Below are 72,089 nucleotides of genomic sequence, written 5' to 3'. Positions count from 1 at the left end.
CATATGTTTTGGACTTTTAAACAAGAGAAATTGTAGAGGCAAGTGAGGTTTCCCAAAGAGATCTAATTACTTTTAAATAATAATACAAGTGGAAACAATAATAAAGTTTAATTACACATAAAAATAAGATAAATTAGGGTGACATAAAACTTACCTTGTTTATATTCGAAAAATGATTCGGACACCCGAGTTCCTTTAGCAATGTTATGAGTGTCAATGTATAAATTCAGTCCAGATATCCTTAGGTAGTGCTCAAGGAACTTTAAAATGACTAGCTAGGGCGCAAGGTCCAACACACGCAAGGGGTGGCTAGTCGAGGGTGTTTTGTCTGATACAGAGATTTTGGGCCTCATCCTCGGTAGACTGAAAGGGTGTGTGAGTTCCGAGATGCAGAAATCCCTCAGTCACATCATGATGTCTACCATAGAGTAGAAATTCAGTATACGAGTATACTCACTATATTATTTTATAAATTGGTTTGAGCAAGTTAATGAACCCCTTTTAGTATGTTTGAGTTGTTATTGTGACACTGGGCTAGTTAGCTCAATGTTTGGAATTTGTTTCCTTATGCAAATTCATAGGTGAATCAATTGAAGAGATTTTGTACAGAGTAGATCCAAACCTAGATTTTTGAGTATAGTACGTCTCGATTTCTTCTAGAAATGCATATATATTTGTAATTTTGTTTTGTATAATCGAGCCTCATACTCATTTTAAACTTAAGGTATGTATATTATGGAATGTTATTTTGGGGAGCTCCTTATTGTAAAATGATTTATAATGTTATTATTATTTATTTTATCATGTCAAGCTCCAAATGAGTGTTTTTAGTGAGCATGTTAAAGAAAATTTTTGGTTAACCACTATAGTGATTCTATGTAGCTCTCTTATCGATCAATTGTGTGTTGTACTGGTGTAGGGTCTTACATATATGTTTCATGTGCTCACTCAACCAATAATGCACACCTAATGAACTACAAGTGGTATACACAAGTTATAAATGTGTTACTTTAACTTCTACGCTACTGGAAATATCCTTAACTCAACCAAGCACCAACTTCTCCTTGTTTTTGGTCTTGGATCTCTGACCCACTTCTTACACTAAATAAGGAGAAAAGCGATTATTAACCTATTTGGAGGCTTAGAATATGATTAGAAAGACTTCTTAAGGCCTAATTATCTCAAAACAATCTAGAATCTCAAGGGTTTCCAAAACCCCACTAAAACACATTTAAGGTTACTATGAACAAAACTTAGTTTTAATAGCTTGAAAGAAAGACGAGGATAAGTAGATTACAATACTTACCTTGGTATTTCTGGACTAGGTTTGCGAGGATATAAAGTTTTTATCTTTGTTCAACTCTTGGAGAGGATGAATGAGATAAAGATGAAGAATAAAATGAAAGAAAACAAGTGAGTGTGAGTGAAAAAAAGGTGTCTCAGACGTGAGATCATCAAGAATTAATAGAATTTAGCCTTTATTTCAATAAGGGGAATATTTTCTCTTTTAGTAATTTTTCTTTTGTTCGATGATTAAAAATGCCCTTTTTTTATCACCAAATGGGTCCAGACCAAGCCGAAACCCATTCCAAAAAGGACTAAGTCTTCTTAACAACTAATTGGGTTCATTCATGGTCCAGTCGGTTTAGCCTGAAACTCCTAACCCATAATTTGGGGCGTTAAAACTCTCCCCTCTTAAAGATAAATTACGTCTCAAAATTTATCTAGATAGAAAAGATGCAGATACTAAAGTTGCATATCCTCCTCTGTTTTCCAAGTTGTTTCCTCTACTCAATGTTTCCTCCACAAAACCTTCCCAAGAGGGATTCTTTTTTCTTTAACACCTTTATATATTTTTCCAAGATCTTTATCGGCTCCTCTTCGTAGGTCATATCTTGTCTCACTTCAATCTACTCTAAAGGTATAAAATAGAATGGATCGAAATGGTACCTCCTGAGCATGGACACATAGAAGACGTTATCAATATGCTCTAACTCTAGGGGTAAAAAAAACCGATAAGCTACGGGTTCAACCCTTTCTAATACCTCTTAAAGTGCTATAAAATGTAGGGTTAACTTTCTTCTCCTCCTAAATCAAAGTACTTTCTTGCATGAAGACACCTTGAGAAACAACTTGTCTACCACTGCAAATTCGATATCTTTGCATGAAGACGTTATCAATATGCTCTAAAGGTTTTTCCTTAACTTGCTGATGTATCAAGCACCTAGAAATGTACTTGGGTACTTCCCTTTTCATGCTCGGCCACCAATATAACTGTCAAAGTTCTTGATACATTTTGTTACTACCTGAGTGGACTGAGAATGGACTGCAATGCGCTTCATGAAAAATCTTACTACGTAACTTCTCATTTATGGGCACACATAATCAACCATGAAAGAACAACATGTTCCCATCACGCAATTCAAAACTTGGTGATTTACCTTGATGGACTTACTCCATGTGAGAGATTAAATGATCGTCGAAGCCATGCAACCTCTAAATTTCTCTCACCAGTTCAGGTTCTACGTGAAGGTCAACCGTCGAACTACATCTTTTGAAAAGCTTAAATATTTCAACAACGCTCACAACTCCGACATCGAATTTCTACTCAAGGCATTAACCACAACATTTGCCTTTCCTAGGTGGTAATTTATCACACAATCATATTCTTTTAATAATTTGACCCATCTATGTTGCGTCAAGTTCAACTCTTTCTGTGTAAGTAGGTATTTAAGGCTTTAGTGATCGGTGAAGATGTGTCAGTTCTCACCAAACAAGTAGTGCCTCTAAATAATTAGTGCAAGCACTACGACTGCAAGCTCTAACTCATGAGTAGGCTAGTTACATTCGTGTAGCTTGATTTAATGGGATGCAAAAGCTACAACCTTTATTTCTTGCATCAGTACACACCCAAGATGATTTAACGATGCATCACTGAACACTATGAAGTATTTTCCCGACTCAGGATAGGTAAAAATCGGGCTTGAGTTAAAATAAATTTTATGTTGTCAAAGCCCTTTTGTCACTTCTCATCCCAAACAAAATAAACTTCTTTCTGGATCAACTTGGTCAACCTTGTCGCTATCATCAAGAAGCCTTAACGAATTGATGATAGTATCGATAAAGCCTAAGAAAATGTTCCCTTATGATAATTTCCTTGGCGACTTCCATTCAACTATGGCTTGAATCTTTCGAGGGTCCACTCAGATATCGTTTGTTACTAGAACATGACCAAAAATGATACCTATGATAATCATAATTCACACTTTCTGAACTTGGCATACAATTGACGTTCTCGAAGCATTTGTAAAACTATACGAAGGTGCTAGTTATGATTTTCCTCTAACCACGAGTTTACGAGGACTCCATCTATGAAGACCATTACAAACTAATCTAGGTATGGGTGAAGGACTCGATTCATCAAGTTCATGAATGACGTTGGGGCGTTGGTGAGTCTAAACGGTATTAAACAAAATTCATAGTGACCATACCTCGTTTTAAATATCGTCCTTCCTATGTCGACATCTTTGACCTTCAACTTGTTATACCCCAATCTCAAGTCAATTTAGAGAACATGCAAGCTCCCCTAAGATGATCAAAGAGGTTATGTATTCTAGGAAGAGGGTTACGATTCTTGATCATCAACTTCTTCAACTATTGGTAATTGTTGCACAATCTCATCGACCCATCTTTCTTCTTGATGAAAATGACTGACGCTCCTCGAGGAGAAACAATTGGTAAAATAAAAACATTTTCCAGTAACTTTTGGATTTGATTCTTCAACTCTTTTAGCTCTTTTGGTGCCATGCGATGGAGAGCAATGGAAACTGGAGCTAAATCTGTCAATAACTTAATGCTAAACTCTACTTCTGGGTCAGGTGGCAATCCAAGTAATTCCTCTGGAAACACATGAGAGAATTCTTGTATCGTACAAATATCCCTGAGTTTCAGAATTACGACTTTGGTGTCAACTATATGAGCCAAGAAGGCTTCACATCCCTGGTCAATCCACCTCTGAGCTACTGTAGCAGAAACAACCTTGGTATCTTAGTCGCTAGTCATGACTAGCTTGTTATTTTTGTTTGTCCTAAGCTTAAGCTATGACCTTACATCTCAAGTTGGCATCGTACTCGAATAACCAATCTATTCCCAAAATTACGTCAAAATCTCATAATAATAGCTCCATCAAATATGGTAAAGACACCTAACCCTAAATTTCTATTAGATAATATCAATGAACCTTCTCCTTGATGATGTCTAAACCTACAGAGAGGGACACTCAGACCCCTATCTATAAGTCCTTTACATGAATGTTCCTCTCACGGACTAAGCCATAATAGATGTAGGAATGGGTGGTACCCGGATCTACTAATGTAGTAACTTAAAAATATATTATAATATACATAATATCACACTTACAGCATCGCACTCCTCCTGGAGCTTTCACCATATACTGCCTCGTAGTTACCCTAAGCTCAAATCATACCATCGATCTACATGTTCTTTTGTTGTGTACAGAAGAAGCATCGATACCTCATGAGGACCCTCGACCTCATTGAACAGACGACACAGATCTTTGTCTCAATGCGGAAACTGTGCTCTGAGCCTTGGGGCAATCTCTAACAAAATACTTCAATGAGCCACATGTGAAGCAACCCTCGGTTCCTCGATGACAATCTCAAGGGTCTCTACTACCAGAAGCCGGGCATACAAGGTGAAATGGATTCTATTTTGACATACTGATGTATATCCCAAAAGTAGTTGATAAAGCCCTCTCGTGAGACTCAAATCTACCCCCACAGTTTGAGCTCTGCACAAGCCCTTTAGACAAGCCTGACGGTGACCTTCACGACCCCTATGAACCCCTAGCTCTCTTGTTTGATGACTAGGATCGTCTGGATAACTCAAAGGCTCTCTGAATTTATCCCACTGAACCGTTCGATGTAGAGCTCTCATACCCAAAACCCTCTTATCAGGTCAGCTCCATAAAGACCCGAGGGTTGGCTACCAAATGGATAATGATATCAAGGTGAAGGTCCTCTTGAACCTCATGGGTCAGGAGGACTCGGTCTTCATTAAATCTGGTGCATATTAGCTTAATCTGAGAAACTTTGGCTTGTACTTGAACACGGTCTGATCATGTACATCCTAAACCCAGCTGGGCCTCAAGTGCCACATTGGGTTGTAGATATATACCCTAATTTTCAAAATCTTTTTATTCAACTTATAAAACCTACTAAACGGTATTCATTCAAATGTAAAAAATACTTATAAAAGATTTTATAAATTAGAGCTCAATAATACATAGTTTAAAACAACTAATACAAAAAAGTATGATAAAACAAATACATAAGTAAGGTTCTCTAAATAAGCATGCCTGCTAAAGCTACAATACATTACTCTAAAAGAGCTGCTGGAAGTCCTGCTGCAACAGTGCTCCACAAACCACTCAATCTAACAACCTACGACGAAAAACAACTGAATTCTAAGCTTATAAAGCCAAGTAGAATAATCACTAATCTAGAGCAACAATAAGAGTTTCATAAACATAAGCATGATAAAGATAAGATACTAAACAATAGGTAACTGCATGATCTAGATCAAGTGTTACCTACTTAAGATTTTATTATTCTATCGTTGAAGTAGAAATCCCATACTTCCCTTAATCCTATGATAAAGGTCTAGCCTTGAGTACACCACTATCGAGTCTCTACCCAAACTAACTTTAATTGCTTTGTATTATCTAAATGCAACTCTAACTCGACGGAGAATTATCCAAAGGTAACTCTATCTCGACTAGGCATTATCTAAATGCAACTCTGACTCGACTAGGCATTATCCAAATACAACTCTAACTAAACTAGGTATTATCCAAATGAAACTCAACATACATCAAACACATAAACAAGGGTAGGCATCATGGTTTAGTCGGAAGGTCACATATCATCTCGGGACTCACACCCCTCTAGCCTACCTAGTGGGAAATACAACATTTTGCATCAGAAATAGCACCTTGTAACGTACCATTGACGAGTGTTAGGCCTCACACCCAAGTTAGCCACTGAAATGCCTCGCGCACTTGATTAGACATAAAAGTGCCTCATGCATTTAATTAGACATATCCACATATACTAACAACCCTATTAACCCACACTTCACGAGGATTAGGCCTCGCACCAAAGTTAGTTATGAAAATCCCTTGAGTACTTTCTTAGATATATCTGGATATTCTAATAAACAAGACACACATAAGATAATCATCCTCTATTCTACTAGACTGATGCATTATACATGCATAGCTAAAGGCCCCGAGGTCATACAACACTGATATAGCTAACCTACTTCCCATGTGTGTTTGGGCCTCAAGCTCTAGTTAGCCACAGAAGTGCCTCACACACTAACAATGCCCCACCAGGGCAACTAAGGTATCCTGGATAAACCCTAACATAGTTGGGCATACTAAAATGAGGTCACCCTCTCACTAGCTGCTATCTCGCTCGTTTCTCATCTAGAACATTTCAAAAGGATTTATTACTCGATTAATATTGTTAGTTTCTAAGTTGCTCTGTTCTTGTTGTTCGTTACTTAAGGATATTTTAGCCATTATCTACCTCTAAGGAATTCTCTACACATTTTGTGATTCAACGATGATCTTTGTCATTGTCGCTCAGTGGTTCTACTATTCACTAGCCCGATACCCGTCTCGAGTTCAACTCTGAGTAGCGACATTCTAGTCACCCTTACTTTGCTATCCTCTAATTCAACCTAGAATTAGAGGGATGATTGTATTTCCACCATTCGCTAACATTCTTGTAGTTCACGACTCCGTCGTAATTAGATAAATTCGTCATATTATTTATTTGTACATCCTCAACAATGGTCTTACGTTCTTAGATAATCGCTACGTGCTCGACTGAAGAAACTTGAATGTGTTGTACCTACTATAGTTACTTAACTTGTACCCCACTCCTACAGTGTATTCGGGCCCCTTTTGGCCATTTCCGTCCATCACGGACTAAAGTTTACTAATACAGATCATCCTTTGCTCTTACAGGCCTTGCAAATGTCAAATCTAACCATCCAAGATGGGTAGGATCGATACTCTACTTGCAGTATTTATACCCTAGGGTCAAATATCAATACCCTTATAAGTATCAGTACCAAAAATGCATTCTATTACTAAAACTTAGACCCAATCTTGATATAGTTACTCTGATTCTCAAGATTGAAGGGGCAGTATCGATACTCTCCCATTAGTACCAATCTCCTTGCTTGAAATTCCTAGATTTCATCTACAAATCATCCAATATCAATATTGTTCATCCACTATCGATACTCAAACCTACAAATGTCTTATTTAGGCTAAAAAAACACCTAAAATCATCTTTAATTTCTTAGTTTGATTTCTAATCATGTGTTAAAGCTTTATGGAATTACTGAGGGTCATAAAGTGGCATAAAAACATCTTTTTTACCTCTAAAATGTCATTAGATCATGAAATCAAATATAAACCTTAAAATACCTAAATACTCAAATCCTAGCAATTCTTAACACTTATGAAAACCTTAACACTCCAAATGATTAGAAATACACTACCTTACTGATGGAGACCCGAAATGAAGCTACTTTAACCACAAAATGTTCTCCTCTAAGATTGGATAATAAAACCCCCACTTTCTCTAGCAAAAATAAAAACCCAAAGCTTTAATCCTTAAACCAATATTGTTGGAGGGATTTAAAGCATGAAAAAAGTTAAAGAACTTACCTTTGTGTCATGGAATTTGGAGAGGAATAATGAGATAGATTTTGAAGACTGAAGGAATACTAGTAAACAAGTTCTCATACTTGGGTCACTGGACTCATCCAACAAACTCTTCCTCATACTTTATATTTTCTCTACGATCTTAGCTTGGCATGCCAACTCTGAAAATACCCTAGGTGGGTCCATCACCAGCTGCATATAGATCCCAAAATGAAGTCCCTAAAGGAACCTCTTGCACCTCAAAGACTCATTCGCAACTAACTCTGGAACGTAGAAACTCAATCAAAGAAAACCACTCAGTGTATCTCTTGTACTCGTACACTGAGTGGTCTCTCAGAACTAGCTGAGAGAACTACCTCATTAGACCACACTTATAACTATTGGCCATCGTAAAACTGTACAATACATATTAAATAAGGATTCACCATCAAGATTCCAAACTTATACGAGTACTTTCAGTAACTAGGGCCATGTATTCACTGACACCTTACAAAAACCGACCACTAGGTCCTAAGACCGATTCAACCTGATGCTCCGATACCACTAAATGTAACACCTTAAACCCGGTTGAGCCTAAACTAGCACAATGGGTTACCGAGACAACCCCTGACTTTCAAAATCTATTTATTTATTTTTTTCAAACCTACTAAATGGTATTAATTCAAATGTAAATAATATTTATAAAACATTTTATATATTGGAGATCAATAACACATAGTTTAAAACAAATAATACAACTCAAAGTCTGATAAAATAAATACATAAGTAAGGTTCTCTGAATACACATGCCCACTAAAGCTACAATATAGTACTTTGAAGGAGTTGCTAGAAGTCTCGCTATGACAGTGCTCCATGAAAGGCTCAATCTAAGGACCTATGGACGGAAAACATCTGAACGTTGAGCTTACAAAGACTAGTAGTATAATCGCTAATCTAGAGCAGCACTAAGAGTTTCATACACATAAGTGTGCTAAAGATATAATACTAAGCAGTAGGTAATTACATGATCTAGATCTATCTACTTAAGGTCTTAATGTTCTATCGCTGAAGTATGAATCTTATACTTCCCTTAATCCTCTACTAAGGGCCTCACCCTGAGTATACCTCTATCGAGTCTCTACTTAGACTGACTGCAACAACTTTACATTGTCTAAATACGACTCTGACTTAACTGAGCATTATCCAAATACAACTCTAACTCAACTAAGTATAATCCAAATCCAACTCTAACTCGACTAGGCATTATCCAAATGTGACTCAACAAACATAAACACACAAACAATGGTAGGCATCATGGTTTAATTGAAAGGTCACATAGCATCTCAGGAGTCATACCCCTCTAGCCTACCTAGGATGAGATCTAAAATTCTACATCGGACACGAAACCCATCTACCCACCCCTCACGAGTGTTACGCCTCATGGCCAAGTTAGTCACGGAAGTGCCTCACACACTTGCTTAGATATATATGGATATTCTAATAAATAATACACACACAAGATAATTATCCTATATTGTACTGGACTGGTGCACTATACATGCATAACTAAAAGCCCCAAGGCCATGCAACATTGACATGCTAACCGACACCCCATCAGTGTTCAGGTCTCGTGCCATAATTAGCCACTAAAGTGCCTCGCGCACTGTCAATGCCCGACCATGGAAACTAAGGTAGTCTAGCTAAACATTAACATATATGGGCATACTAAAGTGAGGTTACCCTCTCAATAGTTGTTATCATGCTCATTCCTAATCTAGAATATTTCATAAGGATTTATTAGTTGATTATTGTTGTTAGTTTTTACTACTCTATTATGGTCGTTCATTACTTAAGGAAATTTTAGTTATTCTTTACCTCTAAGGAAGTGTTTACGTGTTTCATGATTCTACGATGATCGCTTTGGTTACTTCTCACAAATGTACTATTCGCTAGCTCGATACCCGTCTCGGGTTTAACTCTGAGTAACGACACTATAATCACTTATTACGGTATCCTCTAATTCACCCTAGAATTAGAGGAATGATTGTACGTCTACCATTTATTAACATTCTTGTAGTTTATGACTTCTCTACTTATAATTTAATAAATTCATCGTATCATTTATCGATACATCTTTAGCAATGGTCATGTACTCTTAGATACTCGCTATATGCTGGACTGGAGAAAATTGAACGTGTTGCACCTACTCTGGCTACTTTGATTGTACCCCACTCCTACTAGTGTATTAGGGCCTCTTTGGCTATTTACGTCCCTCATAGACCAAGGTCTACCATAATGGATTATCATTTTTCTCTTATAGGCCTTAAAGATGTCAAATGTAATCATCCAAGATGTATAGTATCGATACTCTACTTGTAGTATCAATACCTCAATTATCGATACCCTATGAGTATCGATACCAAAAATGTATTATGTTACTAAAATTTAGACTCGGTCTCGATATTGTTACTCTGAATCTTGAGACTGAAGGGGAAATATCGATACTCTCCCAGCAATATCAATACTATCTCCTTGAAACCTATATTTCATCCTTAAATCATCCAGTATCAATGTTGTTCATCTAGTATCGATACTTGAACCCAAAATGTCTTATTTAGGCTCGAGAAACACCTAAAAATCATCCTTATTATTTTAGTTTGGTTCCTAATCATGTACTAAAGCTTTAGGGAATTACTTAGGGTTATAAAGTGGCATAAAACTATCTTTTTACCTCTAAAACATCATTAGATCTTGAAATCAAATATAAATCCTAAAATGCTTAAATACTCAAATTCTAGAAATTCTTAATACTTATGAAAATATTAACACTCCAAATGATTAGAAATACACTACCTTTCTATTGGAGACCTGAAATGAAACTCCTTTAACCACCAACACTCTCCTTTAGGCTTGAATGATAAACCCCTACTTTTTCTTGGAAAAAGACAAACCCATAGCTTTAATCCTCAAAACAATATTGTTAGAGGGATTAGAAGCATGAAAAGGGGGTAAACAACTTACCTTTTTGTGATGGAATTTGGAGAGAAGGAAGGAGATGGAAATGAGAATGGAGGAAGAAATGAAGAGAATAAGATGATTAGAAGAATAAAAGCCTTTATCCTTTCGAAATGGTGAAATTGTACATTTGGTTCTTCCTTATTTTTCTACAAATTTAAAAAACCCTTTAAGGCTAATTGGGCTAAAGTCCAACCCAATTAAGCCCAACTCATCCCAATAACTTTAATTATAAATTTCACAAGCTCCACAAGCCTCTCATGTAAACCTAAAACTACTATCCCAGAATTTGGGGAGTTATAGATCACCCTACATCAGATGCAGACTTGATCCCTCAAATTATCCTTGTGGACCTCTCTAATATACTTATTTCGAAACTCTGATAGAAAGTAAAACCACATAGGACTCTCTGTCTCTATCGCCATCTCAACCGTCTTCCACCAATCAAGCGTATCATTCTTCAAAAGAACGGTGACTCACTCTAGCTTTTCTACAAGGGTGAGGTGTAACCGGCATAGTATACGAAGGGTATCCTTAAGTTAATGGTCTACTGTTATTCAATCATCATCCTCATATCCAAAGAAATCAATGGTCTTGTATTTATGAAGTCTTTCAATTAGAGACTCCTAGGGGGTCGTTACCGGTGGGGTTGGTTGTGCTGCTGGGGTAGGGGTATAGTCGGCGTCCTAAGAATAGCATGAACTATTTGTCTAATTGTGAACATGATGTTCTATAAGAAGGTGCATCCCCCGGGATCCCATAATACTCAGTTTAGTAGGAACTAGTCCCTTGTGTCACCCGCTAAAGAGGCGTGACTATCATTCCTACCCTTATAATTTGGATTGGTATTATCGTTCATCGCCTAAGTCTGTATTATTCTAGGGCTTAAGTACTCTTGACACTCTAGAGGCATGTACTCACACAAACACTTACTGACTCTAACCGTGAGTCCTAGGAACGATTAAACCTGATGCTCTGATACAACTAAATGTAACGCTTCAGTCTGACCTGACTTGAAGATCGAAGAACTAAAACATTACAAGAGACCATTGAAGTAGTTTCTTTTAAAACATTTATAAATAACACTATAAAACCATCCATAGAATTTATAAAATAAAAAGCATAACATTTAAGTTTACAAAATATAGGAAGCTCTCAATAGTAATTTTCAAAATATATAAGTTCCAAATAGAGTTTACGACTTGAAACTATAGAAAGGTATATGACAATGCATTCCCTCTAAAAGACTCAAGACATACTCTAGACTGCTATTGATCTATAATGTGATTACGCGATAGGCTTCTTGACGATCCTTCTACTAACCTATGCACGAAAAAAAATTCCAAACGATGAGCTCATGAGCTTAGTGCCACACTAATAACTATGGTACACTACATTTATTCATTAATTAAACATGATATCAAGTGAAACATGGGCATACAATTCACTCAAACAACATGCTGAGGTAGGTCTAGTGGTGCAGTCAGAGAAATTTTCTACAACTCAAGACAACACACCTAGCCTACCTATGATACTCTCGGGTATCAGGGTGAAATCCAAAATTTACTACATCAGAAACGTACACCCAACCAATTTACTCTATCAAGTCTAGGGCATTTATGCCTAGTCGATAACTGAAGTGTCTAGCGCACTAGCTTAACTATATTCGGATATTCTATCATAAATTAAACCATCATACTACTAAAGTAACCAGATGTCTTGGTTGTTTCCTGGGTATCACATAATGGCTAGTTTTATGGCATCTTATTAAATGTGGTTTCTAGTTATTTCTACTATTATTTATTGTTCTCACTTCTCGTTTTATTTGAAGATATTCTGGTGCCATTGACCCATTTTCCCACTTCCTAAACCCTGTTTGATTCTTTACCTAATTTAACTTGCTGGGACTGATATTGAATCATTCAGTCTCGATACTAACCATTGGGCATCAGAACTCACCCTTAGTACCGATACTAAAACTAGCTATTGAAGTCCAAAAAGGCTTTCCAGTATTGATACCCCCTTAGCGTATTGATACTTCTTTGCTAGGGTATCGATACCAATTTTAAGTTTGATGTTTGGGAAAATGGCCAAGTATTGATACTCTTACCTAGAGTATTGGTACTCTTGACATAATAGCAATACTCCATGAGTATACCAAAATTAGCTACTAGAATTTGAACATTGAAGACAGTATCAATACTCCACCCTTGAGTATCGATACTTAGAGAATAGTATCGATACTCTCATATGCGTATTGATACTCAGAGCCAAAAACCTCCTTATCTAAAGCTACCCGAAGAATAGTATCAGTATTGTTCATCTAGTATTGATATTTGAACCCAAAATACCCTATTTTAGGCACAAAAATCTAACTAGCACTTCTCATTTGTCCCTTTGAGACCCTTAAGCATTATTTAATTCTTATATGAGTTATTAAGGATTACAAGAAGTCATTTTTATGCTAAAAATGCCATAATTAAAATCTACCATGAAATACACATACATGCTTTGATAACTCCGTAAAATATAGTATTTTGGGTCTTTTTACTTAGGTTATTGTTTTTCTAAAATCCATTTGTCATATCATTATAGTTTAATATAGTTGTATCCATGACACATTTGCATGTGGTGGATAAGTTATGTCGAGGTAAACTTTATTTGGTTTACTAATCTGCTGAAGAGGTAGGTTGTTTGCTGGTTGTCTTGATGCAGGAAATGACAAAGGATGAATTTATTTGCCAAGACAAATCAATTTGCTAAGGCCAGTGGATAAGAAGAAGGAGACAGTAAGGAACATATTTTCTTGCCCATGCTAGAGATATCATGCAAGTCTCACACAGATTGATGACACTACTAACGTCACTTGCCCAGCTTCAACCTCACGTGCACTGATGCCCTTATTAAATTCTAGTCGCCATACAGGCATAGTGGTGGTCAGAATGTCACGGAAGAACTTCGGTTTTGGGAGTTTGTCTTCCTTTACTTTTATTTCCATATCGGTTAAAGGGTTGTACTTAATGAATGATTATTGGATGATATTTACCAAATCATAATTGTTTTATTTGGTGTTGGATGACCTTGAAAGATACTTTGTTCAATTGTTAATGATTGATGCATTTTTTGTTTATGCTAAGTGATATTTTGTTCATTATTTCAATATTTTTCCTTGATGTTGTATGAGCTTTTGAGAGATTACCTGTTGCGATAGGAAAATGATCCTACTCTTTGTAAGAGCCTTCGAGAGACTGCCATTAATCTAGGAGTAGAAACCTAATATCAAGAGAGTTAAAGTAAATATACGTGAACAAGAGAATTAATCCAAGATGGTGAAGTTCTAATCTTCCTTAGAGATAAGGATATAGTTTCATTCGACTAAAAAGGTAAGTACTTGAGTAAGATATGCCAAAGGATAGAGTTTACGCTGAGTGGTATTACCAAAACAACGGTTTGACAAACCAAGGGTTGTAGTTCACGCCGAGTAGTATTGCTATAGTAAAAGTCCTAAAACACTCCAGTAAATCCTGTCGGGCAACATAAGCATAGCATTCTAGATCTTCATAAACGTAGAATAATTTTCACTGTAGCAAGTCCAACCTAAGTGCTCCGTTAGAAGTCTGATTGTGTGAGGTTTTTCTAAATATTTGATACTCGTTAATTTTTATTACTTTGACAAATTTTATTTGTTTTCCTTTGCATATTTTTATTACCTCGACCAACCTTTTTCGATCACTACACTTTACAATTTTTCTTGCCACAATAATACATTTCCGTCTACTTGTTCACTTTATTACTGTTTAGACAATAATCTTAGGACTAGTTAGTGACGCCTAGTTCTAGCTGTTGCAAACATTAAAAATTCCCATCAATCCCTGTGGAGATGATAACTCACATACTACTATATTACTTGTATCGATTATGTATACTTGTATAGATTTGTGTACCACAACACACACATTTACACGCGATCAAGTTCTTGGCGCCGTTGTCGAGGATTGGAAACTTGAGAAATTTTGATAATTTTTTCCATAACAACTTTTATTTTATTGTCACATTTTCTTTATTTATTTTAGTTTTACTTATTTGAATTATTATTTTCTTTTCTAGGTTATTGTCATTGCATGACCGGAAGATCTGCTGATAAACCATTAATACCATTTAACCCTGAGATCAAGCAGTCATTCAAACAAAGGAGACATGCTCAGCGTGCCAAAGGCTATATGCATCGACTGCAGTTTCAAGCTTATAACTCTATGGAAGATCAGGCAGATCTCGATGTTGCAATAAATAATATTCCCCAAAATGTTGCAAGACCACGAGCTATACGAGATCACTCAAATCTAATTCTCGATGATCTGAACCCTGGAATCGTGGCACCAGAAATATAGGCAGCCCACTTTGAACTCAAACCGGAGATGTTTAACATGCTCAATTTTATCGGTCAATTTGGAGGCTTGCTTAATGAAAATACTAGACATGATGTGCATTCTTTCCTTGAAGTGTGTGAATCATTTAGGCAACAATGAGTGCACGAGGATGTGCTAAAACTAAAATTATTACCCTAATCTTTACACGGCCGAGCAAGAGCTTGGTTGAGTGGAGTCCCATTAGGCTCAATGGAATCTTGGGCTGACTTAGCAAAAAATTTTTGCTTGGACATAACCCGTCCAATATGCACACCCAACTTCACAATGGCATTTCAAGTTTTCGCCAAGGCGATGAAGAATCTATGTATGAGCGTTGGGATAGATATAAAAGTTTAGTTTGTAAATGCACCAACCATAAATTCCACGACTGGACTCAAGTCATCATGTTCTATAATGGAGTCAATGCATCTACTCGTATGATGTTGGATGCTTCAGCGAATAGAACTTTTCTTGACAAACCACCCAAGGAAGCCTTTGATATCCTAGATCAGATAGCCAACAATGACTATCAATTCCCTTCTGTAATGCTTGGAACCAGCAGGAAAATATCTGGGGCATATGAACTTGACGGTAAAGATTCAGTTTCTTCCCAGCTTTCTGCCATAACTAACATGCTAAAAATTTTACAGCGTTCTAGTGAGGTGAAAGAAGTGAAGGCAACAAACTCAGCATGCATTCTTTATCGCGTCAACCATCATGAGAGTGAATGCCCATAAAATCAAGAGTTCATAAATTTCGTGGGTAACTTTAACAGAAACAACAACAACAACCCCTATTCTAATTCATACAATCATGGATTGCCACAACATCCAAACTTTTCGTGGGGTAATCATGGGAATAACAAAAACTATGCAGGAAACTTTATTAGGTCATAGAAGAATGCCTCTGAACATTCATGTTTGAAGCATCAATAGATGCCCTGGAAAAATAACAATAAAGGTAATGTATCTTCGTCAAATTCTAACTCCCTTGAAGTTTCATTGTGGGAATTTATGGCCTCGACATTATATTTCATGACTTCAACAAAGACCTTGATTCACGAGCACTCATTGACAATTAAAAATTAAGGTACTTTGTTAGAAAGCCAAGCAGCTCTATTACAAATCCATAGTTCATCATTGAGAGCGTTGAAGAATCAAGTGGACCAAATAGCCACAACAGTACATTCTCGACCGCAAAGAAGCCTCCCTAGTGATACTCAGTTCACTAAGCCTCATAGGAAAGAGGAATGCAGTACGCTTACACTTAGGAGTTGTACCCAAATTAATCTTGATGATAAGTTTGGGGGAAAAAAGCAAGAAATTTCTCGCCCAATGTACTACACAGGAAAAACTATGAGGTCAAACTGAACAGGCTGAAGAAGAGGACTTTCTTGAGGAGAAGAAAAAGGATGAGGGGTCCACAAGGCAAGCAAAATATGGTGAAAAATTTATTGCCAAGGAAAAAGATTTACCCCCATCTGCAACAGATAAAATCAGACTTTTGTCGCCTTTCCCTCAGTGGTTGAATAAGCATAATGATGAGATCTAATTTAAAACGGTTGTCGATGTCCTTGATAAGTTGAATATCAATGTCCCAGTGCTCGAAGCTATTGATCAGATGCCTTCTTACGTTAAGTTCTTGAAGGATATTGTCACGAAAAAGAGAAAGGTGAAAAGAATAGAAAATGTTACCACAATAACAAAGTATTGTTCGGCATTGAGTAAACTTCTGCCAAAAACAAAAATATCCTGAAAGCTTTGTTATACCATGCTCCATCGGTGATAAGTATATTGGAAGAACCCTTTGTGACTTGGAGTCAATGGTAAATATGATGCCCAAGTCCATATTTTTTAAACTTGGAATGGGTAATGCTCAACCAACCACCGTAATTTTGCAACTGGCAGACCGATCACATGTTCAGCCCGAGGGAAAAATTAAAGATGTGATAGTTAAAGTGGACAAGTTCATCTTTCTAGCAGACTTCCTTATTTTAGACTATGAAAACGATGAAAACGCACCTATTATTCTTGGGCATCCCTTTTTAGCCACAAGGCGCATCTTAATAAACTACAATAAGGGAGAGTTTACTATAAGGGTGGTCGATCAAAGTGTCACTATCAATGTCGTCAACACACTTAAGTATGTTGATGATTTTGAAGAATGCCACTGCATTGGAGACATGGAACCCCAAGAAGAAGACGGGACAGAATTTTTTGGTTAAGGCAAAATTTTACATCTAGACGAATATGGTACTCTGTGCAAAGATAACATTGCCCAGATTCAGGCATGTAAAAAATTTTGTCCAAATGATATTTTACAACCAGAAAGAAACAATAAGTTTGGCCCAGGCTAATTTTTTCAGAATAATGTAGGCAAAAATGTTTGCCCAGTAAAATTTTTTCGACTAAAGAAAATGTAGGATTTACTGAAGATAAAACAAATGAAGAGTTTAAGGATTATTCACTGGAGGCGGAATAGTCTAGCTTACTTCAAGCTAAATCGGGTATGAGATTTGAACCTCTTAATTTCAATGAATTTATTCCTCTAAAACCCTCGTTACAGCATGTACCTACCTTAGAATTTAAACCTTTGCCATCACATTTGAAAAACATTTATCTAGAGAGTGGCAATACTTTACCAGTTATAATTTCTGCTAGTCTAACCCCCGAGCAAGAGGAAAGTTTGTTAAATGTTTTTTCACAACACAAAAAAGCTCTCGGGTGGACTATGACAGACTTGAAGGGAATTGACCCTACCATATGCATGCACAAGATCCAGCTAGATGAATGTGACAGCAATTATTTGAAACCCCAAAGGAGACTTAATCATATAATAAAGAAAGTGGTGATGAAAGAAATCATCAAATGGCTCAATGTTGGGGTGATCTATCCCATATCCGATAGCTCTTGGGTAAGTCTGGTTCAATGCATGTCGAAGAAAGGTGGTGCGACCGTGGTAAAGAGTGAAAATGATGAGTTTTTTACTACAAGAACAGCCACAGGCTGGTAGATATGTATGGATTATAGAAAGCTCAACAATGTGACAAAGAAAGACTACTTCTCCCTTCCTTTCATTGATCAAATGCTTGAATGGTTAGCATGCAAGGTATTTTACTGTTTCCTTGACGAATACTCTAGGTATAATCAAATCGCCATAGCTCCTGAAGATCAAAAGAATACCACCTTCACCTGCTCATATGACACGTATGTTTTTCAAAGAATGTCATTCGGACTATGTAATGCCTCGAAAACTTTTCAGAGATGTATGGTGGCCATTTTCTATGACATGGTATAGGACTTTTTGGAAATATTTATTGATGACTTTTCCGTCTCGGGTGATGATTTTGACCAATGTCTTGGCAATTTATCTAAAGTGCTGAAGCAATTTGAGGAGTCCAACTTTGTGCTAAACTGGGAGAAATGTCACTTTATGGTGACAGAAGAAATTGTGTTGGGACACAAAATTTCTCTCCAAGGCATCAAGTTGACAAAGCCAAGGTGGAAGTAATTGACAATTTGCCTCCATCTACCACAGTGAAGGGCATCAAGAGTTTTCTAGGGCATTCAGGATTCTATAGACGTTTCATCAAGGATTTTTCAAAGCCTTTGTGTATGTTGCTTCAACAAGACTAGTTGTTTGTGTTCGATGATGAATGCCCCAATACATTCACTGATCTGAAGAAAAAACTTGCATTGGCACCAATTGTTGTTCCACCTGACTGGGATGACCCTTTCGAGCTTATGTGCGACACTAGTGACTACGCAGTAGGGGCAGTGTTAAAGAAAAGAAAAGGTAAAATCTTCCATGTTATTTACTATTCTAGTCATACCCTTAATGATGCACAACTTAATTATACCACCACTGAAAAAGATTTAATTGTTGTGGTATTTGCCTTTGACAAGTTTAGGGCATACCTTATAGGAATTAAGGTCATAGTACGTACAGATCACTGTGCCATTAAGTACCTAGTTAATAAAAAGGATGTCAAGCCTAGGCTTATTGGATGGATACTTTTGCTACAAGTATTTGATTTAGAGGTGAAAGATAGGAAGGGTACTGAAAATCAATTAGCGGATCACTTATCTAGGCTAGAGAACAAAAACATTTGTCATGACATGAAAGAAATTCACGAGGATTTTCCCGATGATAAAATATTATTTGTCACGACAGTGTTGTGGTATGCTGACATAGTTAACTTTCTTGTTAGTGGTATTATGCCGCTAGATCTATCTAGCCAGGGCAGGAAAATGTTCAAACATAATGTACGCCATTATTACTGGGATGAATCGTTCCTATTAAAACAATATGAAGACCAAATAATCTAGAAATACGTCCCCGAAGAAGAACATAAGGAGATCCTATTTCATTGCCATACATCCCCGTGTAGGGGGCATTTTGGTGGGATGAGGACTGCTACAAAGGTCCTCCAACTCAGCTTCTACTGGCCCACCTTATTCAAAGTTGTGCACGATTTCTATAAGTCATGTGATCTTTGTCAACGCACTGGGAACATATAAAAGAGAAATGAGCCATGGAAAAATATTTTGGAGGTCAAACTCTTCGATGTATGGGGGATTGATTTTATAGGTCCTTTCCCAGTATCTTTTGGTGATTTGTGCATCCTCTTGGTACTGGACTATGTGTTCAAATGGGTGGAATCCATGGAAACACCTCGTCATGAATCCAAGACCGTGCTGAAGTTCTTTCACAAAAATATATTCATGCGTTTTTGAGCACCAAGAGTAATTATCAGCGATGAAGGCTCTCACTTCGACAACAAATTAATTGCCAAGGCAATGCAAAGATATGGGGTGTGTCATAAAATTGCCACAGCATATCATCTCCAGACGAATGGGCAAGCTGAGGTTTCAAATCATGAGATCAAACAGATCTTTGAAAAGGTGGTCAACCCTAAATGGAAAAATTGGTCACCAAAGTTGGATGAGGCACTGTGGGCATATCCCACATCATTTAAAACACCGCTTGGAATGTCAAGGAATGTCATTTGTCAATGGAATTAGAACACAAGGCGTATTGGGCCATCCAAAAATTGAACATGGATGCGTAGTTCACTAGAGAAAGGAGATTATTAGAATTAAACGAGATGGACAAATTTAGAGCTCAGGCGTATGAAAATGCTCACATGTACAAAGAAAAGTCAAAAAGATGGCATGACAAAAAACATTTACCTAGGCAATTTTTTCTAGGACAATAAGTATTGCTCTACAATTCAAGACTCAAGTTGTTCCCCCGTAAGCTAAAGTCCAAATGGTCAGGACCATTCAGAGTACATCAAGTGCATAGCCATGGCTCGATCGAAATATCAAAGTTGGATGATGGAACTACTTTCAAGGTGAATGGTCAAAGGATAAAGGCGTACAATAGAGCACCAATCATGCGAGATAAAGCAACAGCGCTACTCCATGACGCCCAAGTATTTGCTCCTATTTCATAAACAAATTTTGTTGCCTAGGAAACATAATTTGCACTCTGTAAATAAATAATTTTTACTTATTTTATTTTTACATGAGTTTTTTATTCGATTTTATTTTCTAGTTTTGTTTCTATTGGTGATCAGAGGACATGTGGTAGCTTATGGTTGAATTTCACACAGGGAATGAAGTAAACCCTATTACCTTAATTGGCGACACTTTTGAGAGGGAAAGATTTTTTCCTCCATTATTTTATTCCCTTTTACCCTCTAAAAATCTTTTGCATTAATAACCATATCCCCTTTTATTTTTCTTTTACCTTTTTACCCCAAGAAAATCGCCCATCTTCTCCAAAACTGCCTACTTCACCTTCTCTCTCTCATCGTCCTCATTCACTTCTCTTTCATCTTCATCTTTTGTTTTCTCCCCTTTTTACCAAAACCCTTTATATCTACCATCCCAACCCTTTTTTATCTCTATAAAATCTATTATCAAGAGAAATTTGGCTTGCTCTAAGTCAAATCCATGTGCGTCCTCTTCGTCCGTCACAGCTACACGATTCCAGCGCTTCCAAAGTGTTGAGGATGAGTCTAGATTTAAGGCACTGTAAAGATTCCAAGTCTACATGGAGAATGGTTTTGTCTTCCCTGCAGCTGACTAAGAACCATTCGAGCCAGAAGTAATGGACATTGTCCAAAAACATAAGTGGGGAAAGTTCACCCGGCATCCAAATATGGTAGCACCGGTGATGGTCTGAGAGTTTTATGCACATCTGAGAGACCTATCCCAACACTCAGTCTATGTACAAGTGAAGTTCATATGTTTCACTCTCTCGACCATTAACATAAATTTCAAGCTCGGCAAAGTCGATAATCAACATAAAAAAAATTTGACCGAGGTAATTCAGAGACATACGATGGTATGCTGGAGGATTTCTGTTTTGGTTGGGCAAAGATTGAAGGAAAGGCCCAAATTGAAAATGTGTGGATCGTCGAGCCTTTAAACCGATCACAAAACTGTAGAACCACTTCCTAAAGGGCAAGTTGATGTCCACATCACACAATACCACAGTGTTGTTACGATGATTGATGTTGTTGCACTCCATTATCTATGGGTGCTCAATCTATATGGGCGAGATTGTCTTTGAGCAGATCTAAGAATGTGAAAAGAGGGCTAGAGGTAACTTACTTTTTCCCAACTTAATAATCGCTTTGTGAATGAAGAAAAATGTCCCTGAGGAACCTTTCGAGGAGTCTATCAAATCAAATAAAGGCATCACCAAAAAGAATGTGCCAAAACTGATGAGTTTTGATTATAACGCTCCAACTGAAGGATTAGAGCAAGGGGCTAAATCAGTTTTTATCGCAAGAATAGTGGTTGTGGTCACCAACACGCATGAGACAAGGGAGCATTTGGAATTTTTAGAGGGTCATATGCAGACCTTCTTCAATTATATCAAGGCTACAGATTCACAACTGAATGTGTTCTTTAAGGAACTGCTGTGAATACTTGCCATCTTTTCCTGACGAACTATTGGAAAAATCAACACCCACAGGCGGTAATACATTTTTTGCCTCAGTACCAGCCATTCCGCCCGGTTCCCCAGTTGATGTCACCCCTCTCGCCACACACATTTCTCTCATCCTTGTAGAAGGCCAGGGCTAGATGGATGAGTACATCAGATCATCCTCTTCATCTTCGATACATATACAGGAAATCCCGCTTGAATTTTTTGAAGCCGAAGATTTTATCTCGGCCACCGGTGTTGTTGAACCTATTACAGAGCATACTATCCCTATTTAAACCCCTAAAAAGCCAAAAAAATCTTAACACTGAACCAGTTATCAACCCTGAAGCTAGTCATCCTATAGACGTCCCTGTTGAGCCCTCCCAAATCGAAAAGATACCCCTACCAGACAGTTCTCCTATGACCCGATGTTACCTCAAGCACTCAACAGGCCAGATTGATATGCCATCTCCGTCATCGCTTCCCTCAGAAGACACAGGCCAGCCAACCCCCTCCTCATAAGTGAAACAACACTCGCATGTCTAGCCGAACCTCTCCACCACAATGAGCTACCGAATTTCACTTGCATTTATGTCAGCATTTTAGAATGATTTTTGTTGCATTAGATTTAATGCATTGAGGACAATGTAACCCTCAAGTTCGGGGGAGGTATTGTGTCTTAAAACTTAGTTAGTTGCATTTGACAATGATTGGTTTAAAATTTTTGTCATGTCACGAGTATATTAAGATAGTTGTTGGAATAAATTGAGGATGTCCGATGATGAAAGCAAATTCTTATTGCCTAGATCAGAATTTTTTATGACTATTGAAAGATAGAGCCAACTATAGGACTTGATACTTTGTGATCTTGTTAACATGGTTGTATGTTTTCTCTGCTTAAGGTGCTTAGAAAAATTTTAGGAAATAACTTTTTGCACGTCGTGGCATTAAATGGTCAAAAAGATTAAGTTGAACTTCTTAATGTTTTGAATTGTGTTGAATTACAAATAAATTCCTCAACTTAACTATAGAATGACACTCCTCTATGTGTTGGCATGACCTGGAAAACTTCTTCAATAAATGGTTTCCTTAGCATATGAGTAAATGAAAGTAGCCACGGGATGACTCTACTTGACTAGCTTATGCATGGAAAGTATGCTCCCTTTCACCTAGAGTGTGGGATAGTAGGTATGATGAGCTAACTCCCCTTAAAGCAGTGCTAAAAAAAGAAAACAAAACAACACAGAGTATGAAGTTACATGTTGAATAAATAGGAGTGAAACCGTTCTTAGTGAATTATTTGATGTCTTGGTAAAACAGAAGAACTTACTTAGGAGTTTTCTAAATAAGTTAAAGCATAGAATAGATACAATCATGAACACACACTTACAAAGAGTTTTGACCTAGGGAAATGAGCTTAACTTCTCGTACAGTCTTGCATGTTGAGGCCAAACTTTTTGTTGAAGGCTGAAATTTTAAACCACAAGATTATCCTAATTTTTACTTTATCGTGACACTTAATTTTTCTACCGCTTATTATCCATTTCTTGAGTACAAGAAATAGCTTAATTTTAGGGGTGTGATAACTTCATAAAAGATAGTGTTATGGGTCTTTTTACTTAGGTTATTGTTTGTCTAAAAGCCATTTTTCATAGCATTATAGTTGCATATAGTTGCATGTAGGACACATTTGCATGTGGTGGATAAGTTTTTCCAAGGTAAACTTTATTTGATTTAACTAATGCTGCTGAAGAGGGAGGTTGTTTGATGGTTGTGTTGATACATGAACTGACGAAGGAAAAATTTATTTTTCGAGACAAATCAATTTGCTAAGGCCAGTGGAGCAGAAGAAGATGACAGTAAGGAACATATTTTCTTGCCTAGGCGAGAGATATCATGTAAGTCTGACGCAGCTTGACGACACTGCTGACGTCACTTACCCAGCTTCAACCTCACGTGCACTCATGCCCTTATTAAATTGAGACCACTGCCATCTGTTATAACATTCACAAAATTGGTATAACATTAAGGGTATTTACAAAATTTCCAAGGGCACTAAACCCTAGAAATTCCCACTATAAATACCCCATTATAATTCTTCATTAAAGGAGAGCAAGATAGAGAAAAACATAAAAGAATATACATGAGGCTTGGAGTAGGCGGCTGCAACACTCACTTTCACATTGTTCCCCACTCGATCTTTCTTGGTGCCCTTTATAGTCGGACTTCATCGGAGTTGCGGCCAGGCCTCGAGAGAGGGTGGTCGCCAAAACAGGCATGGTGCTGGTCAGAATGTCAAGGTAGAGCTCTGATTTTGGGAGTTTTTCTTCCTTTGTTTTTATTTTCATATCGGTTAAAGGGTTGTACTTAATGAATAATTCTTGGATAATATTTACCACACCATAATTGTTTTATTTGGTGTTGGATAACGCTTGAAAGATACATTGTTCAGTTGTTAATGATTGATGCAGTTTTTGTTTATGCTAAGTGTTGTTTCGTTCATTATTTCAATATTTTGCCTTGATGATGTAATAGCTTTTGATAGATTGTCTGGTGTCACGGCAAAACAATCCTAGTTTTCGTAAGAGCCTTTAAGAGACTTCCATTCTTCTAGGAGTAGATGTCTAATATCAAGAGAGTTAGGGTAGATCTATGTGAACAAGGGAACTAATCCGAGATGGTGAGGTTCTAATCTACCTTATAGATAAGGAGAGGGTTTTATTCTACTAAAAAGGTAAGTATTTGAGTGAGATAGGCCAAAGGATATAGTTTATGCTGAGTGGTATTACTGCAACAACAGTTTGACAAACCAAGGGTTATAGTTCACATCGAGTAGTATTTCCATAGCAAAAGTCCTAAAACACTCTAGTAAATCCTGTCGGACAGTACAAGCATAGCATTCTAAATTTTCATAAACGTAGAATAATTTGTCACCATAGCAAGTCTAACCCAAGTTCTCCGTTAGAAGTCTGATTGTGTGAGGTTTTTCTGAATATTTGATACTCGTTAATTTTTATTGTTTTGACAACTTTTATTTTTTTACCTTTGCATATTTTTATTACCTCGACCTACATTTTCTGATCACTACACTTTACATGTTTTCTTGCCTCAACAATACATTTCCATCTGCTCGTACAATTTATTGAATCATAGGACTAGTTAGTGACACCTAGTTTTAGTTGTTGCGAACATCAAAAATTCCCATCAATCCATGTGGAGACGATAAATCACTTAATACTATATTACTTGCATCTATTGTGTATACTTGCACAATTTTGCGTGCCACAACACATACATTTACACACAATCAAGGTTCATGCACTCACTCAACCAACAATGCACACCTAATGAGCTACAAGTTTTATAGACAAGTTAGAAATATGTTACCTAAACAATGCACACATACATCTTTTTCACTAAACAAGGAGGAAATGGGTTATTAACCCATTTGGAGGCTTAGAATGGGATTAGAAACACTTTTTAATGCCCAAGTCTCACAAAACGAGCTAAAATCTCATGGGTTTCCAAAACCCCATTAAAACTCATTTAAGATTATTGGCCAAAACCTAGTTTTAATGGCTTGAAAGAAAGTGAAGGATGAGTAGATTACAACACATACCTTGGCATTTTGGACTAGGCTTGCTAGGTTATAAAGTTTTTATCTTTGCTAAGTCTTGGAGAATATAAATGAGATAAAAAAAAAAGGAAGAAGATAAGTGAGTGTGGGGAGAAAGAGGTTGTTTCAGACATGAGATCACCCAAAATTAATGGAATTCAACCTTTATTTCAAAATGGAGAATATATACTCTTTTAGTTCTTCTTCTTTTGTCCCATGATTAAAAATGCTCATTTTTATCACCAAATGGGTCTAGACCAAGCCTAAACCCACTCTAACATGGACTAAGACTTCTTAACAACTAATTGAATTCATTCAAGGTCCTCTTGGTTTAGCCAAAAACTCCTAACCCTGATTTTGGGGTGTTACATCTCAGACAACAATACTTAATACTGGGGTATCGTACGAGATCATACATGGAAATGAGTAAGAGGCTTCTTCGAATGCATCAAGGTGTGCTCGGTCATTGAAGCAGAGTTATGGGGGTTTTCATCAGAATGATGTGTGTGTGAGAGACATGGATAAAAAACTAGAAGTTGAGATGGATAGCTTGAACGCTATACGTATGCTGCAAAATAAAAGCTACCAGCAAGGAATGCCTAGCATTGTTGAACACATCAAAGAGATGGAAAATAAAGGATGGACAATGAGATACCATTACACTCCTCGAAATAGAAACCGAGTTGCTGACCTCTTGGCCAAATACACAACACCAGCTTACTTAGAAGTGCATTAGCTTTCTAACTCACCACAGGATATTTCGAACATGCACCAAGAGGAAAAAAATTCGTAACTAAGCTATAAAGCTTTCATTATTTTACTCACACAAAAAAAGAATGCTAAAATTTTAACCCTATATTCTTAAATTTTTGAATTCGCCTTTGTAAATATATGTATTTAATAACTTAAATTCCTATTATACATCATGATAAAAATCAATACAAAATATTCACTTATATATATATATATATATATATATATATATATATATATATATATATATATATATATATATAGCGTTGTTTAATCAGTTAATCATATTATTAATTTGTTAAATATAAAGTTTTTGTAAAATGTATAAACCCATTGGGTATTGAATTGTATCTCATCAGTTTGGTTTGATTAGGAGCATCAAAATTTTATTTTAGATGATGTATTAAACGATGTAATTTATAGTTGATTTATAAATTTATTTATTTCTCAAAGACTTTGTATAATTTTAATTTTAGTGTTTTTAATATATTCAACTAATGTAGTAAGAATATATTGTATAAGTGTTAATGATAACATGTATATTTTTTTGAGTGGATATTATGTATATTTTTAATAGTGCGTGTAATACCTTAATTTTTTCCGGGTCATTTGAATCCATTTGAAAATGATCAAATTAATATGAAGGTGCTCGATGAAGGATTAATTCAAGTGATGAATCATGGAGGCTTGCAGTTAGAAATCTTGATGCTTAATTGGATTGTAACATGTTTGTTTCATTTTGGAATTCAAGATTTAAATTGAAGCCCAAGCTAATCCGGAATCCAAATTAAATGTTTAGTCCAAAGTCCACATACAAGTCTAAAATAGATCACAAATATCTAGCCCGGTTACAAGGCCCAAGCTTAACCCGATCCGACCCGGATACAACAACCCGACTCGGGCTTCTCATGCCTCCCACGTGAAGACCTTGTGATTCTCCACAAGAACCGAGCAGAAGCCACTGCCAACCACGAGCACACCCACCCAACAAGTTGTTACATATGCCTGTCGGCCACCCAACATGCTCAGCTCATATCATTGTGCCCAAGATACTGCTGCCCACGTGATTTTACTGCTCCACATCACCCATGCCTCTCGGTTACAGCAGCCATGTTCCCTACGTGAACTACAACTGGGAATCCACATGAAGCAATGCCACGCTCAGCCACCAAGCACAACCGAGAACACATGCACTCACTTCTCCACGATGCACGAGACCCCAGCAACCCGTGCTACCCACGTTCCACACGTGAAGACCCTGTGCCCAGGCTCCACTGAACGAGACTCCCAGAAGCTCCTGCCAGGACCATACCCAAGCAGACAAGCTCGGCTCCCCATCACCCGTGACCTACAACACGCGAAGAACGAGGGCATTCAACAGAACCAGAAACCAATAGGAAAGACAACAATCAATGTAGAATCACGGGGACTCGGGCACCATTTTGAAACCGGGAAAGAGACATAAACAAGGGGGCTCGGAACCAGCAAGGAAGGGGGCACCAGTGATCAGCAAGAAAACAGAAAAAAAAAACTATCAATGAGAGAAAACCAAAGAACTGGAAATAGGACCAAGGTTCATCAACAGGAGAAAAGGCAGAACCATTAGCAAAAACCCACAACCTAGATACCATCTGTTTAGGAACGAGCCTTCACAAAATAAGCAAAAAAAAAACAGAAACTAAAAACCCTTACCTTCCCCGTTGCTTACCCTGGTCTCCCGGAGTCGAAACCATCTCGAGTCACCCAAGGTAATTTCCCGTTGCCTTAGATTTGTGATTGCTTAGGGATTAAAGGGGGTTTCGGTAGAGTTAGGGTTGGGTTCGTTGGTGAGTTTAGGGTGTTTCCCGTCGGGAAGAGTAAAGGTCGTGGTGATCGTGGTTTCGGATAAAGAGGGGAACAATGGCCTTAGGGTCTTGATTTACGGTTTGGGTTTGGTTTTAGAGAGATTTGAGGTCTAGGTGGTCGTCGGGGCTTACGGGTTTTTAGCCGGGGTCATTTGGGGGTAGCAACCATGGTGGTTGCTACGGCGGAGGCAGTGGAGGCTATGGTCGCTTAGGGTTTGAACCAAAGTAGAGAGAATGGCATAGAAGATTAGGGAGAGGGTTCTGAGTGGAGAACGGCGCCCTTGAGTGTTGAGAGAGTGAGGAAGAAGCTTAAAGTTAGGGTTTAGTTTTACCCTATGTATCTTATATCACTTTAGCTAAACGGCGTCGTTTAGTTGGCCCCCAAAACGGCAACGTTCTGATAGCCTGAGGGAATCCGTGTTTTGGGATGGGTGGTGTAATCACGTGTGAGGCCCAGTATGTTCAGTCTGTTTCATTTTAGTCCCTTAACCGAGCTTTACCGTTTTCTGATTTTGCATTGTAATTTTCTGCGTGTTTTATTTTAGTCCAATTTCAGTTTTGGGCTATTTTCGTGTTGTTTTCAATTTAGATGTGTGATTTAGGAAACTTCCATTTTAATCCTATGAAGTATTTTGGTTGTATTATGTTTGTAGTACCTAGAAATGAAAATGTTATGAAAAAGCTTATTGTTATTTTTTTTTCATGTTTTAGTCCTTTTAATATTTTGTGCATGTTTGTTAGGTTAATTTAGATTTATTTTAAACATATGCATGTGTATATTATTTCGAGCATGTTGTCTATACGCACTTAGGTGTATTTCTTTTAAAGCATGTTAGCCTCGTTTACTTTAATCGCATGTTTAATTAATCTTTGCATTAACATCACTTTGTATGATTTGCATGATATCCTCATATGCATAACTTGACATTATTGCATAATTGGAATAAGGGTAATATTCTTTTAATTTAAAATTGTCGGAATGGCTTCTCCTAACTTACTAGAGAGTTGTTTTGGCAATTTTAAATTAAAATTGTATCCCGTCAGTAACGCCTAGTTAAATTTGGATCTATCATTGTAAAATTTGGGAGCGAAAGAAAAGGAAATATTCGACTATTTAAACTGTTCGAGAAAAGGTCGTTAGAACTAAACTAAAGATCTGGTCTCGATATTTTTAAATAATCGAATATTCTTTATCTTTCTAATGACTTGGTAATTTTAAATTAAATCTATTTTGTTGCTTTGAATGTTGCAAATTTGCATGTTTGTTGTTTAAAGGGATCATTAATCAAATTAAATTTGAACTTGTGAAAATCGTCGCAAAGAAATTAATTAATCAACTAGGTACCGATTTAGGGCGTTGTGGGGGTGCTAATCCTTCCCCACGCGTAACCGACTCCCGAACTTGGATTTTGGTAACGTAGACCGTAAATTTGTCGTTTTAATTAAAATTAATTTTTATTTAAAATGACAATGTTTTTGGGTGCCCAATCACACCCTAATCAAAGATTGGTAGCGACTCCTCGAACCTTATATTTTTATCGTAAAGGAATTTCCAATTTTTCGAAACGAGAGGTTTTCTAAAATCGCACTGTTTTTAATTAAAAATCCAATTGAAAAGATAATAATTAAAAATGACGCGGTTTCCAAAATCACCCCACCGTTTAAAAATCGTTTCGACAGTGCGTTTAGTATTTTTAATATATTTTAAAAGAATAGTAATTACTTTTTATTTTTAGTATTTTTAAATTTATTTTTTTGAATATTTTAAATTTAAAAAAATTATTTTATTCTAAAAAATATTAGATTTTTTTTTCTAAATTTGATGGCTATGTTGAATACAAAAATAGTTCGAGAGTTACACTAATTATCTTGAAAATGTTTGAGGCCTTCGATACCATTAAACCAATAAAATATAATCATGATTTTGTTATTCTTGTGTCACCTAAACTACTTAGACTTGGTTAATAAGGGACCTAAAAGGCAACCAACTCTTAGTATGAATAAACTTTCAAAATCAAAGAATCAATGGTCAAATTTATATGCAAACTACGATTTACAAGTTTAGAGGGAAAGCACTCAAGAAAATTTAACAATGTTGTGATGCTTGCAAATGTGGACTAAAAGTATATAGTTTTACCCTTCACAAGTCAACATTTGAGATCATTTCGCTTTACTTCTTCCATCAAACAATGTATTAGACTTCCGATTTTTCTAAAACACGTTAAATACTTCAATCTAATTTATCACTTTTATAATCAGTCGTTTTAACTTATAAAACTACATTTGAATTAACTTATCACAATAAAAGAAAGAGTAAAGTACATAAATGGTTTCGACTAAATGATTCTACTTTATTGTCTCTTGACTATTAAAAGTTACAAAATAGTCTTCCGACTATAACACATTATTAGTTGAGTCTCGCGACTATTAAAAATTATAAAATATTCACTGATTCATACATTTCAAACTTGTTTTCATTAAAAAAATAATGAATGTCTGAGTTAGACGTTAATATGTTGACTTAATGAAATAATGCCCAAGGATGGACCTAGGTAGGGCAAGTGTGGGTAGTCACCTCCCTAAAAATTTAAAATTACCAAATATTCTAGATTTTTTTCTATGTATTTTCTATTGAAAATTTGTTTTCACCCCCTTAAAATTTTATAAATTTAAGTTCGCCCCCTAACATAAAATCGCATATCACAATCAATAGGTTAATGTCCAGTTCAAATGGACGCATATTTTTTAACAGATAATGAAGAGTTTAGAATATATGAATAGTCGGGAGACCATTTTGTAACTTTTAATAGTCAGTGACTCAACAAAATAATGTCTTATAGTAAAAAATCATTTTATAACTTTTACTAGTAATGAGAGTCAATGAAACAAAGCCTAAATTCGAGTACCATTTGTTTACGTTACCCTACAAGAATGCAATTCATAAAATAAAAATGATATATACTAAAAAATAATTAATCTTTTAAATAATTAAAAAGCTACAAATATCGAAAGTTTGGAATTTTGATTTCAAATTTGTTGGATATTATATTTTAAAATAAACGTATCAATTAACAAAAACAACTGAAGTCAACGAATTTTATCTTAATTATGAATTGAATTGAATTGAATTGAATTGAATTGAAAGATATCTCTAAAGACAACATTGATATCAAATGAAAGCATTGTTTAGTCTTGGTTAGGTCAGTTATTTTCCAATATTGGTGATTGGCAAAAGTTAGTTTAATTACCCGGCAACTTCTCAATTTGTAATAGGGAGTTCAATGACATTTTTTTATTTTTTTCTCACCGGGAATATATGGGTCAAAATGGAAATAATTACAATATATAATTTAAATTATAGTCAAAGTATATCTAGAACTTAATTAAAATAAATTTAGATAGAATTTACATATAATAAGAATTAAAATAAAATAATTTTGAATTTTTTACATGTAAAGTTTTTTTCCCGAATAGACTGGGTGATTATAAAATAACGTTTGTTCAAAAATTTCTTAACCTATTAACAACGTCGATACACCATGTAAATCTATTTGATCAAGGTCCTCTAAAGAGAATAACATTTTCATTTTACCACTGGTATTACTCAATGAATCATACGCATTAAAATTAAAATATAAACTCTCAAAAGTTATAAAATCTCAATCTTATCTAGGAATAAGCAGGGGTCGGTTGGGTTGGATTTTCGATCAACTCGACCCAAACACTATACACCCTCCACTTGAAACTCAAATCAATCTGGGTTTAGGATGACTTCACTCGACCCAAACCCGAACTACCTTTTTGAGATAACTCAAATCCGACCCAACCCAACTAGAAATAAATATATTTATAAAAGTATTACTTTCATTTAATAAAAATATGGATATAATTGAAATAAATAACATAGAAAGTGATATTATTATAAGTATTCGTGAATATATAAGGTATATATATTATTTTTATATCGGGACGGATCGGATATTTTGCACTCTAAACTTGTACTTAACCCAACTTGAAATATCCTCCAAAAATTCTACCTAGCCTAACATGAACCCAATTTTTTTTTTGAAAAAAAACTAACTTTATAGAATCGGATCTGATTGAAACCTATCAAATTCAGTTAGCGTATCCATCCCTAATCCTATCATTAATTTAAAGTATTATCGAATTGGATTTTATGAAACAAGATCAATTATAAATAAATGTAATTATAATATAATAAAAAAAATCCGAAATTTCAGGTTTTAGCTATGGAGTTTGACCGTGACTTTGGGTCTACCCACTAAATAAATGACGGTTTTAAGGGGTCGAAAAGGAGGGAATCATCCCAAATGGGAGAATACCCAACCTTGGGTACAATTTCAACACCTGGAATCCCTCCAAGACTTTTCCACCCTGAGATAGGCCGACCACCTAGGCCCCAAACTTAAAGGAACTCATTTTTTAAAATATTATTAAGTTTAATAATTAAAAAATATTTTGAAACGTATTTTTTTATTTTAAACATTTGAAAATATGATAATTTAGTAGGTCTCAATAATTAAAAAATATTTTTAAACATCATTTTTTATTAAAGAACTCAAAAATATGACGATCCAATGGGCCCCATTTTAATGATGGAAAAGAAACTAAGTGTGGACCCCCATTTATCTGTTTGTCATCCCTTCCTGACTTAAAGCCCTTAAAATATCAGGACCGACCTGTTCTTTTCTAGGATTTTGTCTTAATTGTTTCCAATCTCAACTTTAAAAGTCCACAATTCTCATTTTTATTAGTATAATATAAAGTCAGTTAATTGTATTAAAAACGAATTTATTAATAATTATTTAATATATTAAAGATGCAATTTTATACCACATCAATAAATTAAATAATTTGTTTAATACAAAAATAAATATCTAAACCGTTGAAATTTTTTATGCATAAATAATTTTTTATTAAAAATAGATGTCTAATGTTTTCTCTGTTACACTTTTAGGTGACTACTGTTAAAAAAATAGTTAAGTGACACATGACACGTTTATAATTTTTTATTTTCTTAAAAAATAAAATAATTTAAAAAATTAAAACGTGGCACGTGTCACTTAACTTTTTTTAACGATAGACAACTAATAGTGTAACAGATAAAACACTAGACATCTATTTTTAATGAAAATTTATTTAGGCATCAAAAGTCAGTTTTAAGTATAGTTTAGACACTTAGTTTTATATTAATCCTAAATAATAATATATTTCAAAATTTTAAAATTAAATTTATTTTAAATAAATTATAATTATTTAATTTATCGATAATATAATAATATTATATATTATTATTGCATAAAATATTCATTCATAAATATATATATATATATATATATATTATTTTAAAACATTAAAAATTATTATAGATGGCACATCTAATCCAAATTCTTAAATTAGTATTTTTTTCTTATAATTATCTAAAAAAATTAATTAAATGAGTTTAAAAATTTAGAATACCAATTTTCGTCTGCATTTCTATAATTATAATTACAATTACAATTATAATTATATTAATTTTCTATAAAGATATTAACATTTTCTTTGTTATGGGGGCGTTGGGGCTCCCTTACCGCCTCACCCGTATTTTGGGGTTAAAAGTTTGGATAAACTGCCCTATTAGTCAAAAACGTCTTACCGTTTTCCACTTTGGTCATCAAAGTATCTTTTTTTTCAGTTAACTGTGAGCAACTTTACATTTTTATTTGATTATGATTGTTAAAAAAGTAACGACGACACTAATAAAAGTTTATTTTTAAAAACATTTATGTCATTTACTATTTCCTTAATCAAAAGCCTAGATGTTATTTTTTTTATTTATATTATTCGATCAATAGAATAATGGCGTTGTCATCATTTTATTCGATAAATAAAATCAATAGAAAACAGTTCTTTAACATTAGAGATGGATTTCAAACCTAGGACTGCTTGCAAAGGGTCCAATACTTAGTAATTGAATTAAATGGACTTGGTAAAATTCTACCAAGAAGAATCAAACTTGAGACCCTCGAAAAAAAGGTCTAGGATTTAGTCACTAGAAGGAATTAAAGCTGGGACCTCTGTTAAAAATAATTTAATATTTAATCGCCAAGATTGTTGGCGGCTGGGTATATTAGCAAATGATGTGGGTTGGTTGGACTTCTTACCAATTGGGCTTAGGGTAAATCATGCTACCATGTATTTGGGCCTTTTGTGGGTATTTTAATATTGGATTTTTAATGTAAATGGACTTATATAATATATATATATATATATATATTGGTTGGGATTTTATTTAATTTGGGCTTTAGATAGGGTCCATACAATATTGAATATTACAGTTGTTCCTCTTGCTCATTGTCGTGCAAACATAAATAGAACAAAGAGAGAGAAAATTGACCAATTTCATCTAATTGAGATGGTTTGGATTTTGAATGAACTCGAAAGGTTAACCCACTGCATTGTAACATCAGGGTAGGTTAGGTCTGATCTACTTTCGCTGCTCTTTAGGAAGATCATATTTAGAAATTTTGATTCACTTCACTACACTTTAGAGAAGATTGAATCAAGGTTGATTTGCTTCACTGCTCTTCAAGAAGATTAAATCTGGAAAAAGGATGTGCTTCGCTACTTTTCAAGAAGATTAGATTTGTAAAATTTAATTTAGTTCGCTACTCTTCAAGGAAGATTGAATCGAAGTTGATTTGTTTCATTGATCTTAAAGAAGACCAAATCTAGAAAGTGAATTTGTTTTACTCCTTTTCAAGAAGATCAGATCTACAAAACTTTTGATTTACTCCATTGCTCTTTAGGAAAGAATGAATTGAGGTTGATTTGTTTCAGTGCTCTTATAACACCCTTAACTCGCATTCATACCTGAATATAAGTTAGGGATGTCACATACTTTGTATAACATTTACTGTTTGAAAATCGGTAAAATTTTGCATCTTTTAAGAATTTTAAATTGAACATTTATTATCAAACTATTTAATCACATAAATCATAATGAAATATTTTAATTTCTAATTCTCATTCGATTTCATTTAGTAACTAGGCAGTTTAATACTATTTCATATCACAATTATAAATGTCTAATTCAAAAATTCAACCGATTAGTCTTTATAACGTAACATATTACTACACTAATACATAACCACCCAACATCTTATCATATTTCCATCTTTTCAAGAATATCAGATCTACAAAACTTTTGATTCACTCCATTGCTCTTTAGGAAAAGATGAATTGAGGTTGATTTGTTTGAGTGCTCTTGTAACACCTTTAACTCGCATTCATACCCGAATACAAGTTAAGGATGTCGCATGCTTCTATATAACATTTACTGTTTAAAAATGGGTAAAATTTTGCTTCTTTTATGAATTTTAAATTTAACATTTATTATCAACTATTTAATCACATAAAATCATAATGAAATATTTTAATTTCTAATTATCATTCGATTTCATACAGTAACTATGCAATTTAATACTATTTCATATCACAATTATAATTGTCTAGTTCAAAAAAAATCAACTGATTAGTCTTTATAACGTAACATATTACTACACTCATACATAACCACCCAACATCTTATCATATTTCCACCTTTCTTTATTACATTTTCTCATACTATTTTATTTCACATTTTAATATAACTCATGTAATATCCTTTATCTCATCGTATGTGAAACATCTTTAATTTCTGTAAATGGTTTATTTAATACAAGTTCTTTTAGTTGTTGTCAACCGCCACACGATCACCCGCTGGCAACAAATAGTATCACAGTTTCCATCATACACATAAACTTCCTAAGTACATATGATTTTCCCTCAATGTATCCACAACTTAGATTAAGCAACCATTATATAATTATATGAAATATTAATTAATATAAAATTTATCTTACTATGACAGTTGTCACTTTCTTCTTGATAAGGTACTATACGGTTATCAATCTCACCATCCTTATCACATATTATATTTATTAGATATTCTTTGTTATAATCAAACATATTTAAAGAAACTGTTGTTAATCACAAAATTTACTTTCATATTTAACCTATTTAACTTATACCTTTCAAATCGTACAACAAATATTATGTAACGTATACACTTTAATACAAAACATTGTATGAAAACATAATATAAGACCATTTAATTAAATAAACTTTATTCAAATCATTTCATATATGAATAACTTATAATTCAACTTTTCATAAATAATTATTCAGTGTTAAATTGAACTTTATATAGATCTTTATTGAAAAACATACTAATCAAACCAGTACTGTCTTTTTTCTTTCTCTACTGTTTCTTTTCTTATGTTGTTTCTATTTTATGTACTTTTCCTTTTTCTTATATTGTTACTTTCACTATATTGTTCTTTTTTCTATATTGGACTATCTTTTATTGTATTGTTTCATGTATTGTATCATTTTTTTACCATATCTTTAATTTCATTTTATAACCCAATGCATAATCATGAGAATGCATGATACTCGAGTTAGTCATGAGTGATATGCATTATGGCACATTAGTGCCAAGTATGCAACATAGTTACATGTAACATAACACACATATAGGGTCAGAACATATGTACCTGAAGGTATCAGATACACTCCACCTCGTGTTTCACTAAGATACGCGAGTCAGTAACGAGTGTTCAGTATGGTGCCCAAAATTCACTCCTCCTCTTGTACTACAAAGTTACACGAGTCAGTAACGAAGTGATCATTAAGGTACCCAGATCACTCCACCTCATGCACCACTAAGGTACACGAATCAGTATTGAGTGATCAGTATGATATCCACTTATCACTCCACCTCATGCACTACAAAGGTATACGAGTCAGTAACAAGTGATCAGTACAATATTCAGTAATCACTCCACCTCATGCGTCACTGACTATCATATCTTATACTTTGGGCTTTTATTTAAATCTTATATCCTTTTTAATATAAAACATTTATAAAACAATTATCGATTCCATATAATTTTCAATCATGTATTAACACTATAACTAATATAATAAATTCATATCCGTATAGATATTCTAAAAATATCATTAATGTATATTCAATACTAATTTCTTTCATTAAATTGAAAATTAACTTTAATTCTATTAAATTAACCTTCCAAGTGTTGAAATTATGAACATCACAACTTTGAAAAACCAGAAGAAAACAAGAAAAAAAAGAAAAAAGAAAATGTAGGCTAATGAATGCTTTAGCCCTTGATCAGTTGGTCTTTTTATATAGCCATGCACATTTCTTAACGGGTTATAACTATTAGTTTAACTTAATAGAAAGCTGGCTTAACTTCCTAACTGACCTTAACATAAATGGTTGGCAATAACAGCAACCAACCGCTCCAGCTGGCAATCCTTCCAGCTTACATTACTTAAGTCTCAATATTCACCCCGCTTTTCAACCTCTCCAAGAAAAAAATGACTTAATTCTTGTTCAGCTGAAGCCTTTGCAGTGAGACCACATTGAGCATTTGGTGTAACTCCTGAAACCGAGTTGTAACTAATGGCTTGGTTAACACATCTGCAATTTGATAGAGTGCTAGAACATAATTGACAGTTAACTGCTTATCCATCACCTTTTCCCTAACAAAGTGAACATCTAAGTCCACATGCTTAACTTTGACATGCAAAACAGGATTATCATCCATGGCAACAGTGCTAGTGTTATCACACCATATAACCGGGGCTCTAGATAACTCTACATTCATATCATCCATAACAGCTTTTACCCAGAGAACCTCAAATATTGTATCAGCAAGACTTCGATATTCTGCCTCAGTTGTGGATCGAGATACTAACCTTTGTTTGCGAGAACTCTATGACAGCAAATGACTGCCTAAGTAAACACAGTATCCAGAAATCGAACGCCTGTCATCGGGGTCACTACCCCAATCTGCATCTTTAAATGCCTTGACCTGAAGCTGCCTTAGGCTCTTTGTCAACCAGAGCCCATAATCCAACGTTCCTTTTAGATAACGCAAAATGCATTTAACCCCTACCCAATGAGCTTCACAAGGTGACTACATAAACTGTGCAACCTTATGAACATCAAATGCAATATCTGGTCTAGTATGGCACACATATAATAACGCACCAACTGCACTACGATATTGTTGAGCATTCACTGAAGCTCCTTTATTTTCTGAACTCAACTTAGGAGTGACAGGTAGAGGTGTTTCCACTAGTTTAGCATGCACATTAAACTTGAGCAACAACTCTTCCACATACTTCCTTTGACTTAAAAACAATCCAATTATAGTATGAACAACTTCAATGCCAAAAAAATAGTGAACAAGCCCGAGGTCCTTTAATGAGAACCTGTCATGAAGATGGTTCTTAACCTCTTTAACATGTTTTTCAGAGAAACTTGTCACAAGGATATCATCAACATACACCTCAACATATGTGACATCATTCTTTGATCCATAAATGAACAGAGAACTATCAGCCCTAGAAGATCGAAATCCCAGACCACATAGGTATTGATGAAGTTTATGAAACCAATTTCGAGGGGCTTGTCTAAGTCCATAGAGAGCTTTTTAAAGTTTGCACACCAGCTTCTCTCCATGGTTACCAACTTGTTCGAACCCTTCTGGTTGAGTCATATATACTTCCTCCTACAAATCTCCTTTGAGGAAAGCATTATTCACATCAACTTGATAGACTTGCCATCTTCGTGAAGCAACAACAGACAACAACATAATTAACGTGAAAAATCGCACTACAGGGCTGAAAGTATCAACAAAGTCGCATCCTGGAACTTGAGAGTACCCTTTTAATACAAGCCTTGCTTTAAACCGATTAACAGAACCATCTAAGTTGTATTTAATACGAAATAACCACTTACACCCTATTGTCGTTCGATCAGCTGGCAGAGGAACTAACTTCCATATATTATTATCAATTAACACCTTGAATTCCATCTCTACTGCATCACGCAAATGCTTATGTTGCAAAGCATCCTGCACATTCAAAGGATTTTCATTAAACATTGTGTTATAAACTTTAGGTTTGAAAACTCCAACTTTGCTTCGAGTAATCATGTGATGTCTATTTGTAGCATGTTGCACATCCACACTGTTATTTTCATCAGGTACAGTACTGCTTGGAACGCTTGAGTCCTGAATACCTACTGAACCATTTTGACCATCTTTTAGAACAGCATCAGAAGGCATAGATTCACTGCGAGTAACTTCCAGTTGAGCGACAGCCCTAGACACAGCTTCTGGCTTTACTTCCACCGTGTTCAACCTATCACTATGGCCAACATTCACACCAGGTGTGTGGATCGAACCTGCCACATTATCATTCGCCAAGGCAGGTACACTAATTGGATTATCACACATCATATCTTTATGATCATTTGAGCTGAATTCATTACAAGGAAAGGGAACATCCCATTCAATTTGTTTAACACTTTTATCAACACTAACATGCAGAGATGCACAAGGAAATACATTCTCATTAAACGTAACATGTCAAGAAATATAAACACAACCTGATCCATCAAGACACTGGTACCCGTGATATTGTGGTAAGTAACCAAGAAACACACATGGCTTAGACCTGAAGTCAAACTTATGACGATTAAAGGGTCGAAGACATGGAAAGCATTAACATCCAAAGAATCGAAGATAGTCAGGTTTCTTACCATATAGTTTCTCAAATGGTGAGATTCCTCTAAGCAAGTCTACATGTAACCTATTGATTAGGTAAATTGTAGTAAGAACAACATATGAGCAGTATTTAAAGGGAGCTGTCGATTAAGCAATAAGGGTTAAAGTTGTATCAATGATATGTCGGTGTTTACGTTCAACTATACCATTCTACTGCAAGGTATGTGGACATGTAACTCTGTGTTTTATTCATGCAGCTGCAAGATAATGCTCCAGGCCTCGATACTCACCTCCACCATCAGTTTGTAATGCTACAATATTGGTTTTAAACTGATTTTTAACAAGAGCATGAAAAAAGTTAAACGCTTGTCTACAAAGGAAACATAATATTGCCAACCACCAGACTTAATCGGTGTTGGTCCCCATACATCAGTCTCAACAAGCTCAAACAATTGAGTGTAAACAGTATCAGACTGCACAAAAGGAAGTCTGTGATTTTTTCCTAGTTGACATGCAGTGCATATTTCATAATTATTAAAATCATTCTTAATATGAAATAGTGTAGATAAGATTTTTGACGCAGGGTGTCCCAACCATCTATGCCATAGCCAATAGCTTTTATTGAGCTTAACATTCTCTAATTTATCAAGAGCAGTAACCTGATGAAGTATGTCATTCATTCGAGTAGTTTTATCAAAGCAATACAACCTATTCTTCAGTTTACCTTCCAATTAAATTCGACCAGTTTCTTCATCCTTCACAAAACACTTGTATGAGTGAAACTCTAGATAGACATTATTATCTTGTGTAAGCTTAGAAACATATAATAAGTTTCTAGTTATTTTTGGAACACACAATACGTTCTTAAGCTATAAATCACATGTGTTGGCAGTCAAGGGCACATCACTTACATGTGAGATTGGTAAAGTAGAACCATCACCAAGATAAACCTTACCTTTACCCGAGTATGGCCGACCCGAGGATGCTCCAGCTTTCTCATAGGTCACATGGTATGTAGCTCCTGAGTCAGGATACCATCTATTAGTAGCAGACAAAACTCCTTTAGCAATGAGAGGATTGATTTGCACAGTTTCAGCAGTGGCATCTTCATTAGCCACCTCACCACCTACAGCTCTACTTACAAATGGATTATAAGACGAATCATTTGAATTAGCATAATATTTACACATGTTAGCCTGTATCTCATTGGTATCCCTGGATTGCCTTGAAGTTATTCCTTTGTAATTCTCATCGAAGCGATGCCAACACCTATCCACCATATGACTAATCTTCCCACATAACTGACATTGATGTCGAGGTCTGCCCTTATACTTATTCGTGTTCTGAGTATTTTCTCGAGTATCATTTGACCTATTACTAGCATAGTACCTGTCACGACTACCACCAGTATTTCCTCCATTATACCGATCATGCCTAGTCAGGTTAATACTAACTGATGTCTTCATAAGATCACCAATCCGTGATTCAGTATCAATGAGAACCGAAGTGACAGTGTCAAACGTATAAGGTTCACCACTTACAGTTATGGTAGCAACAAATGGCTCAAAATCAACAGGGAGCCCATTATGCAGTGTAACAATTTGATCAATCTCTAAGACCGGACTCCCACTAGTCCCAAGTAAATCACAAATCTCCTTGATTTGTGTGGAAAACTCACGAACTGACAAGTCTCATTTCTTAAGAGATCTAAGTCTTCCATGTAAGCTCATAATCTTTGTAGTGGAGAGCTCTGAATACATACTGAGAATTGTATTCCAGATCTTAGCAGAGGTGTGTGCTCCCACAAGCTGAGGTAGAATCGAAGAACTGATTGTTGAAAGGAGCCAAGATGCTAACGAACTATCCTGCTTTTTGTGTCGCCGATACATTGGATTCACTATTAACTCACCAGAATCATCTATAACGGTCTGAATGGAATCGACAACGATTCATCCAACAAATGTTCTAGCTCATGTCCTTGAATCATAAGGAGCACTTGCTACTTCCAAAGAAGAAAGTTGTTATCATCCAGTCGAACATTGACATAGTTGTTCATAAATGGAGTCTACGTCATTCGATTAGTGGCCACAACAACACTACTTTCTTCAGATGTAACTTCAACCGTAATAAAGGAATCAGACATGACGAGTAGAAAATATAACAATCAAAGAATATCACCATGAAAACCACTGGCAATAGGATCGCTAGACATCTGATACCATGTTGAAACTGTGAACATCACATCTTTGAAAAAACAGAAGAAAACAAGAAAAAAAAAAGAAAAAAAATGTAGGCTAATGAATGCTTTAGCCCTTGACCAATTGGTCTTTTTATATAGCCATGCACATTTCTTAACGGGTTATCACTATTAGTTTAACCTAATAGAAAGCTGACTTAACTTCCTAACTGACCTTAACAGAAACGGATAGCAATAACATCAACCAATAGCTCCAGCTGGCAATCCTTCAAGCTGACATTACTTAAGTCTCAATACCAAGTCCCTTAAATAATTATTTCTTACAACCATTCTTTTAACTTTTCATCATTTCACATTTAGTTACCAATAAACTTTTCTTTCAATTATAATCTCAATATTTCGAAAGTATTCAAAACTTTAATATTCAATTTGGAATTTGTATCAATTATTTTCACATTATTTCCAATATAGTATCAATTATGTTCACATTATTTCACCACCAACTTCCTAAAGCTTACGAGTTGGACCTGTATCTTTATACAACTCTCCACGTTAATCCAAATTCAACATTCCAACCTTAAATGAACATTTTAATATTCAATTCCAATATAATACCTAAACAATTGCATAATTGCCATTTAAATCTTCAATATTTTTCCATTTTTATGATTTAGTCCTTATACTCTTACAACCTTCCAAATTTGATTCTAAATCCATAATACCATAATTTTAACCATAGGATAAGTTTTTTTTAGAATTTCATCTAAATTTTTCTATTTTATTCAATATAGTCCTTTTTGTCATTTAATCCTAAATTCAAGCATCATAAAACAGATTCAAACATTCCAATAACATGTCCAATTTCTACTCATTAACTTATACAAATTTTCTTTTTATACCCATAACTTATACAATTTATAATTTAGTCCTCTATCTTAACAATTTTACAAATTTAACTTCAATTCAAGCTTCAATTAACATAACCAAAATTTCCAGCGTTTAATTAAAACATAATGCCCCAATAATTACATAATTTTCACTTAAGTCTTTACTTCTTCCATATTTACAATTTGGTCTTCAAACTTTTCCAACTTTCCAAATTAGTCCAATTTCACATTCTAACATCAAATTCAAAATTTTAATAATAAATTATAGCATAATACATCATCTATTGAACAATTTCACATTAATCCCTATATTTCTTAATTTATATGAATAGGTTCCTATACTTTCACAATTTTCTAAATTAGTCCAAATCACATTCGAAACATGTAGAATCTCTCATACATCCTTTCTAACCCTTGTATAATTTTCCAACATTTTTTCTTTATTTCTTTCCCTTTGGTCGAATACTTTTAAGTTTTCCTAGTGTGGATTACATTTTGATTCAAACATGAATTCATTCTCTAAACAATATTTCCATGAAATTCTCATAATTTCCTCATATGATAAATGTCATAATTATCATACTAAAAATAATAGAGTTGGCTCATTTCAAACAATTAAAATAACATATAACATAAGAGTATCATAAAATGCATAATTTACCTCAATTTCATATTCTGGTAGTTTGCACTGCCCTCAAAGAAATAATATTTTGTATTAATATGGAAACTTAAAAATTATTCAGTTTGTACCATTAGAAAATAGACTCGAAAAAATCTAACCATATAAGAAACTACTTCTAGTTCAACTTGCACAATTTATGATGAATTTTCTAATCCAGCTTATAGAATTTGTTTTGAGTAGAATCTACTGCCAAATTTTTGACCTATCATCGGTTAAAAATTCATATCCTTTTGTATACACTTATAAATATGTAGCTGATTATTTAAAACAAAACTAGACTGATTTAAGAATCCAATGGTATACAAATCATCTTCTAATCATTCTTGTAGAATTTGTGGTGCTTTTATAAACTTACTGTTCTGATTACCAATTTAGGTAGATTCACTAATTTGCATCCTTAGCTTATTCACTAATTCTATTAGCTTATAAAATGAACACATATGCATGAATTCAAGTCCAAATCATCATTTCCATGCAATCTCAATCAATTTCATATCAAAAACAATCAAAATTCAATCTTTTTCATAAACTCTAACCTTAACCAAACTCATCTTTAAACATTTTCAATTGATTTTAATCATTATTCAAGCTTGAAAACAACTTTATAACATCATTGACACAAAAGTCTATCTTTAAATTATCAAAAACTGACTTGTTCATCATCCACTCTAACAATCAAATCATTGATTCAAGCATGGAAAGCATGTAATATTTATATCAAATGATAAAAGATTTAATATAGATCATTTTTCTATTTCATGACTTAATGCAAAAATCAAAGAAAAATGACTAAAATTGAAGAAAATGAAGAAAACTTACCTTGCCCCTCTTTCAATGAAACTCACGGCAATTTAAAGGGGAAGAAAAGCTTTCTTGAGTTTTCTACAAAAATATGATTTTTCTACAAGAAATCTATGTACACATGGTTTAAATTCTAATTAAAATAATTTTTGAATTCATTTTAGTCCCAGAAGTCAAATCTACCCTTAATGAATCTTGATACTCCATGCCAACTCTTCATCACCACTTTCATAACTATTTATGGGTTTCCATTTTTGCCCTTTCAATTTTCCAAAATTTCAATTTTAGTCACTTAAATTCCACTATTCCACTTTATCATGGAAAATCCACTTAAATTTACCTATCCGTGTTAAACTCTATTGATTAAAAATATAAATATAATATCACTAACCTTATACTATCATCCTTCAAATTTTTGTAAACTTCTGATTCGATCCAATTATCCAAATACTTTATCGCTTAGTAGCTCTTTACACAAGTTTCAGATCGAAATCTGAATTCCATATAGGATCCATTCTTAAATTATTCATTTATGGGGTCAAAATATATAACTTTTAAAATTATACTTTTTGGTCTCTAAACTTTTTCAAGTTTATACTTTAGCAACTAAACTTTCAAAAATTATATTTTTAGTCAAATCTGTAAACCAAACATTATCACTTGTTAGTGTATTCGAAAATTTGAAACGTCATACCTGAAAGACTTAGTGCTCGAGATATATTTGAAAATCAATTTATGTTGTAAAATTTCATCTCATAATCATTAGATATTGAAATCCTCCTTGAATCCTATGAATTTTGAACTCCTCCTCTTTGAGGCTATAAATTGGTTACTCTCGTCTTGAAGTTCCATTATCATCTGTCTTCAGTTTTTCTGAAAGACCTGTAAATACTCATTTATATTCTTATCATGCATTTTATGAATTTTATGCTTTTATTTGTGTCTAGAATGTGTGCAACAATGCATCCTTCCTACGTCTTTAATCTTCGAAGGAGACCCTTTTCTTGTTGACCACCTTCTTGAATAAATCATACGTCTTGAATATTTTTAAGTTTTAAAAATATTTATTTTTAAAAATAAATTAAGTAAGCTCTTGAACTTAAAAAATTAATTTCACATTTGAACTCAACAAAAAATAATTTAGCTCATTTGTTTCATCAGCATCGTGAATTGTCACATCAACGTCGTAACGGTCAGCTATGAAAATCATTGGTTAAAGGGTCATAATAGATTTTTTTTCTGAGTTCAAGGACTATATTAAGTGCAAAAATAATTCTAGAGTCACATGGTTTTTTTTGTAAAATTTTGAGGGCTTCACATACCATTAAGTCATTTAAAAAATATTTTTAAAGAATGATAATTTTGAGTAAATGAGCCTTGATTCTGCCAAGGTAGGTTAATTTATTATACACAGCTGATGTCCTAAAGTTCCCTCTCAAAGTCGATAATACTAGAGAGATTTGTATTTAAAGGAAATTCTCAATTAAGGTTAGTAAGATACGCAAATTTTATCCACTTTTAATTTATTTATTATTTTTAATAATTTTGAGTAATCAATATAATATTTGTTCAATTTTTTTAAATATATTGACAACACACTTTTATAGACACAACTACTTGAACTTGAATACTCTGAGGAGAATTATATTATTTTTTATCATTGAAGCCATTAAATGAGTTTTCCTCGTCTTAATTTATTTATATGAAGAGAGGGCCAATAATTTGGTACAACACACAAACAAATGACAAAGTTGGAAGAAAGATCATCTAAAATGATGAATTGTGAGGTGACGAGTGAGTAAATATTAGCTACTAAAGATAAAGAAGAGAATACATAAAAAGAATAAAGTTGATATGAGGGGTAGATATAAAGGAAGAGCATATATATTATATGACCTTTATGGGTTCAAAAATCCCTTTGTAAAGCATGTTTACGAGGTTGTACCACATTATTTATTGTTATTCTCTTGAGTGCAAATATTCTTCTCTTACAAATGCGATCATAATTGACATAGTATCCCCTCTTAAAGACGTGTCCGAAAGTCCGGCACTTTGTCTTAGATTTGCAACCCCCTTGAAGGAATTTATACTCTTCTTCATAATTGACATACTCAGATATGCAAAGGTTAGGATTCGAGAATGAAATAATACTAGTATTTTTAATCAGTCGATCAATGAATCATTACAGCATAAGTGGCATTTTTAGCGACATTTTTTTAAAAAATATCACTATTTTATTTACAAAACACGACATTTATGGATACAACGGCATTTATGTAAAAGTACACCAATATGAATGTATCATTAGTGGCCTTTTTAATATAAACGCAACCATAGAATGATATATGGCGGCGTTTGTAGGTGAATGCCACTATCGACTCGTATTGTAGTGGGAAGGGATGAGAGGATAAGCATATTGAATTCATGATTTATTGTCGATTAAAATTAAAGTCATGCCCTTTTAACGTTTAATTGATCAAAAATTTAAGCTTGAGTTTTTTTTATGGATAGAAGTATAGTTTTATTTTTTTAAAAAGGAAACATTTAAATTACCATGAAAATTTATAATTATAATTGAAAACTAAACAAATAATATTTTTTCTATAATCATTAACACTAGAAACTAGCCACTGAAAATTACATAAAGACCATACAAAGAAAAGGTTCAAAAACATAATCAAATAAACTCGAACAAAAGGGAGATACTAACGAATTTGATCGCATTGACAAAGAACCACAAAAGATGATCAAACTATTAAAAGACCCTGACAAACCGTTAATCAGAGTTGAGCGACGTGAGAAAATTATCCACAAACGTAAATCGTATATCCAAATCCAATCCAATGGTCCAAAGTAGAGAAGATCATCAAGATAACAAATAAATATCATTTTGATCAATTATGAAGATATCGAATTCAATCTTAATAAAAAGGATAAACGAAAAAAAAATTAAACGACCGAAAACATGCTAAAACATAGAAGAAAACGTTCCACAAAGACAATTATTAAAAACTAAAAAGAAAAAAATTAAAAATATGATATAAAAATAGAAAATATAAGAAATACTAGTGACGACAACTAGCACTAAAGTTATTACGGATTCCTGTTAGCCAAAAAAAAAAAAGTTAAGTGACTATTAGAATTTAGAGTGTTCAGGTACGTAACAACATGAAATATTTTTTGATAAAAGTTTGTTATTCTTGCGGTCCTATCCCACTTTATCGAATATGTTTATACTTAAACCATTAAATGTAGGGTGAGTAAAATAATACTTGAAAAATAATTTTTTATATGATTTGATGACGAATCACTCATAATTTTATAAACTCAACTCAATTCAAAAAAAAAATTAAATGAAATTTGAATTATATAATATGACTCGAATAACTCACAAATTTTAGTAATTAGGGAATTGATTTTTATGTTCAATTTGAGTCTCTCGTCTCTGCATGATATATGTATATCATATATAGAAAAAATATTAAATAGATATATGTATATATCATATATGGTTATAGAGAGCCGCTTAAATTGGAATCAATTACCACCATAATATCATAAATATTTTCATTTCAATTTAAACAAAAATTTAAACGACTCGACTCCTTAAAAAAAGTTTGAGTTATAAAATAAGACTCGTCAACTCGATTAATTCAAACTTTTTTGAATTGAATTGATTTGATCTGAGTGTTTACCCCTAACTAAATGAATGGGTAGAGAAAACTTGTAGTCGCATACAAAAATGATATATTTTTTAAAGAAAAGAATTAAATTTTTCGATTTATTTTTTCATATCATTTTAAACGCAACAAATCAACATTTTATAATTTATTTATTCATATTTTAAGTGCACCAAGTAAGAAAGTGGTGTTTGCATGTCTCTAATGTAGAATCCATTTTTATTGTTTTATATGAGAAGGGTACATTTTCAACAACAAAAAATAATATCTCTAAATATTAATTTTGATCACTCCCCTTCAATTATATAATTTGACACATGCATATAATATTTGATAAATATAATTTGATATTGATTACTTCATGAGTGTATCTATAAATTCAAAAAAATATATCATTAGGTTGAAGAAAATAAATTTTGATCATGTAATGTACAATAAGTTAGTCACTGGCGGAGGTAAATGTGGTATAGGACAAGTACGTGAACATTCTAAAAATAGAAGCTTTTGTTAGTGTAAATTTTATTTATGTCCATCTACTCTATATGAAAGATTTATGTTATTAATATATATATATATATATTTTAAAAAATATTTACGAGTCAAACAATGAAGCTAAGGCGAAACATCAGTAAGTAATAGTCTCTGGCAACCGGTCAATGGAACCCTAAAATCTATCACCATATTGATATAGTGGGTTGAGATATTAGGTTCTTTAATCAAGATCAGGGGTTTAAACCTTAACATTTGCAAATGGAATAAACTGGGTTGGGAGTATCGTTCTCACATCTGCAATACCCGATCTGAATGAATCGCTTAATAAATTGAGTATAAGTGATTAATTCAAAAAAAATGTAATCCTAAAAGCTGGCTTTAGGTTTTCTCCCACTTTCTGGGCTTTCTGTTTCCTGCAATTTCTTTCAAGTACTGGGTTTTTGTTCTTCGGTCAAAGTGTATACAAAGTGGTTATTCCAAAACCCTGCAATGAAAACCAGGTGATAATATGAGAATTCATCACGTGATTAATTATTCTGCAGTAAACTTGTAAATTTACTATAAACATTTGCAAGGGTTGTCTTGTCAAATGATTAAACTTGCCATGCCCCACATGGGGGCTAATCAAAGTAGAACAAAGTAAAAACGGAAACATGAGAGTTTCTCTTAGTAAGTGAAAACTGTGGCCTTGCATTACTACTGCTCTTGTATATTTTCTAGTTCTTAATATGGAAAAGCAAAAGAGAACTTCAGTCTGTTCAAAGTAAAGTTGTTTTTTCCCTTCCATCTTTGGAATTTAAATATAAATATAAATATAAAAGTGAAGTGATGTTCAAAGGCAAATGACTGTTTTGCAGGAGATTCGGTACGTCCATCACCTTTTTCAAGAACATACCAAAATGATGGGGATTTAAATATCACATTTTCGATTATATTACCTTTATTATTGTTGTGAATGTAACAAATATTATTACAGTTACTATGAGTCATAAATGTAAATTTTCTTTTAAATTTGCACAACTTATTATAAAATATGATAATTATAATTATAAAAATACCTGTAATGATTTTTGGAGAGCTTTCTAACACATAAACTTATATTAATATGTGAACATAATTTTTAAAAATTGAATTCAATATGGAGTGGGAGTTGCACAAAGTTTTCAATGCAGCAATTAGATGTTATTCAAGAAATAAATGTTTATTGAAATCTTAAAACTACAAAAGAACAAATTAACCTATAAAATTACCCATTATTTATATACAAGAAACATGAAAATAGAATTATAATTTAGAAATATAAACAATTCATTACTTCTATTATCAATAATATAATAAAAATAATAAGCATTACTAATAATGAAAAAAATAAGCTTATTGAATGGAATAATAAATTATAAAAATAATTTTAGTGTATAAAATTTAAATTGAACATTCAATCTCACAAATAAATCTTAACCCATTTAAAAAATTAACCTATAAAATTATCCATTATTATTCACTTACCAAAATCAAAATATTATAATTTAAAACTCATAAAATTAAAAATAACCCATGATTTATTTAAAATAAAACCATATAAGATTATAACCCAAATCTAATTAAATTTTTGAGTCTGTTTTTTTGTCCAAACCCAAAACATTAAAAGTAAAAAAAAGTTATTTAAAACATAAAATATAAATAAAATAAAAAATTATTAACTCTCAAAATCCTTCTTCTTCTTCTATCGCGTGCTTGAGTGAGAGACGTAATATATAAACAGAAAGACAGAAAAACTAAAAGAAAATTGGTTTAATTTTTTTAAAAATCGTCCATTTTCTATCATTATTCTTGACTTGGTGTGTTGTTGACTTGGTGTAACGGGAAAAATATAAATAGTGATCTATTATCACCGCGATCGTCCGTTATCGACTGCTATTCACATTGCTATTTTAGACAATAACCGTTATATCAACTGTTATAACAACCGATGGTGCTGAAACCACGATATAACAACCGTTATATCGCGACGCATCTGTTATTTGAATCCCTACAAAATGATTAACAGTAAATCTTACTAGAATTAAGTCAAATATGTTGGGCTTGAAATGTACCTATAAAGCTAACCAGAAGAAAAAAAAAGTGCCATTCTTAGAGAATGGAATTTAAACTGGGGTTTTGTAGGTAAAAAAATTGGCAGAGCCTAGAAATAATAGACTGTCAAAACATGTATCAAAGCCTAAAGAAACATGCATTTGCCCAAAATACTAATCTGGGTTGTTTTGAAATTTGCATAATTATAGAAGAATAACAAAAAGCACTTAGTAGCTAGCATACATAACCTTAAACTCATAGCCCTTTGGAGCTAAACATTTCCTAAGAAATGCCCCGCACCAAGGGTTTATTCTTTAGGCACATTAGGCTCTACTATCGGTACAACTGCAATTACATGTCATTTAATGGCGGCACAATTGATCCTTGGGCGTGAGCTACTTATTTTTCAGCGTCTTCTAGCAGCTGTTTCCCTTTGAGCATTGAAATAGACAGCAGCAACAGGAATACCAAGCTCATTCTCTTCTGCAAACTTTCTGGTGTTGAAACGATCCCTTGATGATGGTGTGGTCTTCACTGTTTGCCTGTGCTTCTGCTTGAACAGCAGGAACACGAACCTGTGGATCCCTATGTTTGGCCTTGGCAGCTCATAGTTCACCAATTCCCTCCCTGTATGTAACCATAAAAGTTGGTCCATTTTCTATATATATAGTTATATACTTGAAGAATATGAAGGGATACTTACCAAATGTGGCATCTGTTGTGCCGGGGATATCTGTCACTATCCTGTGAGATATGCCAATCAAATACAAACAATCACTAGATTGCTTAAATTTTATGTTCATTCTGTTTTGATGAAATCATGAACCCTAACAGTCATATATACACATTGAATAACTACAAGTTACAAGCTATTACCAGTGTAAGTGCTCTCTAAGATAAGGGTCACTAGGACCTGGAACATCTGGGTCTGTCATCACCTGCAATATCAAAAACATGGTTGACGATGATAACTTATTTTAATATAAGAGAAAGAAAAAGGAAGATATCAGTGAAAAAGTACAGTTTTTACCAGGGTGAAAAAGGATCTCATATCACCACCATGAACCTCAACCTTAGGCTTGTTAATTACTGAAGATGGAAAGAATTCATGGCCATTATAAACCTGTCTGTTGGAGTTGAAAGTGACTGTCATTTTCACAGATGGGGAGATGCCATCAATTACATCCCCAATCACTCCCCCTACAACAAGAGGATCTGAGAGTTTTGCCATCCTAGTGTAATATAAGGGAATGCTTCTTCTCTTGCTGGTGTTTTGCCTTTTGGAAGGGCTTCTTATTGGGCAATGAAAGGGTACCCCCCACACATATTTATAGTATTGAAAAAGCACCCACAAGCTCACATGATCATCAAATTCATTAGTTGGGCTGTGAGGTTAAGAAAATGGAACATCAGAAAAGATTAAGAAAGGTTTAATTGTTATCTTTATATTAAGCTAGACTCTCAGCTATACACCACCATTAAGATAGAAATCGAATCTTATATGGCATAACTTCATTTTTTTAGCATATTCAGTGCAAATAATGTATGTTTAAGTTGAAATGATGGAGGTGTTAAAATAATTCTGTGGAGAGAATAATACTGGTTACTTTTTGGATTCACACCAGAATTTCTAGTACTGAAGTCTTTATATCAATTCATGGTAGGCTGTGGTGGAAGTTAAGCGATATATTTTAGAATTCGTCCATGCGTTCATTGTTTTGGGTATTTTTACCAGGCCCCCCAACGAGAATTGATAATATTGGTAAATGGTGGGGCTATCGGCTCAATTTTTCTCCTTTTAGAAAAATTGATTTGGGCTTTTCTTCTTCATGATTTGCCTCTAACCCTAGTTGAGGTGTTCTTTAGTTTCTCTGAGTTCCAAGAACAAGGAAACATAGCAAGTGACAAGAACATTGGATTCATCAATGGAACTCAAGTTTAGATATGTTTGGTTGTTTGTTTTCTTTTTCTTTTTTTCATTATTATTATTTTTTTGTTTCCTATAATGTATTCATTGATAAGAATAAATTGTTTAATTAACTTTGAGCGGGACAATCCTTTTAATTTAGGTGGAGAATTTCAATAGGTGAGAGAATGACTCTTGCACTGTGTTTTTATATTATAGGAGTAGGTCATGGAGGATGGAGGATGAAAAAGACAAGATCGACTCTTTTTCAGTTGTGTTGAGGGGTATTTATATTGACTCATTATGCGTGTGTCAGCTATAAGATTATTATTGTTATTTGTAGGTCGATAAAATAAGTAAAATTAATAGTTAAACTTTAAATTTTCTTTTAATATATCACATGAGTCTGTTAGAGATCTTATCTGAAAATCTTGTTTATGTATTATAATTGACTTGAAGAATTTTACCTAGAAAAATCATGATCTTTGAAAATTTCAATAAATAAAACAGTCAATTTAAATTTCTCGATTGGTGGAGATATAATAGTTTTCAAAGATCATTCTACATAAATATAATAATATTTTGTTTATATATGATATTTTTATTCGTAAGAGAGTCCATTATCTCTCTATAAATGTTATTATTATATTTTTATTAAGTTAAGGTGGTTATAAAGTAGTATCTATTATAAATACTTTCAATCATTTGATAATGAACATTCAATCACCATGCTGTAATTGTTGATGTTCGAACCAATGACTTCTTGAAATAACAACGATTCTTATAACTACTGAGATAAATTAATTCGTATCCGTCCATATTATTAAGTTGTATAGGATGAGACCGAGTGCATGAATTATTTCTTTTCTTTTCTTTTCTTTTCTTTTCTTTTTTCTCTATCAAGGTTGGAATCTAAAGGAATGGCTAATCAAGTAGTAAGGAGAGTGGTAAATTAAAATAAAATAAGGGGTGGGGGCGGGGAACTTAAAAGTAGATTGATTTCGTAGTGATTTGATACGCAGACTTTTCTTTTTGTTAAACAGCCTTTAGCCTTACGTGGTGCAATGCCATGTAAATGGCAAATGGGTACCCGATAAAAAGATTGAGTAATTTCTTCTAGGAAAGAGAAATTAACAAATGAAGTGACTCATGCCTAAAAGAAGAATAGTTGCATATATAAGTGATATTATATGTATATATTTTTAGGGTAAAGTATAAAAATGGTCATCTAACTATATGGTATTATTTTGTTAAGATATTCGATTATTAAAAGTTATAAAATGATCTCTTAGTAATATGAAGTTATTTTATTGAGTCATTCGACTATCAAAAGTTACAAAATAGTCATCTGACTATTCATTATGTTTTAAACTCATATATTTTTTTTTGTTAAAAATTAATGGTAGTTTGAGGTAGACGATAACCTATTGACTGAGATAAGATAATCGTTTAAGATTCTAGTATTATATTATATTATATCCCAGTTAATAGATTAACATCCAACTGAAATTGTCATAAACTTTTTAACGAAAAATGATAGTTTGGAGTACAATAAATAATTTGATGACCATTTTATAATTTTAATATTCAGGGATTAAAAAACAATGTCCTATAATTAGATAACTATTTTATAACTTTTAATAGTCAAATAACTCGTTAAAACATTACTGTATAGTCGGGAGACCATTGGTCTACTTTACCCTCTTTTTTATCGAGGGAAAGACTTAATTTAACATAAGAAAAAGAATGAAAATTTGATGGCTCTCCAAGATCCACGATTCAAGATCAAGCCGAATGAAAATTTGCAGAAACGAACAAGGAAAGGCCCAACCGTAAGAGAAGTGAACAGAAACATAAATGAAAAATAAATCAATATTTATTTGATTCATGTAATATAAAATTATTTTGAGAATAAAATTATTAAAATGTACTATTATTTGGTATATTATTAAAGATATTATATTATTTTATATGGTTTGTTTGACAAAAAGAATTAAAATTATAATATTTAATTAGGGAAATATATGGTAAGAAAATACATATTTCATCCAATTGTTATTGAGAAATATTCAAGTTGAATTCTTAATATTAGATTAAAAATATTTATATAAAAGTTCATAGAAAATATTTTTTATTATTTCAAATTCTATATTTTCTTTTATAAAATGTTACACAGATAATTCAAAATACATTTTTCACTTATTTATTTGTTTGAAAATAAAGAAACAAATACCATTATAAATACGTGTTTATTTTTAGATATTATGATATTTAAAGATGTACATATTTATACAGTGTAAGTATGTGATTATTTCTACACTTTTTCTTAACTAATTCATGCTACATGTATGACTTGCACAATAAAAATATCATATCAAGTTATTTGACAAAATTAATGAAAAACATAAAAATATAAAATAGAATATCTTTTACGAAAATTAATCCTAAAAAATAAATGCAATAAAACACATTCCAAAATAAAATTTGAATTAACACATACACAATAAATACGAAAGTTAATATATATTTTTTACTTTTTTATAGCATGTTTTATAATAAGTATTAAAAAACTAAACCATACTAATAAAAATAGATAAAAGAAATTTATTTTGTTGTAATTATGCAGAAAAGTAATGATTATTTTGAAATAATTCTATATTTTAAGCAATTTGTGCTAAACATGGGGAACCTTCTAGTATCTATGAAAACAAAGAGAATGAAATTCTCAGAAAAAATGCTCCTTTACCATAGGAAATGTTTTATTAACTTCCAGAGAAAATGATCCTTTACCACATAGTTAAAATGAGAATTTCTTACCAAACAACCAATTGGTCTAGTGGGATGAGATACTAGATTCCTTAAGCAAGGTTAGGGGTTCGAATCCTGGCATTTGCAATGGTTTGAATCTTGGTGTTTGCCAATAGAGCAAACTGTGTTGGAAGGGTTGCCTTCTCCTCTGCAGTATCTGATCTAGATTAGTCGGTTACTAGATTGAATATCAGTTATTAATTCAAAAAAGAGAGAATTCCTTAAATATGAAAAAGGATAGAATCGTAGAGATGACCCATGTAACAATCCGAAATTTTTTTGAGGATTTAATTATCTTGTGGATTAATGAGGTAATTTTTATAAGTTATGAGACTATATTAATTTTTTAAATGAAGGATTAATTTTTAGAATTATACTTTAGGGAGAATTAAGGACTAAATTAAAATAAAAGAATTATACATATCAGCAGTGAAAATAAGGAAAAAAAGTTGAACTCTTTAATAAATGATTTACGCAAAAAGTTATGAAAACTTATACAAGAAACACATATTAACCATTAACGCGCGAATTCTGTGATATAGGAATTGTTGTTATGCTTTGAGGTTCTGAGTTTGAGTATCAGGAATGTCAAATATGTAAACATTCGATATCAAATGATTGAGAGTTATCTTTAAGCATATACTATTTTATACAAACCCTAAATTAATAAAAAAAAATCATTAACACATAGAAACTTATCATTCTACCATAATTCATTGTTGAGATTTTAGTGATACGAGATAAATACAAAAATTGAACCTCTAAATAAAAAGTAATGAAAAAATTGAATTTTAAAATGACAAAGTTCGATTTCAACCATCTCTATTTATTAAAATAGATGAGTGATTAAATATGTAATTTACTCATTTTGAATTATATGTTTATTTACTAATAATTATGGTCAGCTACGGCATTAAATATAGACCAAAACTCTTGAGAAATATCATTTAATAAAAGAGGAATTAGAATCCCAAACATGTAGAATGATAGAGCCCTAGTTTTTCGGCTTTCTTAAAGCATAATGGAAAGAGAGAATTTTGAGATGAAAACAGAAGCTTGCCTTTTGTATTAAAGGAAATCAGTCCGAATTTGTTACAGATTTTAGCGAAAGAGTCGGTTTGTAGTGCCAAAGGGTCATTTCAGAGAAGATTGTCATTTTTCCTACTTAAAACGAGAGTGGGATTTCCATAAGTGGAAACTCATTTCTCCTCTCATATTCCACACCCAGCTGCTTTTACATTTGCTTTCAGCCACTGTGTGTACCGTCTCTGTTGGAAATGACTACGACATCACGTTCCCATGAACTCGTCGAAATAGGCTAATAAAACCTAATTTTATAAGTTTGAATATGGTGGTAGATGGTTCATTCTTTTTTATTCAGGCGGTATTTAGGCGGAGAGTTGTAACTCGTGATTAACCTATAATAATAAGATAATTAAAAATGGAGAAAAGAGAACGAGCAGGAGCAGGAGCTAGAAGATCATTTTCATTCCTTCTAATGGTTTCTATACATTGACATTTAGGATTGGTGTCAGGTTTCAGATAATATAACAATTTTTTAGACTGATAAGATAGGTAAACCTAGCTGATGTAGTCGACTTGTTAGATGATTTTAATGTGACAGATCACGTGGACCTACCAATAATCTCGTATAAGGTATGTGGTTTCTCAAGGAGTATAGAGCCTCGAGTCTCCGATTATCTTATTTCTAGAGATATCCCTCTGTGTAAATTATCTCTGGAAAGGTTATAGAAAATCTTATTGTTATGAACTAAAGAGATTTTAAAATGGTATAATATTAGAATTTTTTTTCTTTTTTTTTTCATTTTCACAGAAAAAAGTTATCATTTATTATTAAAGGAGAGCAAAACACTAAAGCAAGTAATTTGCTAAAAAGTACAAAACAGATCATAGTCGAAACCAACAAAAACACACCAAGATACCTAGAAAACACACCCAAAACAGAACATACAACAGCTAATTTGTTGATTTTTATTGAAGTTTTTGGAAAATAAAACTACGATGGATTTTTAATTAATTATTAACTACAGGTACATGAATAAAATGTGCATGCCTTCTCGCCTACATGAATAAATATGGAAAAAGAAAATACAAGCTTTTATAATTCTTGCAGTTGCATGCAACGTTTCAACAATTTATACGATAAACCTTACTGGAGAATACGTGTACACGTAGGTTCAATGGTGAAAAATTATTAGAAGGTCTCGGTTTACCACATTATCCGTGGTCTCAATCAATAATATTTATTCATATCATTTTTTTCGAAGATAAATCTTCACCTCTTTCCTACATATAAATAAGAAGTGAGTAGTTATTTTAAAATTTATAGCTTCATTCACTGAGACTATGAATGACGTGATGAGCTTCATTCATCGAATAATTTATTGTTTAATGGTAGTGGACAATATTTTACATATTTATTTTACATGAATGGTGCATGCAGCTCGACTCCACCATTATCTTAGATATGTTTTCAAATTTTCTATTTTCGAAAAGCTATCTATTTACAGAATTTTTGGACCACTTTATTGTTTTTTTCTTATTGTAATTCAGTGATTGGTAGGGGAAATTAATGATGGTGGATGGTCACGTTTGTTTAATTAATTAAACCACTTCATAGTAGTTGTCATATCCATTTTTTTCATACAATTAAGTTTAAAAAACAATTATAATTTTTATTTGAAAATTTGACGATTTTGAATTAATTTAAAAAATTTGAATTGGAGTCGTCATCGATCTTTAGGTTAGGTAGATCGAATACCTAAAAAATATATTTTAAAACAATTTTAAGGAAAATAATTTAAAAGACAAAAATTGGTCTGCGTTTACCAAAAATCCAATTTAACGGTTCCGGGAGTCGATTACGTGTAAAGAAGAATAAGCAGCCCCACAACGCCCAAAAATTGGTACTTATTCGATTACATATTGTCGCAAATAGTGAAAATTATGAATTCGTATCAAAAGATAAATTATGATCCATTTATTGAATATTAATTAATTTACTCCGAATTGATTAATTAAAAAAAATTCTTTAACTTGACAAGAAGTCTCGAGATTCACAATCTTCATTCGGGAAAGTTATCTCACCTATTTCTTATATGTAAAGAATATTCCATCTTTGAATTATATATAAAAAATTAAATTAATATTGAAATATTACATAAAATAAATTATGATTCATTTTTTTTGAAAACATACATCATAAGAACTAACATTAACTAAAATAACATGAAAATAAAAAAATAAAAAAATAAAAATCACTATTTTAATAAATACATAAAAGCGCTCGTGATTTCAAGTTCATATTCTGTTTGTCGTATCGGATTACACTACTTTGATCAAGTGATGCTTTCCACACCCATTCTACAAATAAAGTTCTTGAAACTATTCGAGTAACATATAAAAAATATGATGAAAATAAATGCAATTTGAAACATAGAATACAATTTCTACAACAAATAGAGCTAATAATATTTACTTAATATAATATATATAAATATATAAATATGCAAAATATATTCATACATAATGGACTACAATAAAAACAAGTGAACATTACAAACCAAAATGCAATCAACAAAAATAAGTATATTTGGTAATTTTGAAGGACCAGAGTAGGACTAACAAAAACTTGAAGGACCGAACAATAATTATAAACAAACCAGAGCCACGATCGAATATATTAAACAATATAGGTATTGGAAATGAAAATAATCCATAAATAATATTAAGGACTAAAACAAACTAAACCAGAAACATGAAAGGGCAAAATAACGTTTCTACCTAAGAGCATTCTCATCAAAACAGTGACCAAAACAAAAGATGCATAAAACATAGGGTCAGTTTCAAAAATAAGCAAACATAGTATAATATATATACTAGTGACTTAAATATAAAAATAGAAAGATAAATGCTCAAAACAAGATAACTTCTCATTTAATGGCCAACGGGTGAGATTACAAAGCAACAAAGACCAAATATGCTATTATCCCCTAAAAATTGAAAAACACGGCGAGGGAGTGTGAAACTTGATGAGTGTTCTGAATCGTAATATTTGCTCCTTAATTCTTCGATCTTATGGATTTATTGCTGCTGATTTGGTTGTGTTATGTTTATTTTCGTACAAGGTCTTACTCTTCAGAATTAATAGTAAAACGGGCGCATTCTGCAATTTTTTTATTATTTGGTCACGGCTGGAGACATGAGCACGACTCTGGGCATGACACGATTTGACGTGGTAGTTTCTAAAAGGTCCAATCAGCACTTCTAGAAGAACGAATAGATCAGTCGTATGTTTTTGCAATTCGGATTTGAATTAAACTAGTGTTTTAGGATATTATTTTAATTTTATGTTTAGGAATTTTAGTTTAAATAGTTTTAAGTATTTTAATTCAGATTTAGGATATTATTTTTATTATATTTTATCTTATCTTTGTTTTAGGAATTTTAGTTTAAATAGTTTTAAGTGTTTTAATTAGGATTTAAGATATTATTTTAGGAATTATCTTTAGCTTGTTTTTAGGAATTTGAAGGCTATAATTACCCTCTCAAGGTAAGCCTAGAAACACAGCTCTCACTTCTGAGAATTAAATCTTCTTTTTCTCTCTAGATTTCTCTTTATTTTGCGCATACTTCTTCTATTTTCTTTTAAAATTTTGTTTTCAAATATGCCAAGTATGACTTTGGTCATGCTTAGCTAATTTTATTTTAAGCCGAAGGCTAAAGCGAAGGCTCAATTCCAAACGTGAGAATTGTAAGACACTTAAATTGCTTCGAATTTTTCTCTATGTTTTCTGGGCTTATTTTCAAATCAAAATAATTTTCAAAACCAAAAGTCGATGTTGGTCTGGATGTTGTTAAGGTTAACGTTGGAAGAAGGATTGGCTTATTGAAGCACATTCGACTTCCTATGAACACACTTAGCAAAATTGTTTGCTAAGAGGACATTGAGATCGGAATCAATTATTGTTGAAACAACATAATCCGAGTTGATAACTTTTTCGAACTTCAACGTTTTAAGATCTACAACATTTTTGTTGCTTAGATCAACTGACAAATCGAAATTTAAGAGTGCATTTAGATATTCGGTACACAAAGCATAGTCACAAGGATTTGTACTTTTAGACAGGTAGCCGACGTGAATCTTGAAGTAAATATTTGTTTCGATGATCCAAGGAATTTTAGGCAAAGCTGAAGTTTGAGGCTCCTTTTACCATAAGTTTTCTTTATCCCAATCTCTTTTATTTATTTAATTATTTATTTAATCTTTATCTTTTTAATTCTTTAAACAATTTAAAAACCTCCTTTTATCTTTAGCATTATCTTTATTTATTATTTTCCCTTTTATAATTATTTATTTATTTTATTTTATCTTCTCATTTTTATCTGGAATTCTATCTTCTTCTAAATCAAGAAAGAGTTTCACTAAATCAGAAACACAACAGTCCCTATGGATCGACTTTGCTTCTCTATGCTACTTTCCCTTTCTAATTATTAAGAAACAGAAATTATTTTGATAGCAAAACGAAGGTTATCAAATTGGCACCGTTGCTGGGGACTAACGGCAAGTACTTATTTATTTTGTTTGTTTTTAATTTATAACTAGAAGAAACCCAGGTGAATTATCATATCTAGACTAGGAGATCGAAGCACGAGCACGAAGAATCCACAAATAAACACTTTGAGAAAAAGAAAAATTCTATAAGAACAAGAGCAGAGTTCAAAAACAGAATCAAATCTGGAGACAAACTCTAAAGCAAACACATATAACGAAGATCAAATCCCGATGGCAAAAGAAGAACAAACGATCCGAGAGCTAGCCACAGCTCCTATCACTCAGATGCCATTATGCATCAATATTCCTAGTGGTGGGACTCCGTTTAAATTAAAGACGGGAATTATTCATCTTTTTCCAACTTTCCACGGATTTCCCACTGAAGATCCGCACAAACACTTGTTGGAGTTCCACGTGGTTTGCACTAGCATAAAACCATAGGGAGTTACCGAAGATTAAATTAAATTGAGGGTTTTCCCTTTCTCTTTACCCGACTTGGCTAAAGATTGGTTATTTTATTTACCTCCAAATTCAGTTAATTCATGGGCTGACATGAGTCAAATTTTTCTTGACAGGTTCTTCCCAGCAGCTAAAGCAAGTGAGTTACAAAGGAGCATTCTTTACATTCAGCAAAAGAGCGAAGAAAGTCTTTATAACTATTGGGAACGATTTAAAAACTTTACGCACGTTGTCCGCAACACAAATTAAGTGAGCAAACGTTACTTCAATACTTTTATGAAGGTCTTTTACCAATGGAAATGAAAATGGTAGATGTCGCCAGTAAATGAGCATTAGTTAACATGACTAACAACAGCGAGAGAATTAATTTCAACCATCGCAACCAACTCTCAACACTTTTCAAGTGAACCCAGCCGACGGGTCACCAGATAAGTAATTTTTCTATTGAAAATAAGTTAGATAAATTAACTGAAATAGTTAATTCACTTGTTGTAGGAAAGTTTGGAGCAACAAGAGCATGTGAGATATGTACGAAACTAGACCATCTGACGAACTACTGCCTGATGATACAAGAAGGAGGCAATGCAGAAATCAATGCCGTAGGAAACTTTCCAGTTCCTCCACAAAGACCATACATGTAACATCCCAAACTATGGGTTAGTGACTAAATGGTAAAGTTTTAGAATTTGGTGATTAAAGTAGAAGAATGGATTAGTTCAATGATTTATCTGGAAATAAATCCTAAAAGTTGTTAGTAATTATCAAATGAAGTAGAGGACAAAATGGTCATTTAACTAATAAATGAATTAAAAATAAATATGATAAGGATATATATGTTAGAGGGGATAAGGATGAAGAGATATTCTCTTCATCTTCTTCTTCATGTACGAGAGAAAGAAAGAGCCAAGCAAGCAAAGGTGAGTTCTCTAATTTCTTGATTGTTTGTTGATTTTAAGCATGAGTTTTGATCCTTAGAGGAATAACTAAGCTTAAGTTATCTTAAAATCAAAAGATGAAGAAGTTATAAGAGATTTAAGAAAACGAGTTTTTATATGAAATCATGGAATATAGTTGATAAGTTGAATTTTAAGTTGAATTTGACTTGTCATCTATGAGAATAAGAAGATATAAGTGTTAGAATTGTATTTAGAACATATGAAAAATTGAGTATGATTCTTGAATTTCATATGAAGGATAGGATTTTGAAGTTATAGATGGTTTTCATGGATATAAGTTAGTTTAAGTAATGGTAGTTGAGTTTAATGACATGGTAGTGGTTTAAAATAGAAGAATTGAAGGACAAATTGATGATTTTCGAGCTTAAAATACAATTTCTGGGTAGAGGGAACTGATACCCTATGAATGGGAATCGATTCCCCTCTTGAACGAAAAATTCTAGTATGTTCAGGGGGTATCGATTCCCCTGGGGGGTATCGATTCCCCCCTAAATGAAAATATAGAATTTGATTCATTAAACCGGTTTAAGTTATTAACAACAGTTTAAAGTTTAGCCTTCTGATAGTTGTTTTGAAATGATATATTTATGTAGATATTGAGCCTAAACAAGTTCCGGAATAATCAAAGGATTATAATCGAATCAAAGCAAGGCTGAGGTGAGTGCATACTAGTGATATGTAGTGTTTAATGGAAATAAGACTTGCGATGAGTCTATTTCCTAGAGTAATATGCATGAAGTCATGGACATGATTATGTGTTGTTATAATTATATGTGATTATTTGTATTACATTGATTGTATGTATGCATGCCTAAAGATAATGATATGCTTTGTATATGTTATGTGATTATGAATAGGTAGAAAGGAAATAAATGATGATATAAAAATCTATTATAAGATATATGATATGAAAATATGATAGTGAGCTATGTGAAAGAACTATGAGATATATGAGTCATATAGAAAATATATGCGAACAAGATATGACATCTATGTTTATATGAAACAATTCAAGGTGATATGAGCTATGTGAGATATGAATATAAAATCATATGAGAAGTGAAAAGAATTAAATGAAAATAGACTAAGTGATTACATGTATATGTGAAAGAAGCTATATGATTCGATCTATGCGATTACATGCAACATATGATATTAGATATATGTTTACACATATATGTGGTATGTGATAGAAGAGAAGGAACATGTGATTATGAGATCAATGATTACATGTGATACGTGACTGAAAAGAAAAGATATGTGTTTATAAGAGAAAGAATATGAATAAGTAATGTGAACTGTTATAAATGATAATGCCCATGTTATGTGATATGAGAGCTAGGGGTATAGTTGGCATGCCAAGGGTCAAGGGTTTACCTATGTTCTTCGGGACATATGAACTGTTTACCTATGTTCTTCGGGACATATGGACTATTTACCTATGTTCTTCGGGACATATGGACTGATTACCTAGGTTCTTCGGAATCTATGGACTGGTCCTTCGGGACATTGATCGAGCTGTGGTGACAGCATATGTGTGCACAACCTCAATGTACTCACATACCTTAAGTTCTCATAAGTATACATGGGCTAATACATGGTCTTTACAGAGAGTAAATAAATAAATTGATTTGCTACTATGTATGTTTTATTGTGAAGTAGTATATTTGTTCCATGGTATGTAGAGAAATGTTCGTTATATATACTTATACGATAAAAAGGTATTAAAAGTACTTGTATTATCTTATGTTATCATGTATACTGAATTATATGCAACCCGATTGAATTCATAGATTGAATGTTTATATTTATGAGAAATGTATTATTATTATGTTTTATATGCCTCACTAAGTCAACGACTTAGCGTGTGATTGTTTCACACGTAGGTTTCGAGAAGAGTAAAGAGTAATGCGGAGCAAGACAGGTCAGTTCTCCTTACCAAATGTCAGATCAGAAAATATATGTACTGTATATAGAGTGTAGTTGGCATGTAGTCTAAAGATATATATTGTATGAACTCTGATATATTTTTTAAATGTTTTGAATAGGTTAAATGTTATAAAAGTTTTTAAATTACTCACTATTTTATACGAATGATTGTTTTGAAAAGTCAATGTGACACTTCGGACTCGTATTCGGGTCTGATACGGGTCGGGGTTGTTACAATACAACCCATATAGCATTACTTATAATCCGAGATGGCGAGACCACACAAACTTCAGCTATTCGGCAAATTAAATGTCAACTTATCAACCAAGACCTCCTCCTCAACAACAAATGCAAAAGTCATCATTGGAGGAAGTCATAAGAAAGTTAGCAATTTCATAAGAAAAACCAGTTACATCCCAGGAAAAGCTAGTTGCATCCCAGGAAAAGTTCCAAAGTCGAACTGAGACACATCTTCAAGTGTTGGATAACCAAGTGAGTCGACTAGATCAAACAGTGGGGAAATTGGAATCACAAGGAAGTCTACCTTCTCAAACAAAGTTAAATCTGATATAGAATATTAGTTCCATACAATCTCACCCGAAGTTCCAACAGAAAAAGTCACTAATCAGGAAGAACAAGAAGAAAAGCCACCCTCAGAAATACAAGGTACGTCTGACGCACATCCTTCTCCTTCTTCTCATGAAATCACGCCACCACTCTTCCCATCAAGGTTGATAAAGCATGATAAAAGAGATGAAGAAAGGGAGATCTTAGAGGTGTTCCAAAAAGTTCAAGCTAACATACCACTTCTTGAAGTAATTTGACAGGTACTAAGGTATGCTCAATTTTTAAAAGAACTTTGCAGTACAAAGAGTAAATTAATGGGGCATGAAAAGGTAAATTTGGGAGAACATGACTATGTGATTTTTCAACGAAATCTCCCACCAAAGATAAAGGATCAAGGTATGTTTGCTATACCTTGTAAAATAGGTAATTTTAAAATTAAACGTGCAATGTGTGACTTAGGGGCTTCAATCAACGTCATGTCATTTTCTATTTATAAAATGATTACTAACGAGCCTTTAAAGGAGATAGAAATAACCATACAGTTGGCTGATCGATATGTGATCTATCCAGTGGGAGTAATGGAAAATGTCTTAGTAAAGGTCGATGCATTATTTTTTTCTTGCAGATTTCTATGTCAATGACATAGAACACGATATGTCGGATACTTATTCCGAAGTACTTTTAGGCCGACTCTTCGTAAGCATCACACATACAAAGATCGATGTTAGAAGTTGTATACTGACAATGGAATTTGATGGTGAGATCGTTGAATTTGATGTTTACAAGGCAATGAAATACCCAGATCGTGTTGAAAGAATTAATTATGTTGATGTTATAGATCCCTTAATTGATGAATATATTGAATCTATTATTTCTTATAATCTTTCCAAGGATCCTGAACTTTACCACGAAGAGGAAGAAATAGAGTTGGAAAATATTCATTCAATCTTTACCTTCATCTAAAACTAAAATTCTACCTTATGTTTTGCAGGCACCTGAGATAGAGCTGAAGTAGTTATTGGAACATTTGAAATATGTCTTTTTGGGCGAAAATGGAACCTTACCGGTGATCATCTCAAGTAAATTATCTGAAGGAGAAGAGGAAGATTTGGTAACGGTGTTGTTCTCTCACAAAGAAGCCATAGGATGGACCATTATCGATATTAAAGGATTAAGTCCCTCGACTTGTATGCACAAGATCAAAGTCGAAAAGGATCAAAGCCATCACGAGAAGGACAACACTAATTAAATCCACCGATGATGAAAGTAGTAAGAAGGAAATTCATAAACTCTTTGATGTTGATGCAATATATCCGATATTAGATAGTAATTGGGTACGTCCAATTCATGTGGTTCCCAAGAAAACGGGAGTCACAGTGGTCGAAAATCAAGAAGGGGAGTTAATGCCAATAAGAGTTCAAAATGGATGGAGAGTTTGTATTGATTACAGGAAGTTGAACTCCCTTACTCGAAAAGATAATTATCCTCTTCCCTTTATAGACCAAATGATTGAAAGATTAGCTGGGAAAACTCATTACTATTGCCTTGATGGTTTTTTCAGGTTTTTTCCAAATCCCAGTAGCACATGAGGATCAAGAGAAAACGACTTTTACTTGTCCCTTCAGTACATTTGCCTATAGACGAATTCCCTTTGGTCTTTGTAATGCGTCGACCACCTTCCAAAGATGTATGTTAATTATGTTTTCCGACTATGTGGAAAAAGACATCGAAGTCTTTATGGATGACTTCACGGTTTATGGTAATTCTTTTAATAAATGTCTTGATAATTAAACTAATGTGCTTAAAAGATGCATAGAATATAACCTTGTTTTAAACTATGAGAAATGTCATTTTATGGTTGATAAATGGTTAATTTTAGGTCCTATTGTTTCCTCTAAAGGGATTGTGGTTTATAAAGCTAAAACATATATTATACGTCCATTTCCTTACCCCACAAATGTAAGGGAAATTCGTTCTTTTCTTGGCCATGCAGGATTTTACCGCAGGTTTATTAAAGACTTTTCAAAGATAGTACAACCTTTATACAATCTTCTCCAAAAGGATCAAGACTTTAATTTTGATTCAAAATACAAGGAGTCTTTCGATTCATTAAAGGAAAAGCTTATTTCAGCTCCAATTGTTTAGTCGCCAGATTGGAATTACCCCTTTGAACTTATGTGTGATGTACGTTCTCGGCCAAAAAATAGGGAAAGAGGCACATGTCATAGCCTATGCATCCTGAACTTTGGACTCGGCTCAAAACAATTATTCAACCATGGAAAAAGAACTTGTTGCTATAATTTTTGCTTTGGAAAAATTTAGATCTTATTTGGTTGGCACTAAAATTAATATTTTTCTGATCATGCAGCTTTAAGGTATTTGATGAGCAAAAAGGAAGCAAAACCGAGGCTTATTAGATGAATCCTTATTTTACAAGAATTTAACTTGGAAATCAAAGACAAAAAGAGATGCGAAAATCTTGTAGCGGATCACTTGAGTCGAATTCCCCTTTCTACATCTGACTCACCACTTATAGAAGAATTTCCTGAAGAAAAATTGATGGTGGTACAAAGCATAACCCTATGGTTTGCGGATATGGTCAATTATTTGGCCACAGGTAAGTTACCATTAGATTTTTTGAGAGCTGAAATCAATCGAATAAAGCGTGAATCCCGATACTATATCTGGGATGATCCTTATTTATGGAAGTATTGCTTGGATCAGGTAATTAGACGATGTATTGCCGAAAGTGAGGTAAATACAATTTTACAATTTTGTCATTCTTACTTTTGTGGTGGTCATTTTAGGCCAAAACGTACAACTCATAAAATTCTTGAATGTCGTTTCTTTTAGCCTAACATCTTTCGGGACTAATATCTATTTTGTAAAACTTGTGAAATATGTCAACGTACAGGTAATTTAAGCCGTAGGAATGAAATACCGCTTAATTCTATACAAGTTTGTGAAAATTTTTATGTTTGGGGAATTGATTATATGGGTCATTTTATTTCGTCATTTGGAAATACCTATATTATTTTAGCTGTAGATTATGTTTCTAAATGGGTGGAAACTAAGGCTACTCGGAATAATAATGCTAAAACTACAGTTAATTTTGTGAAAATACTATTTTTCTAGGCTTGACACACCACGAGCTATAATAAGCGATAGATGAACTCATTTCATCAACCAAGTAATCGAATCACTAATGAAGAAGCTTGGAGTAGCTCAAAGAACTGCTATCGCTTACCATCCACAAACAAATGGACAGGCTAAAGTATCAAATTTGGAAATTAAAACAATTCTTGAAAAAATTGTTAAACCGGACCGAAAGGATTGGAGTTTAAAATTAACTGATGTACTTTGGGCATATTGAACCGCTTATAAAGGTCCCATTGGGATGTCACCATACCGACTTGTTTTCCATAAACCATGCCATTTACTGGTTGAGTTAGAACATCGGGCTTATTGGGCTGTTAAACAGTGTAACATGGACATGGATGCGGTTGGTGAAGCTCAAAAATTACACATTCAAGAACTTGGAGAAATCTAAAAATATGCGTATGAAAGTGCTCGGATATTTAAAGAAAAAACAAAAGAATTTCATGATAGTATAATTTCTTTTAAAACTTTTTGTCAGTCAAAAGGTTTTGTTATTTAACTCCAAATTTAAACATTTTGCAGGAAAACTCATATCAAAATGGCTCGGACCGTTTACAGTAACTCAAGTATTTCCTCATGGTGCTATTGAAGTTGAAGATAACTCAGGAGGTCGATTTAAAGTTAATGGTCAAAGGTTGAAGATGTATTATGAAAATGCTCTGGTTGGTCTAATCGAAGCAATCAATTTAGAGGAACCAACTGTCTGAAAAATCAGGTCGTCGAGCTAACGACGATAAATAAAAGTTCTTGATGGGAGGCAACCCATTTTGTTTTATTTTCATTTTAATTTCGCTTTATTTTTAGCAAAATTTATTTCCTTTCATTCCATTTATTTTATATTATTTTATCATATGCTTAATTTTATTTTTCTCTGAACAAATTCGAATTTCGATCGAATATTTCTTATCGGGCTCGTCTCGACATGGCCATGGCCGTGATCGCCACTAGATTGGGGAGTACTCCTTTTCCCTCTCTTTGTTTTTAAATTCGATATATGTTTTGGGACAAAACGGATTAAGTGAGGGGGGAAGGATAAACATGTCAAATTTTTCCTTGACTTGTTTGATTGTTTGAAATTGAGTTATTATGATATTGATTTGTTGGGATCGTTGGTTTTTAGTCTTGAACTTCACTTTATACTCTTACTTTCTTTTGGATTGTGATAATATTTTGATCGAATTTAATTTACACGATTAGTGATTGGTATAGCTGATGAATGTTTTGTTGAGTATTGATATTTCATGCTTTTGTCGATAGAGATGAACTTGACTCAGTGCATATAAACTTTTCTTATGAGATTTGAGCCTAACGAGCATACATTTTCTTTATTGTTCATTGTTTGACTTGTGTGTGCCAGACTAATTAGAATGTTCTAGAACTTGTAATCACAATGCATATCGAGACTACATGTTGAACGTAATGTTTTAATGTGATAGGGGCACCTAGGATAAACCCACTTTTCCCAAAAAAGCCTACCCGTTTCTATATCCACTAGTAAACCATATTTGAGCCTATTTCCCTTTCTTTATTTTACACCTCATAATTAAACCCGAAGCCTTTCTTTTTTTATTTTTCCTCTCTTTTCACACCCTTACCGAGACTTGAGATCTTTATCACTCTTGTTCCATGAAAAACAAATTCACTATTGCGAAAAAATTCAAAAAAAGAAAAAAAAATTGTTCACTGTTTCGAATAACAGAAAAAAATAGACCATTCGTTCGAAAAAAAGAAAAAGAAAAAAAGAAGGAAAATCGATCGTTTCAATTGTATTTCATCTATCTTTTTCTTGTTTTGTTTTTCATTGCGCTTCATGTTAATTCGTGGATTGTTTTTTTTAATTATTTTGATATTTTGTATTGGTATTTTAAACCTTTCTTTTTGGCCTTTTCCCTATCCTAACCTAAGCCTAGTTACACCTTGTTTAAGACCCCTTGATTATTACATTATGTTCATTTTTTGTAGTGGAGACTTGATTGGATTCCAAGCCTATGGTAATATTTTGGTTAGTTTTGGTTTGAGCAATTTCACTTACCCCAAACACTTTGAGCGGAAATATTTAAATCTTTGTGAGGTATTGAGTCATGTTTCATTGAAGTTGGAAATTAATTGGGATATCTTGCTTACTTTTAATTTTCTTAGTTTTGTCTTTGCTTGATTGTAACTTGAATTCGGCAAATGTCATAGACTTAGTTCGATTAGAAGTTTGAGAAATAAATTGAAATTGGAGATGGAAACTTATGATTTTGATATGTTAAATGATGAATGCTTGAGGACAAGCATTGAATAAGTGAGGTGGAATTTGATGAGTGTTCTGAATCGGTAATATTTGCTCGTTAATTCATCGATCTTACGGATTTATTGCTACTGATTTGGTTATGTTATGCTTATTTTCATCCACGGTCTTACTCTCCAGAATTAATAGTAAAATGGGCGCATTCAGTAACTTTTTTATTATTTGGTCACGGCTGGAGACATGGGCACGACTTTGGGCATGACACAATTTGGCGTGGCGGTTTCTAGAAGGCCTAGTCAGCCCTTTAGAAGAACGAATAGATCAATCACATGTTTCTACAATTCGGATTTGAATTAAACTCATATTTTAGGGTATTATTTTAATTTTAAGTTTAGGAATTTTAGTTTAAATATTTTTAAGTATTTTAATTAGGATTTAGGATATTATTTTTATTATATTTTATCTTATCTTTGTTTTAGGAATTTTAGTTTAAATAGTTTTAAGTGTTTTAATTAAGATTTAGGATATTATTTTAGGAATTATATTTAGCTTGTTTTTAGGAATTTGAAGGCTATAAATACCCTCTTAGGGTAAGCCTAGAAACACATATCTCACTTCTGAGAATTAAATCTTCTTTTCTCTCTCTTACTTTCTCTCTATTTTGCCATACTTCTTCTATTTTCTTTTAAAATTTTGTTTTCAAATATGCTAAGTATGCCTTTGGTCATGCTTAGTTAATTTTATTTTAAGCCGAAAGCTAAAGCGAAAGCTCAATTCCAAACGTGAGAATTGTAAGACACTTAAATCGCTTCAGATTTTTCTCTCTGTTTCTGGGCTTATATTCAAATCAAAACAATTTTCAAAACCAAAAGTCGACGTTGGTATGGATGTTGTTATGGTTAACGCTGGAAGAAGGATTTGCTTATTGAAGCACATTCGACTTCCTATGAACACACTTATCAAAATTGTTTACTAAGAGGAAATTGAGATCAAAATCAATTATTGTTGAAACAACATAATTCGAGTTAGCAACTTTTTCGAACTTCAACGTTTTAAGATCTACAACATTGTTGTTGCTTAGATCAACTCACAAACCAAAATTTAAAAAGTGCACTTCGTTATTCGGTACACAAAGCATTGTCATAAGGATTTTCCTTGTAGACAGGTAGCCGACGTGAATCTTTAAGTAAAGATATGTTTCGATAATCCAAGGAATTTGAGGCAAAGTTGAAGTCTAAGGCTGCTTTTACCATAAGTTTTCTTTATCCCAATCTATTTTATTTATTTAATTGTTTATTTAATCTTTATCTTTTTTAATTCTTTAAACAATTTAAAAGTCTCATTTTTATCTTTAGCATTATCTTTATTTATTATTTTATTATTTTTCCCTTTTTATAATTATTTATTTATTTTATTTTATTCTATCTTCTCATTTTTATCTGGAATTCTATCTTCTTCTAAATCAAGAAAGAGTTTCACTAAATCATAAACACCACAGTCCCTGTGGATCAACCCTATTTCTCTATACTACTCTATTTTTCTAATTATTAAGAAGCCGAAATTATTTTGATATCAAAATGACGGTTATCAAAACTACATCGTTTTGCCTTGGGTATTTAAGCCTAAAACCAAGGACTAATTCACTCAACCAAGCCATTTCCCCCTTGTCAGGAGAAGGGGGCCACCGTTTACCGGCACTACTTTACGGCTACTCACAATGGCC

General features: G+C 33.3%; 1 protein-coding gene across 1 annotated transcript; it reads right to left on the bottom strand.

The window, feature by feature from the left end:
* Positions 1-51,137: 51,137 nt before the first annotated feature.
* On the bottom strand, positions 51,138-52,052 carry LOC120128888 (CEN-like protein 2). The gene is made up of 4 exons (XM_039146499.1): positions 51,805-52,052; positions 51,651-51,712; positions 51,478-51,518; positions 51,138-51,401 (listed from the first exon to the last, which is right to left on the bottom strand). Exons 1-4 carry the CDS (start codon positions 52,003-52,005, stop codon positions 51,181-51,183), a joined length of 525 nt encoding a protein of 174 aa, XP_039002430.1. The 5' UTR covers positions 52,006-52,052; the 3' UTR covers positions 51,138-51,180.
* Positions 52,053-72,089: the final 20,037 nt, after the last annotated feature.

Source organism: Hibiscus syriacus, unplaced genomic scaffold (assembly GCF_006381635.1).
Source record: "Hibiscus syriacus cultivar Baekdansim isolate YM2019G1 unplaced genomic scaffold, ASM638163v2 tig00001644_pilon, whole genome shotgun sequence".
NCBI classification, from domain to species: domain Eukaryota; kingdom Viridiplantae; phylum Streptophyta; class Magnoliopsida; order Malvales; family Malvaceae; genus Hibiscus; species Hibiscus syriacus.
The sequence above is the reverse complement of the archived record's forward strand: the minus strand, read 5'-3'. Positions and strand labels throughout refer to the sequence as shown.

Excerpts from the sequence above, each read along its gene's own strand:
- LOC120128888 (XM_039146499.1), bottom strand. The coding sequence starts at position 52,005 with ATGGCAAAACTCTCAGATCCTCTTGTTGTAGGGGGAGTGATTGGGGAT. Across the intron at positions 51,713-51,804 it reads TGAGATCCTTTTTCACCCTG|GTGATGACAGACCCAGATGT; the intron begins GTAAAAACTGTA and ends TTGATATTGCAG. Across the intron at positions 51,519-51,650 it reads CTTAGAGAGCACTTACACTG|GATAGTGACAGATATCCCCG; the intron begins GTAATAGCTTGT and ends CATATCTCACAG.